The 58171-nt window shown below is 38.1% G+C and overlaps 1 protein-coding gene across 3 annotated transcripts; it reads left to right on the forward strand.

Moving 5' to 3' along the window:
• The first annotated feature begins 544 nt into the window (after positions 1-544).
• Positions 545-54595, forward strand: bcl11aa (BCL11 transcription factor A a). Of its 3 annotated transcripts, none has more exons than XM_066697106.1 (3): positions 545-1051; positions 5655-5975; positions 49365-54595. In XM_066697106.1, exons 1-3 carry the CDS (start codon positions 997-999, stop codon positions 51425-51427), a joined length of 2439 nt encoding a protein of 812 aa, XP_066553203.1. In that variant the 5' UTR covers positions 545-996; the 3' UTR covers positions 51428-54595. The 3 variants fall into 3 exon arrangements, with proteins under 3 accessions (XP_066553203.1, XP_066553205.1, XP_066553204.1); XM_066697108.1 differs by lacking the exon at positions 545-1051 and adding an exon at positions 1810-1939; XM_066697107.1 differs by lacking the exon at positions 545-1051 and adding an exon at positions 2392-2828.
• The last annotated feature ends 3576 nt before the right edge of the window (positions 54596-58171 follow it).

The raw sequence follows: 58171 nt of genomic DNA on the forward strand, positions 1-58171 counted from the left end.
TCGGTCACAGCGCACCTTTGCAAACTTCACCCCCCCCCCCACAATATCACATCCTAATGAGCTCTTAATCACTTCTCCCACTCTTTTCCCATTCATTAGTTGCACACTCGTCACTTTAAAAAACTCTTAAACGCTTGCATTTCCTCCTGCGGCTGCTTCTCTGCCCTTAACCTGTGTGTCCTGCCCATGCAACCTGCACATTTCCTGAGTTTCGTTTCAAAACTGCCAGCTTGACTCTTCCCCTGCCTCCGTCTCTACATTGTGAGCTGGTGTTGCTGTTTGACCAGGAGATTATTTGTCACTCTGTCCCATGCCCAAATCCCTGATCAATGTCCACTGCGACAGCTTTCATTAGACGCCCCCCCCCTCCTGTACCATATGTCCAGCCCCCTGATCCCTTGTCCTTGTCCATTGGCTTTTCTTGGTCTATTTTTTTCACGTCCAACCCCCTGATCAATGCCCACTGCTTTCATTACTAGACAGCCTCTCTCTCTCTCTCTCTCTCTCTCTCTCTCTCTCTCTCTCTCTCTCTCTCTCTCTCTCTCTGGTGCCTCTTGTCCGGCCCCCTGATCTCTCTGTCCATTGGCTTCTGCGGGTCTCTTTTTCATGTCCAGCCCCTAATGAGTGTCCATTGGTGTTGTTATTTCCCTTCCCTCCTCCTCCTCTCCGTCTTTGCCCTGCCCATGTTTTGTATGTCGGTGTCCATCCATCTCCTGACGTTCAAGTTCGCAGGGACGTCACGTCCGCACTTGAACTTGCAGCTCAGGGGGGCTTTTGCCATTTTTTCATCTCTCTCTCTCTCTCTCTCTCTCTCTCTCTCTCTTTTCAAAAAAAGCCATGACGGCTATCCCACAATCCATCTTCCCTGCGCCATCTTTGTATTATTTCTAATTTATTTTGGATGTCAAAGGCATTGATGAAGATATTTTCTCTGGAGTCTCCTTTCTAACCCGGCTCTCCCGATGTGAACCGAGCTCAAAGCCGCCACCAACCACCATGTCTCGCCGCAAGCAAGGCAAACCCCAGCACTTAAGCAAACGGGATTTTTCGCGTAAGTAGACCCAAATTGTAATTTTACACCCTTTTCTTCACTTTTTCCAGCCAGAGTCCTTCATTTCTACAGTACAGGAGAGCAACAGTGACCGGGAGCGGAGAGCTGGTTGAAGGTGATACTGGACATTGGACAGCGGGAGGATCGTGGTCAAGTGGACTTCACAGAAAGCATGGCGAGATTTCTTGTGCAGACACACATGCCAATGAGAAAAATGCGCTTTTGGTAAAACTTAAGCCGAAAAAAAAAAAGTTTTCTTATTTTTTCTTTTGCATTTTTTGCATTCAGCCTTTTCAAGCCGGAATACTTCCAAGTAAGCTTTTTGTAACGTGCCCCCAGTGCTTTAGCCACTAAAGGGCATATGGTAGGTAGGTGATGGCAGTAGTAGGTTTGCATGCTTTATCACACTTATTCAGTATTTCTAGTGGAAGCCCCTGTAACACTGCCTGTTTACTGCCTGCAGAGGATTTCCCTCCTCTCGTACTATTTTTTGGAAGATTTTCAAAAAAGTGGAAGTGGATTTTGATTGGGAAAAATCTCGTGTCTGACTGTTTACAAGCACCGCGTGCGCGGAGCCTCCTGCCAACAGCGTCGAAAGGGGAAAAAAAGCCTAATATTCACTTAATTTTGCTCCCAAACCTGCATAGATCGGATGGATTTGAAATCTAAAACCTTTATTGGCACGACCATGTGAGAAAGATTGCGCTTAGATGCGTCTCCTGTAGTTTTAGGAGACGTGCTTTTTGTAAAGAGGAACAAGAACCCGGCTTACTCTTCGCTTCAATAACACATTTTTTTCCCCTTTTTATTTATTTTTTGCATATAGATTTCTGGATCATCTATTATGTTTTATTTTACTTAAACATAAAAAAAAATCAGGAACTCAAGGTAAGGTAAAACATGCATGCATGTGAATAGTTAGCTGGGGGAAATGATATAGAAGAGATCTGATCTGTTTTTTAAGAATAATTTCTGCTTTTGATAGTCAAATCAGTTTGTTTTGGACCTGCTGTAGCCTGTGATGTACATATGTGTGTGCAAACTTGGCGTGAACAGTGTGCTCTACATTCGGCGTTTTTATATCATTTTATGTTTGAATCTGTATCCCGATGATATTTGAAACTAACGTGTCAGTTTAACTTGCGAACCCACGTTTGCGTTTATTGAGGCTGCAGATTATCCGCGACCGAATGACGTCACTTGTCAATAAGCTGCGGCTGCTCGGAACTTTTCAGAGATTGTCGCGTTTTGCAGAAACTGTATCAATTAAAATGTTTCCGCACTTGGTTTCCCGGTTGAAGTTGCATTGGCGTAACATTGCGAGACGTGTGTGCGAGTTGCATTGCAGCCCTGCTTTGCGTGAGACGGTTTCGTCGCTAGGAGGCAGAAGACGATCACAAACTGGAAATGAACTTGAACCTGATCGATTTCTCCGCCACCCCAATCTACATATCCTGACGATACGTGTGGAATAAAAGGAAACGCATAAAACAGGGGCTAGATCTTCTGCTTCTCCGTTTTACATCCAGTCTTTCAATCTGTCTCAGTAAAACGAATTCACATGCAATTTACAAGAGACAGCACACTATGTCAGCTTCAACCAACTCTTTATTTTTGAATGCATGGATTTCCTTGTTTTTGTTTCAATAGCTTGCACATAATTAAGGACATAGTAATAAATCAATACAATGAAATCCACCTCTCTTTTAAAATTAGCCTACAAACCAATAGCCTCTTAATATTCCAAAAGCCTGCGCATGATGGTGCTTAATTTAAGGTTAGTATTTTAATGTTACTTTTCCACCATCTAACAATCAATACCCCAGTTATGAAAACGTATATTTTCGGTACCACGCCATATATGTGTGTTAATAAACTACGTATTATTTAAAAAATCTGCAGTGTCTTATACACAGATGAGTGACACGATCTAAAAACTGAACTTGTAATTTTTTCTTCTTCTGCGGGAACGAAGAGATTAACATAGGAAGGTAAAAATGTCAAAATCATGTCCTCCTTATCTGGCATGTTTGGGTTTAGATCCACGTGTTTCTAGTATGAAATCATACAAAAGTAGTATGTTTCCCCACTTGCAAGTCGTTTTTTGAAATTGAAATAATTGGTTGAAAACCATATTGGATTATGCTAACGAAAATGTGTCAAACCAGTTCCGTTCGTTTGTTTTTTCTTCATTGTAATTGTCTGGGTTAGACTAAATATGAAATCAATATTTAAAGGGATATTTACAAATAATAACGTTTCAGTTATACCGTTTGCATGTTTTTACCCTCCCCTCATTAAAAAACAACAACAAACAAATAAATTAAACTAACAAATCCTGCAGTTATTTTGTTCTCTAATCTACTTTTAACGACTAACTTCATCAGTAATTCCAAAAGTTAACTAAAAAATAACCAGAATCAGTGGAATGTAAAATAATAATAAATGAGAAAAATGACTGTTGCAAGTGAAATATCGAGGGGAAAAAAAGATGTTAAAGTATAGCAGTCCAGATATAATAGGCGCCATAATATCTGGGAATTGAAAGGTAGGTTTAATAGAGAAAGCATTAATTCGTGTTCCATATAAACCACTAAAAGGATCTTTCAGTAATAACAATCACAATAACAAAACCACATTTATCTGTTTTGTTAGCAGTTGATCTGATTGCCTTTATATACAAAGGAACAATACAACTTTCCAAGAAGGTTCAATCCACCTATGAATGTAGAGGTTACAAGAAACTATTCAAATACCTTGAACTCCGAAATGGGTAGAATTGCATAGTTGATTATATTTGTCATTATATTGTTTTGGTTTTTGACTGTAAGTTATGGTTTTCTGAAGATAGACTGTTCTGTAAAAAAAAAAAACCCAACAACCACCACAAAACCACTAATAAAACAAAAAACAGTTATGCACTGAAGTGTTTCAGTTAAAGTAGAGACAAAAGTATCTGGAACCAAACAAAAGTGGCTTTCATGGCAATTGCTTTTTATCCAACTGGTCAGTCGGAAGTATAATGAGGGTCAGCTGCTATAATTCTGTTACGCACAACGAGACATTATCTTCCAGTTATTGTTATTTTATGTAAATGCACTGGAGTGTTGTATAACCCTCATATTCCAGTAGCTGACCTGACATAAAATTAAGGGTAGCACCAGAGGCAAGAATTATCACATGTTATCTCAATGTCCTAGTTGGAGCGCAGATGTACTATGGTATTGCTCTTTCAAATGATATTTCTCACAGCACGTCTGGGAGCTACTCCAAATATGCCCCTCAATATCTGGTCTAGGTTGGGCTGAAATAAATTTAACCTGAGTTCACAAGATCCCAGCACTTTATCAAAATCTGTTCCAATCTTCCGAACTCAAATTAAAATCTATTTTTTGATTCTCAGTGGTTTTAGGTTCATTAAAATGTGAAATTGGCAGCTTAGTAAAGAAGGTCAAGCAGCTTAACCATTTGGAAGCTCAAGTAATATTTTCACCTCTGCACAAAGATTTTGAATATAATGGGAACTGTATATCATACCAGTATCTCTTAAAAAAAAAAAACCTTTAAACCAGTCCTGCTCTTTTTTATGTATATTTCATCAATGTTCTTGGAATTACCCAAGTATTTCTTTACATCTGTGCAGTCATACAAAGAGTTAATGTTCTAATCCCTTATTCTCTGTGAAATACTCATTCTAAGTCCATTCAGATTTCTGGCTGTAAAAGTGGTTATCAAGGAAATAAAAGTCGCGCGTATAAAGGGGCTCTGTGGTACTTTTTGTCTTAAAATACATAGGCTTCCCAGCACAGACATGTGTTGGGCACATTTTAAATTGTTTCCTTTTTAAGATCACAAAGGGCAGCCTAACGGGGGAAAAAGTATTTAAAAGGAGGAGGTTGAAAGCAATTTATTTAAATACATGTCTGATGCATATATTTTTATTCCTGAAATCTTTTTTCTGGCTACAGCTCCTGCATCTCTTACTTTGATTGTCTGCATATCATCTGGCAAATAAGGGATTTTCGGGCTATCTGTTTTGAGGCAAAAGTTCACTTTTTCTACTGCTGTATAAATTATATATAGATGTGCACTCTGTATTTGAATTCAGTCTATGTAAAATGCATGTTGCTTGGTGATGCATAACAGAGGAAGCTTATTATAGTTGCATTAAATAATACTAACTTCCATGATTACAACAGTCAGTATAACAGAGAACAATAATATCTGAAGCTGATGATGAAGCCTTCAACCGTATATATATTTAAGGTATTGCTCCAAAACGGTTTATTCTGAATGCTGTGCCCAGTTTTCTCCTTTTTGTGTGCAAACTCTCTTCAGTGCATTACATTGGAAATTTTAATGGGTAACAGGAGGTATTGTGGTACTTTTGGTATGCTATTTAGGAGACAAACAAAAACAAAATCTTGTCTCAACCTTACGTTTAAAAAAGATGTCGTAGCCATGGTTAATTTACACAGCACCATATGTGAAATGAAAGTAAAATAAATCATGTGCTTTTTTTGGAAAGTCTTGGCACCCGTCAATGGATTGTTGCAGTGGTTCTAATATTCCTCTTTTCTGCTTTTGTTTCTCCTGCTTGTAGCCGAACCCCTGGAAGCCATTCTTACAGATGAGGAGCAGGAGCACAGAGCATTAGGAGCTCCAGAAGGGGACCACGACCTCCTTACTTGTGGCCAGTGTCAGATGAACTTCCCTTTGGGGGATATTCTTATTTTTATTGAGCACAAAAGGAAGCAATGCAATGGCAGTCTCTGCATGGACAAAGCTGTGGATAAGCCGCCCTCGCCCTCGCAAAGTGAGCTGAAGAAACCGGTAGAGGTTGGCATCCAGGTCACTCCAGAGGATGATGATTGTTTGTCAACATCCTCCAGAGGAATTTGCCCTAAACAGGAAAATATCACAGGTAAACACAACCTACAGGATCCAAAATGGGAAACCTGTCCTCCATACAGACACACGCAAACACACACACACACACACATGAATGCGCAATGCACGATACACGTCATCAATGCATGATTCCTGTTTATTTCGTTTGTGTCTCTGAGATGTATGGGGAGGTTCCCAGCTACTGAAAGTGTTACAGATGCTTGCCTATTTAATTGAGAGCACCAGATTATTATTATTAAGTAATTTTTAGTGTGGCACGAGCACTTGCAGGTGCTTGTGAGTGACAGTTTTGGGATTGTTTACTCTGTGTTGGATCAGAAAAGGAAGCAGACTTAAAAACACAAATGTCAACAAACAAAACATTGCCATTTATAGGAATGTCTGTTTGTAACACTTCTCCAATGGGACACCCCTGTTCTGTCTTGTGGTTTTATCACTACTTAAAAAAACAATTGTTTGCTTTTTTATATACTATTTGTCGCATGCTTTTCATGGTCTTGGTTTCCTTCAGCTCTGGCAGTAGATGTGAGGTAAAATCCTTCATATCAGTTGCATTGAAACGGTTAATTGTGCTGCAGTTAGCCAGGGATCCATATTGTCTGACAGCGTTTTCAGTGTAATTAAACACAGCCCAATGGCAAAGTGACATCAATGACCTTGACTTTAAGTTGCCATTTGCGACTGGCCAGGCCAGAGTAGCGAGGGCAATTGCTGAAGCGCACAGCCATCCTTATCCAAAAAGTTTAAGGGCATGTTGGAAATTTCAAAAGGTTGGTGTGACAGGAAAGGCCATTCGCTTGAGCCGGCCTCCGCAGCCATATGATAAATGCCTTTCTGTGTTACTTGGACCCTCTGATGTGGTTTTGACAGATGTATCTTGATTTCTTTGTGGTTTACACAACCACATCTTATCCCTATAAATGTCCACCACACAGATTTTCACTTTCAAAAAGAAATTAGAGCACAGTCAGCTATTTTTGGTGTCAACACAAAGTAATTTATTTAAAGAATGTTAACGTCAGTAATTATTTGTTCTAGTCTTTTTTTAATTATGGAGAGATCACATTGGAGAGTTCCAAGACTAAGTTAGGCTCTGGGCAAAGTTGGAAATAAAGAAATGTTCATTTTCTGTCAGAACGTCAGTGTAAAAAAGTGTCTGAAAATCTGTAGGGTTGAAAGTATTAGCTAAGAAATCTGGAAGTGTTTAATCTTTAATTCTATTTTCTGAGAATGTTTCAAAGGTTTGGATTGTGTGCGTCTTCAGTTTATGGACTGCATTTTAAATATTTTTATATAAAATGCAGTAGACCTAACTGAGCTTATTTGTATGTCTGTCTAAAGTATCCATAACATTAAGTTGTGGTGCATGTGTGCAATGACTAGTTTTGTTATTAATCTATTTGTAGAATGTGCAATTCTCAAGTTCGTTTGATATCAATTGAAAGATCAGTTTTCATGGGAATGTTTTGGCTTGGTTGCACATACCACTACATCTTAATACTTAATTTCAGTTGACCTTCATTTTAAGGAAAATTCCTGGCTGCTGGGATCACCCTGGATTCAGGAGAGTGTATTTCTCTGCAGCTACAGCATGTAACAATTAAGCACAATTTCCACATAACCAGCTCTAACAGATTAGTGCATTCAATTAAAGCAAAACGCTAGTCACCTAATGACTTGTTTTGATTTAGTTAGCTTCATCTTAACAGGTATGGGAGCTGGCTGGGGCTTTAGATGCTAGTTACCCCATTGTTTTAGGTTGGCTGCTGCTTGTCAGTATAACTGATCCAACACCTTTTGGTGTATAAATGCATGCAGCGGTCTTTCTGTAGCAAATGTAGTGAACTGTTCATTTAAATAATATAATGGTCGGAGCTGGCAGTGTTGGAGTGCTGATATTATGCTTCATTTTATTTCTTTTTGTTAAATGGAGTAATAACTTCTTGAAATCATGCTTTAAAAGTGCATGTTTAGTGAGAATTAGCTTGTTTCATCTCATTTGAAGTGATCCAGAGTATTTCATATATGAAAAAAACGAAGCTATGACCTGATCACAGGCAGTTCTGCATTGGGTATTAAATGACAGATAGGGACATTTTTACAGAACCTGCAAAGTCTTTGTAAGTAGCCTGAACATCATCCTACGAGTACGATAATGCAGTGAGCAAACTTGTGTTCTGTCGGAGATGTGAAGGAATATAACTGAATTGTAGGTTGTGATTAATGACACACGGGGCTGGCGCAAGGAACGTATAGCCTTCAGAGATCCACTGCTATGCTAAATTGCCAAATATGGAGTACCACTTGGGTGATGTAACATCCTATTTACATATTGAGCAGCTCTGTTTAAAAGACAAAACACAGTACCTGTCAAGCAGGAATGAAAAGAACACATTTTGCCGTGTTCCCAAATAGGCCATGTGGTGAAAATAAGACCTCTGTGCCTGAGCAGGAAGGGCCAATGCATAACCATTGTGGTAACTGTTTAGCCATTCCAAAAACCCTTTGGATAAAGTTGAATGTTGATAGCTGTGAATTCTGTGGCTAAGACCTTTAATTTATTATCCTCAAATTAGATTATATTGATGTGATGTATAATGTGAAAAAAAAGACAACTTGAGTTACGGCTAAACTTGTACAGTGATTAATTCAGGCATACAAAAAGCAATTAACTTAAAATGGTTTCAAAACAATAAATGTTTAAACAGCCCAGAAATCATATTTTCTATTCAATTTCCAATGAAATATGTATACTATAGTGCAATAAAGGTGCAGAGAAACAAAGTGTGCTAAAGCATTCTTTGCTCTTTGCAAAGTGGGTTTCTTTTTAAGGAAATATTGAGGAATCCTAGACGTCTGGGAAGAAAATATAACTTAATCATTGGTTGAATTTCAATCAGAAGTTAAACATTTGGTTTAAAGGTAAATAATGACAATTTCAGGATAAAAAGTCTTATAAACAAGCAATTGTTTCAGTGTAAAAGGACTAGTCTTTATACCAAACAAGTTAGTTTGTACTTCAGAACCAATGAAACAGGATCTCTCTCCCCAAACAGCATTGTTTTGGAATGACTGCAATAGGTTTGGCTGGATCCTTAGACAGGTTCCAAGTAATCATTTTAATTAATTATGAACTATAGCAGCGTAGAGCATAGATGCCAATTATTCCTAATATCGATAATACATTGTTTTGACTTATATGACACATTTAGGCAAACATAGGCACTTTTTATATTATTTGTATTTTGTTCTTTTTCTTTAATCACCCACTTAATAAAAATAAATAGCAGACTTAGCCCAAGTCCTCATCAAAGTATTTCTAAATGGGGAGACATGGCTTCATACTGGCTTGTGTGTATCATTTCTTTTTTTCCATGTAAAGATTTTTAGATGATGTGAAGTCAGCTATGATGTTCAGCCAAAGCTTTTTCAGAAACGGCAGACATCTGACCACAAATTAATAGTATATGTTGCCTGGTCTTGGACAAAGCAGCTTTTTTCAATATGCACCAGAAACACTCAGCACCAGAGACTAGCACTTTATCTTTCTACTCACTGTGTATGAGCCTGATCATAAGAGAGTGGATTTGTGCGACATTGTACCAAAAAAAAAAGAAAAAGGAAAAAAAACGGATGGAGGGGTGGGCACAATGCTGAGCTGTCAAAGCACTCTGAGACATGCATATACATCATTTTCTTGCAATGTATTCAAGTCAAATTGATGCCCCCCCTATTTGAAAAAATTAAAAATTGTGAAGGGAGAGGTGATTATGAATTTTGCAAAAGATTAATACCCCTCCCCCCCCCAAATTTGGTTACAGTGCATTTGCCAATGCTTCATAATATATGCAGGATATACTATGTATGCATGTTGTTGTTGTTGTTTCGTGAGCAGTTTCGCCTTTACTAGAGCAAGGACAAGTATTGTCCATTGGAGAATTTGTTAAAAATAGAATAAAACTAGGGACCACACACATAAACCACAACAACACCAAATCAAAAAACATTGAACAAACCAATCCTGATTAAAAAAAAAAAAAGTTAAATGCTGGTTCATAACCATAAATTAGCTTCAGCTTGCATACTGAATGATGCATTTTGTGTACTATTATCTGTATTAAATACTTTACTTATTTGTCTGTGCCGATATGTTGCTGTGGGACTACTCTGCATTCTGCCTGCATTTGTTCCCTTTTGTACTTCAATGTGTTGCTTGTATTTCAGTTTAATGATCCGAAACCTCAAATGAGAGACACACCCAGCTCAATAATTTGGGTGTCACAATTTTAAGGTTCTGTCCTGCTTGTAAATGTTGTTTTGGCGTGCCTGCTGCATGTTAAGTACGTTTTAGTTAGTTCTGTATTCTTCATTTCTTTGTTTGTCAGGTAGTAGGAGTCAAAACGATAGGCTATGGCAAGAATGTCGAGAGCATTTTTAAAATGCAAATGGTTGTAAATTTATTCCTGTTTGCATGTAGGATAATTTTCATTTTAATTTTGTGTTTAAGCATTTGGTACTTGTATGGTGAAAAACTGCTGGGGATGATCTTAAATATACCAGACTTTATAGGATTACTGATCATATTGATTTTTACAGTGTGACATCTATTAGTTCATAGTGTAGTATTGTCTAGTATTCAATATATAATCTTTGATTTGCATAATGCAGAAAAGCGTAGGCCTGTGGAGATTATTTAAGCATGATTTTTGTAAAATAGTCCATCTTGTATACATAGACAATAGTTTTTTGCTTTCATTTTAAAGTGGAACAAATTATACATTTTGAGCATAAAATATTGCTGGAGGATTTTTTTTCCAGTAAACTATTTAAGTTGAATGTTAAAAAAATATTCAAGAAATAGGATTAAATAAAACATTTTTTTTTTCCTGTACCCTGGATTTGTCCTGAATTTACAACAATATGTGGAAAATATTTTGAAACTCATGTAGGTGGGATCATATTATCAATGAAAGGAAATTGAATTTTAGGGAAGCTCTTATATGTATTTTTTGATTGTACAGATACAAAAATATCTGTTTTGATCCCATGTTAGATAAAATACCTGTGTTCAGTGGAATCCTGTTTTCTGAAACAAAGGCATTTAGCACTCAGCCGCCCATTGCCTGGCACGATGCCATCTTCTTACCAGAAGCCTCCACCACTGGGTGTCTGTCGTTTAGCCCCCTCACAATGCCGTCTTTTTTATATGAGAAATCAAAGCCATGGGTATGCTTCTCCTCATTCACGGTTATCTGCTGAACCTCAGAAGAAACCTTTTTCTAAATAATTGGTCAAATATATGTTTTAAAGCTTAAAGTAGCAGAACAAATGGGTGCCGGTATGGCTTTTAAAAAAGAAGAAAGCATCTTAATGTTTTCCATTATTGTAAGCTGAGGTATCTTAGTTTATTTTCTTTCTCCAAGCATAGGCTTTAATTGCATTTTTTCCCATAAGACTTTTTCATACTAATCAGGTATTCCCTTGTTGTAAATTACTGTTTTGATTGCTGTTTGTAATAACTGCTTTAAATACAGAGAAGAACCGCAAGTTTAGGCAAATAATGCAGCTATTGTGTAATGTGATCAATATGTGCCACAGCAGTCAGGAAAAAGACAGAAACAATTTGTTTTACAACTCTTCTATAGCGGGAGCATTTCTAAATGGAGAGAGTATTGTTCCTTTTTTATTTGATTGGGTGATTTTACTGTTGTGTATCCCTTCATATCGGAACATGTGGATTTATGTACTGCTGCAGCACTGCCTTGTCACATAGCTGTTCTCAAATTATGTCAGATGTTTTATAAAACATGTCTATAAAAATGTTTATATACTACAAAGCTTATTTATAAATCCCTTGCGGATTACAGACTGGTATTTTATAAACAGGGCAAATACGGAGAGTAACTCAGCTTTGTGTTTTGCGAGCGGCTCGCTCAGACGCAGGCGAACATGAAAGGGTTTGGAACTTGGCAACATTGCCTGAGGACATCCCTCAATCTCCGATGCCAAAGATGCCTTGGCACAGAGAGAGCTAGAGGCGTGGGGTGGGTTGTGATCGGCCCGGCTCCTAGCAGGGATTTCGTGTTCTTCATTTGCCTTTACAATTGGAGCTGAGCTGCTGCACCTCAGACCGGCCCTCAGGTGTGAGCTCAGATGGGTGCATGTAAATGTCCTGTCAGACATAATGCCGAGAATATTAATGTTTTCCTGCCCGGCTCTGTAATAAAGCTGTATGCAGGAAGCTTGACATTCAGCTGTATGAATGATTTTTGTCAGGAGCATATGATACCCATTTCGCATGTGTGCACTGACATCCCAGTACCACAGCTTTCACAGATTTCTGCCCTTCTTTTTTTGCGCGCAAAATGTACATATATATTCTTAATGGTGCAAATATGGGGAAAATTTAAACCTTTTGATCATAGGTTGGCACACCATGCTAATCAAATCCAGCAGGGTCTCTCCAGGACTTTGGGCTGCAGTATACAGATAATTGGCAAATATGGAAATTGTCCGATTGATGAGTGGACATCCCTTTCTCTTTTTGCCAACTTTCCACTGTTACTTTTGAAATAAGATTTATAAAAAAAAAAAGTATACGCACTTGCTGTGAACAAGCAGATCAATTTTACATTACTGCGCTGCTGAGAAGTGGCAGTTTATTCTGAAGCAATCAGCACATTTTGATAAGGTGAGGAGAAAATGAATAAAAAAACAAACATCAAAACAAACATGATAAATGGTTATTTTTGTAAAATGATATAAACAGTGAACAGACATTGTTTAGGAAAGCATGTATTTTCAGTAAATACAGCATTAATAATAGCATTTGCATTTTTTTTCTTAATTGTGTTCAGGCTAAGTAGTTAATAATTTTATAAAAGGATAAAATGCACTTATGATTAATTTATTCTTGTAAATGAACCAAATTAAAATTTGAGACAAACAGCAATTTATGGAATTGTGCGGCACTTCAATCCGTTGCAATTACTAATGTTCTTAAAATGAAATATTTTTAAAATGTAAATGTTTTTCACTGCTCTATAGAAGAAACAAAAGACCATGTATTTTCCTTTATCAATAATTTAGTTAAGGGAACTTTGAAAAAGAGGATCATTCATTGTATTTTATTTATTGTGTTCTTTTAATTCTTATTTTGCATTTCAGGAAAAGAAAAGTAAGTGACAAGCAGTGGGTTGCGTAAATGGAAACTAGGTGTACTGTATCAGCTTGTTCAGTTTTTAAGGAACTTCTGATGCTGGGTGACTTGTGATAAATAGTTTAGCCAAGTTGTTTGTGCACATAGCTCCTGTCACCATAAGTAAATCTGGTAGCATGTTTTGTAAAGTGATTGTGACATTAGGTCAAAAATGAAAGTCGGTTAAGAAAAAGATTAATGACTACAGAACTAATGAGCCAATCAAAATTAAATGTTTTTTTAAATTTACATTGGTTATGTTATTTTATATTACTCAGTCTACAATGATTCAAACCTCATGGGAATTGTTATTGTATGTGTCCACTTAAAATAACTTTTGGATCAGAAACATAAAAAAAGGAAACACGGTTCTCATGTTACGGGATATTATTGCCATTGATTAGCTGTTTTTTCAGTGATTTTTTTTTTTCTTTTAATATAAAATGTCACATTGATTTGTGTACATGTAAGAATTACCATTTATATTCTCAAGTGCATTTACAGTCTGGTGGACTGCATTTCTAAAAGCGAACAATTGAGAATTTTCTGAATATTTATTTCTGATATTGATGCTTTGTAACTACCACACAATTGGCTAGATTAACAAGTCAGTGTAGAGACACTTGTTTGTACAATGGAAATCATACAAAAATCCCCTTAAAAAAATTATTCAACCACTGTCAACATACATTGTGCCAGAACTGCCTCTTTTGTGTTGGCCAGAGGTCGAGGGCTCAAGACTTCCTCACCCTCTTCTGTGTAGTCTGTCACGGCTGCTTGCTGTAGCCTGGCAATAAGTTAATTGCTTTATTTTTAGAAGCATGTGGAATGAAACAGTCTTACACAGCTGCAGCTAAAATAGATTCAGGTTATGGGTAGTAAAGCATAAATTTAGCCTCTTAGACAAGAAAATAAGCAGCCTATTTAACCTTAAATTGGATTGTAGTCCACTAACATGTTTTACTCCAAAAATGCATGCCTCTCCTTTTCCTATGTATTGAAGTACATCTGTGTGCGTCTCCCTCTCTCTACATACTTGTGATATTTCTAGTATTTAAAAGGTTGCAATGGATTTGTTTTGAAAGACTTCAATATCCACTTCTCACCCGAGCATCTCGCAAAAGCTGTAATTGCCACGCGCTGCGTGAGAATGTGAGTTCCCCCTCTTGCTAGGTAACTCTTCTTTCTCCTGTGCTTCCGCAAGCTCATCTCATATTCAGACTGTATAAATAGAAAGACATGCGCACCGTTTCCTCTTCTGACAACTCTGAACTCCACTCCCAGGGAGCGCTTTTCAAAGTAACTCCCCCCTTGTTTATTTATTTCTCTCTCTCTCTCTCTCTCTCTCTATATATATATATATATATATATATATATATATATGACAGAAAATGCTTCATAGTGATGTAACTGTGTTGTCATAAGAGTGTTATCTGACCACAACAACAGAAAGAAAAGGAAAGTGATATTGTGGATGTAGAAAAAAAAAAAGTGTGAAAATTACATTAAAAAATAAATAAAGAGAAAGATAATATAAAAAGTCAGTCTCCCTGTTTTCTGACTCAAAGGGCATAGGCTTAGTTTTGTAAGGTGTTACTTATTGTACTAATAATTCTCTTTGCGCGCCTCTGTTCTTTCAGCCCCCATAGTAAGACCCCGGGCCTCGTGTTTATCATGAAGGGAGATAGGGAGACCTAATATTTTCGCATTAACAAACTTGAAGAAATCGCACACATAAAAAGCCTCCACTTCCTGACTGAATCTTACTGATAATTTGCTGCAGCTCATTTGAATTTTAAGCACTTCTTTAATCTTCAAAGACTAAATTGCTTTATGAATATGCATGGTGTGGGCAGACTTTAGTTCATTACCTAGTTGTAAATTCTAATGACCATTAGGTCCTAGCAGTAATTGCCAATTGTTTTGCATTTTTGATTGGCCTATTAACATGTGCATTCGGCACACATCAGGCCAGCCTGTCAGGCTGCTGAAGGAAGAGGGGGAAAAAAAGGTGAAAATTGTTTGTATCACTTAGATTTCTGTATTTCAGAGCTTGGAAAATTGATGATGTAAATTAAAGCAGCATTTTTACGTCTCAAGATTGAAAGTTCACCAAGAGATTTGACATATTTAATTTACATGATGACTTTGCACTCCTTCATTAATGCAATTTGCATATGAAGCTGTTGTTAATCACTTTTGATCATGCTTCCTGCCGTAGCCGGGAAGCCGCCTCAGTGCCTGGGCTCCCTAGGAAACTGAAGTTGAAATAGAAGCAAACGGACAAATTTGCTTCCAACTGCCTTCCCAGAGATTCACAAAATTGATTTTAGACTGTTAAATATGTTTTTGATTACAGCACACAAATAGCCAAAGTCGGCTTCGTGCTCTTGACTGAAACAACTGCTTTTTAAAACTTCATCACTGCGTTTTTAATTTCAACCCTCAAGTAATTCAGGAGGTGGTGTATTTATATTCACTAATGTCTTGAACAGCATAAATAATTGTGGCATACGTTTACCTACACATGTGTTTCACGCTCTGCTTTTTGAGAAACTGTAATTCATTGGGTAAGAGAGATGAGAAGTGTGTTGCTGTCTTTACAAACCGTGCACTTTTTCATTCTGCAGAAATTAGGGAACAACATGGTCCCTTTGACATTCAAAAGCTGTATCATTGTTTTTAAATCCCAGTAAAGTTGGAAAGAATTAAAATTACATACATTTCCAAATGAGTTGGTTACCAGTTTGAAGGGGAATCTTTATTAAAAGGAAATTAAAACCTAAAAAAAAATGGGAAGCTCTAATGAGATTAGACAATTAAAAAAATAATAATAATAAAATACAAGAATCACTCCACATTTCCATTAGAAATGTACTAGTTTCCACAAGGGTATTTTTTTCCCCCCCTTCTCTGGTTCTCCAGTTGTTGTTTTTACCAGCTTTTGCAAAGTGCTTCAAGGGCATGCTGAAACCCACATTGTGATGAAAAGGAATTCTTAATGATCGAAAATAAGTTGTGTTGAAAATTGTTCTCTAATGGAAACGTTAGCAGAGGGAGCAGGAGCCGGCCTCCAAAGGACCCACTTGGCCCTTTCCTAGGACTCTTAGCCCTACCCAGGCTTAAAGCATGCTTCAAAGTTGTTAATATTCAGCTGGGAAACAGTATCCAGAACACAAATAAATTATTAAGTGCATGAACTTTTTAGGCAGTAAGATGAACTGAAGGGGTCCATCTGCGAGATCCAGGGTCTTTTTATTTGTGTGTGTCGAACGATTCTGCCCTCTCCGACTTCATAGCCTTTGGTCTCTGGCCAAGTGCATGCATAATTGATTCCACACGCGCTATCATTTTCTTGATGTAATTGCTTTAGTAAGATATGATGAAATCTAATGGATAATTTATCGTTTGAAAATGGGTAAAGAAACAGTAAATGTCCGTGGATTCGCAATGAAGGGTCGTTATAATGAACTGTTAGTGAAAACTGCAAATGGTAGCTATATTATTCCGTTGTGTGTGCCAGTGGAAGGCTGACGGCTGAGACTTTGAGGGATTTTCTTTGTTAGGACTTGATTAGCCTGCTCTCACCATGATTAGTTGACTAGAAAGGCACATCTTGCTCTCATCATATGCAAAGTCTTCTGAGTCAACTTAAGATGCAAAGAGACCACAGAATTACAATCCCTACATGCATATGTAAGGTGTATCATAAAAAAAAATTAACTCTTTAAAATAATTTGTTTAAATTTGACAATTTACACCCATTGAATTAAAGCAGTGGGGGGGATATGTTTTGTCCTATTGTAAGGCTTTCAGGAGTGCAGTGCCTGTTTGGTAATGACAGGATTTCAAAACTAAATGTAACTGTTTTTCCCAGTGACATTAAGTATAAAACAATATGTATTTTTTGTACTTAAAAAAACAAACAAAAAAAATGAAATTTCCTCTTAACAGAGATCACATGATCCATTCCTTGGGATGATAGCAGGGGAAATAAGCATTTAAAGATTGTGACATGGAATTGTCAAGGTTTTAAAATGCTTCTACTATCATCTGTGGTTTCACCTTAAATTACACGTAAAAATGCAAACACAGATATTGTGAGAGACTTTCTGGCCTTGGTGTTCAAGTTTCCATAGCAGCCTGAGATCAAAGATTCATTTTTATATATGGTTTAAGTAGCCTATCCCCACCCCCTCCTCTTCACTAGACTGTAGGGTCTTATAACTCTAGGTTGTTGCAAACTTGAATCCTGTCCCACATCACAAACACAGGAAATAGTTGTGTTGGTTTAAAGTGTTGAATTAAAGCTCAGACTGAAGTATGTACTGCTGCCAGGTAAATGCTGGCACAATAGCCATAACACAAGACTTGGCATGTTTAAGAATATCAGCAACGTAAAAGCATAGTGTGCCGGCGCTTTGTGTAAACTGAGTGGAAGGGTTTTTGTTTTGGGGAAAGGAAAAGTTTAGCCATTCAAGAACATTCTTTACATTGCTTCTCCAAGATGGGGGGGTGGGGGGGATCTGTTTTTGGAACTGTTTTAATCTAATTTTAATAATTATACCCCCACACAGATTTTTTTTGTTTAGTTTTTTTTTGCAGTGCATCTATAAAGACACTTTTGTACTATTTTAAAACGTGAAAATAACATTGGAATGACAGACAGAACTAAACAAAGCAAAGGCCAGGGTCATTTCTAAAGCATTTTAATTTATATATCTATACATTTAAGCTTTAGTTTTTAAAATGTCAACAAATGCTGCTATAATCTACTGCATATCATTGTCCATGGAGGATTCAGAGAATGTGTTTGAACATGTTAGTGTCTGCAGGAGTATAAGGGGCTTTGTATGTCTCCAATTTTTTATTTTTTTTAACTTAATTTTCTGAGCTCGTCTCAAACAGGAGGGGCTTAGGCAGAGCGGTCAAGCACATCTGCTTCTGAGAAGGTGGCAAAGAAAAGGGGCGAGCTGCACTGGGGCAACAGCACAAAGGGAAAATTGTACATTCGAACCATTAGTCTCTTTAGCCTCAGTGCGGCCAGACTGGTTTAGCAGACAGAATGATAGATTGCTTTGTCAAGGGTCCCAGGGTGTGCCCTGAACTTGAAGCACTTTGTTTATCTTGAATAGAAAGGGAAAGGCACGGGAATAATCTATGTCTAGCTTTTAGAAGCTGCAGAGAGGTGGAGGGAGCAAAGCAGACGAGGGGAAGGGGGGCGAGGGAGGGGGAGGAGTGGGGCTGACGTTGGCTGTCCATTAACAGATGAACTTGGCCGAGGTCCAGACTTTTGATGAGAGAGTGTCATAGCCTGAGCCCAGTGAAGCCTTTTCAATCTTTTTTTCTCTTTTTTTTCCCCTCCTTCTCTTCCTCTCTTCTCCATACCTGCTGACTGTACATCAAATGCTTCCAGGTCTTTTTGGCTAAAGGCGAAAAACGACACGGCTCAATTTTATCTCAGAACCAGTTCAGACCGGTCTGCTGGCCTTGCAGGCGGGCTCTATCATCTTTCCTGGCTTTGCTTTTGAAAGAAAAAAAAAAAAAAAAAATTGTGATAGTGCCAGTAACCTGAGGGCCCCAGACAAGGAATTAAAAAAAAAAAAAAAGAAAGAAAAAAAGAGGGGGGTTGGAGATGGGTAGAGAAGAGAAGAGAGGGGAGAGAGGGAGGGTGTTCTGGGAGACCAATTAAACTCTGTGAGGCTTTTCATAAATTGTGGAAGTTAAACTTGCTCTATGGAAGGGGGCTGCGAAGTAATCTATACATTGTATGCAGAATCGTGACGGGACAGCAGGAACTGAATGGGGCGAAGCAAAGGTACAAAAAAGGCTTTGTTTGTTGTGGCCACACGTCGAGCGAAGTAGCATGAAGCACGCTGCATGATTTCCATTTCTGTATCATCTTCATTACCTAAGTGTCATTGTTACCCGGCCTGCCTGCCGCCCCAGCCTGTGGGCAGACCCTCTCCTTGCAACGTTGACACATAAGCTGCCAGACGGGCCTGTATTTGTCTGATATATGAACTTGTTACCTGCAAAGGATGGAGGACAGAATCGTTTTCTCCATCTCCCTTTGAAGAATGGTTATTGAACCCACGTCCGATATGGGCTTGGATACGCCATTTATCATCTGAGCCTTGCTTTCGTGAAATTTAAGGTTGTAGCTTTCCGTTTAAAAAGGATACTTCTTTTGTTTTTAGATGAAGATTTACATTTTAGATTCATGTTAATGAACACTTTCTCCGCTTTAACACAAGTAGACAAAAAAAAATCTGTAAAGCAAATGATGCTACTGAATAAAAAAATAATATGTGGATTATAATTTGGGTTTAACTACCCACTCCCTAGACCTGAATCACATGAGGATTGACGATTGTTTGAACCAAGGCATATTAGTTTGCACAAACCCACCTGTCTGACAGAGCTTTTGTCTTTGCTGACTGCAGGCAGTGTGATCCTGTGTGGGAGACCAAATGTGTGTTTGCTCTCCAGATGTCACTTTTTATGTAACAAGTTACCATAATCTGAGTTGCCTCAATTGCCTTTTTTTCTCTCAGTATGGATTTAGCTTGCATTCATTGTAAGGTCTTGTTCTGAACCAAGCTTACGTGTGTTCTTAAGAGCACACTGACTCAATCTGAAAGCGCTATGTGAAAGTACCCGTTTTCCCTCGCTACAGGTAGTCAACTCTCTGATTTCTATTAACTGTTGAAAACCATAAAGCAGATGCACAGTTTCTTTTACCAGAAGTAAAGGAAGTCAGTAGGCTTGCAGCAAATGAAAGACACATTTGGTAATCTAGATATCACAAATGAAAGACACATTGGTTCAGTTCAGCTGGACCAGGAAATTCTTACACCAATTTTGCAGTGATTTTCAGACGCAAAAACATACATTTCCTATAGTGTCCTTTGTGTACACAAACTACTACATAAAGTATCCTTTACTTGTATATATTGTGACTCCAAAGTCCTGTGTAGATATGATGGTAGGTCTCTAAACTGAAGATGAGCAGGAAGGGCATTGGGAGAGAGCTTGGTGTTGAACCTTGGCAGTCCTGCCACACTTGCTTTTTCAATTTTCATGAAGTAAAATAATACATTTGACTTTTTTACATTTTACATGTTACATTTGAGGGTCGACCATGTCTGAATTGAAGACATCATAAAATACAGCATCATCCAAGAGGTGCTGCTTTCAGGACTTAGCAGTGTGGGTGTCTGTGAATGTAAAGTGATCAACTAATACACTGACTAATTTACATCAGCCAGCATGCTAACTACTGTAATGCTGCAAAGCAATCTTGCTGGCCTACAGCCGGAGAGGCTGCCACAATGCATCAGATGCATCCCAGGTCAGCTCTTTATTTGTTTCATTATGACTTTTACAGAGTTGTCATGTAATTTATGACTGTCAACTGTTTCGCTATGGCTCCCTCTTAGCCCTCTCGTAATACACCAGCATTTGCATAAAAAAAACGAAAAAAAAAAAAACAACTACAACAGGAAAATAAGTAATTGAAGAAATCAAGCTGCAAGGTGCTTGCATTTTGATATTAATGAATTCTGCTCCCTCCCAGACCACATTGCTCGATTTATTAGGATTATAAGTATAAATTTAACTGTGTTAAATGTGTTCCTGTAAGCTGAGGTTACATTTTCCTTCTTTAACCCGTTTCGTAATAGACCATGTAACTACTGGGCATATCTCGTTTTTATTACCTGGTGTGACTACAGTCAGAATGTGTTTAACCCTTTGCCAAAAGTAATGTTATGTCAGTCTAGGTTTGTTACAGATCTTCTATTTTTATTACAATTCAGTATTGGGGGGAGAAGATGGCAGCTGAACACATTCCAGACATCATTCTCTGGTCACCTTGTCACTACTTGTTTATTGAAGGACCCAACTAAACTCTCTTTCGCAGAACCCTGTTGCCTTTACTTGTTTGGGGGGGTGGTTGGGGAGATGTCTGCGTAACTGTCATGGCTTTAAGGATAACTGTATTAGTTTTTCCACAGATGATTCATACAAAGTTTTTGCATCTGATATTTACATAATATGCATCCCAATTTAATTCCTGACCGCAAACAGAAATCTTGAAATAATTCTGAGCCGTAAAGTACAGTGAGCACTGTAGCTTTTCTAGCCTAAACTTTTTGTTTTATGTGGTATTATCTCTCCTTTCCTATTTTTTATCTTTGGAAAATAAACTGGAGTCAATGATGGCTGCTGTTTTCACTCATGTGCCATACACCATTTTATGGTCACGCAATATGTTTCAAATTGGGAAGGAGTGGGGGAGTAGGGTAGGAGCTATACAGGGCTCTTGCTGAGGCGAAAAAAATTGAAACACTGTGTTCTTGTCTATTCTCTGATCAGCTTAAGAGGAGATTTGATAATGCAAGGCAATGCCTCAGGTTTGCCCCCCAAAAAGGCTGGGAATAATCAATACCACAGCTTGAAACTGGGTTTTGAAGCCTTTGCAATGAAATATTTATACTAAAAACTTATATATAAAGGCTAGTCTCCTTCCCAGAAGACTTGCTTTAGTATTCCGAGTGGTTGATGACATCATTTGAAGCACATCTTGATGGAGCAAGTACTTATTGCTTGAGAAAATCCTGCATTTTCGTCTGTCTTAGCTAGAAGGCAATTACGTCTCCAGTGCAAGCACACTCCCGCTGCAGTTGCATACAATTTCATTACCAGGCTGTTATCTCAATACATTCTATATGCTGGTTTTATTCTACAAGGAAGCAGCTAAATATATCCCCTAGCACTCATGGGGCTGCTGGTTCAGACCAACATATTTGCATATGTATATGGTAAGATTGTATGTAAGCACTTTTGTACAGGTGTGTGTGGGTTGGGGGTGGGGAAGTGGGTTGTCGGGGCTATGTTTTGCTACAGTTCAGATTGTACTGTTACAGTAGAGAGATGGATTCTGTATTGATACCACAGCTTGGATTTTTATTTACTGGACGGACTCTACTCTGTTTAAAACTTGCTTATTGAAATATTGATCATGTCAGTGTGTGTGGCATCCAGTGAAAGTATTAAACTATTCTCTACAGCCGTCTATTTGTAAAGCCTACCTGCAACTTGATACTTGCTGTGGCTTAGCCCAGGGAAAAGGGAATGCGAAGGATAAATGGAAACAATTTTAGAACAATTATTGTTTCATTCTTGCTGAATGGACAACCTCGAAAGCAATTCAGTTATTTGCAAAGATACCAACATACATACCGTACATGCACGTCTCTGCTGCAATGGACACCAAAGTGTCAAAGTCTTCTGTGTCTTTGGCCTGTGGTTTTACAGTCAGTAGGTAGAAAACATTTCACACCAGGCTCCTTGCAGTTTGTTGCAAATAGATCACATAGCTATTTGTAGTTGTGCTCACTATGTAAAGAAAACTGGACCAATATGTAGTGTGGTCTGCTGAACCCCATTAGAAGTGTTGTTGATTATCCACCTAAATGTTCAAATTAGTATTTTTTGAGCTTCATAAACAAAGTTGTCTGACAATAAGTTGTATACATTTAATTTTATTTGGTTATGCATCATCAAAATAAATAATGAAAAGATGCATAGGGTTGCTTTGTACACTGAAATGTTTTATAATAATTTAGGTTACAGGTCTGAGAGAAATCCTCAGAATTCAGAATACAAAACACAATCAATATTGAAAACTGAGCACAGATATTTTACTATTGGATATGCACAGCCTTGCAGGTTAGCTGTGGAGAGTGTTAAAACCAAGTGCTGCGGTTTGCTTCCAACTCAGAAGTTACAATTAAAGCTGCATTTCCTCCTATTGCTGTGGTTTACACAGAATTCACATTGTTAAAGTGCGCTTCAGCTTATCCTTCAGCGCTGACAACTGTGTCTTACTATGAAGTGAGCAAATGCGTAATGTACTCCAGAGAGAAGCCAGCATTCTGGGCACAACATCCTATTTTCAGTGTATTGTCCAAATGTTTCAGCTTTTGTATTGTTAATGTACGGTAGGATGCTCCCGCTAGGCCAGCCGTGGCTCACTAATGGGGTCAGTGGTGTCAAAACGTGATGTATGGATTATGTTTACTATGGCATATTTTGTTTGCGAGCTGGGCCGTGAGATTGGTGCAGATGATAAATGAAGATGCCCTCCAGTTTCACACTAGTTCCTGTGGTCGCCAGTCTCCAAAGCAATAAAAGGGCTCGCAGTAATGGAGAGGTATTTATGGGTATATAATTGGCTCAAAAAGTTTTCCATTTATGCTGAAAGTTGAAGAACTGGTGTGTTCTCCCACAGAGGGGTTTCAGTTCACTCTCCTAATCCTCCTGAATAATTAATACAGGGTCTCCTTTTAGGATCCTGTGTGAAAATATGAACTTTTTATTATAGGCATGTAGAAAGGCTGTCTTGCCAACGAGATTGGAGGACATGGAACTGAACTTTGTTTCTGGTCTCTTGGCCTAGAATAAGCAGGCCAACCTAGATCTTTGGAACATCTCGACAATTTGCAGCATGTGTCATTTCAAATACTTCGAGGCCAAAATAGCCATAATGTTTGCTTTGGGCTGTGCTGTGTCTTGTTAAAGGGCCTTCATTAGCAGTCCCCCCTCCTGTACAAGGGCCCTCAGGAAGTCTCCATTTGTTCACAAATATCCTGTCCTCTGTAGAAGGACCATCAACATCCAAATTCACTCGATGCTAATGGTGTGCAATCTGCTACTGATAGCTCAATCATATTTAAAAAATATATGACCCCACATTGAAATCTAGGAAAAATGAATTCTGAAACCTACACCTTTTTAAATAGATTTACATAATCAATATTTACAATACAATAAACCTTGCTAAAATATACAGCTTATACAGTTCAGGGAGTTATTTTCTATGGGGCAGATATGATCATGCTATGATGGGACATTTCTCTGTGCCGTCCCTGTATTGGTCTTTCCTACATTTTTATGCATCAGTATTAAGGAGGGGACACTCATAAGGGTTTTTCAAAGTTTTTCAGGATCAGGAGATAGAGATTCTTTAATAATTTCCTTGAAGATCATCACCTTATTATTTGCCTGTTACCTTTTTATATATCCACTTAAGCTATTGCTGCACCTTTGAAAACCTCATATTTCCCACATAATCTTATAAACACCTTGGGCAACAAGATGATGACAGTATTCACATATAGATCTTGGCGTTTTGGTTCCAGGGGACGTATGCTTGACTTCATGATTTTGGAGTTGACACCTTAAAATTATTTGACATGGTATTTGTTTTATCCTGGTGTGTCACTTGACTTCAGGTAATGGATATTTGATCCATTGTAGGCATTCCAGACTAAGCTTATTGCCCTTAAATTATCCTGTAATGGTATAGGGTTGCGTTGTGATTGTGTCAACAAACGACAGGCAATATTGCCTTTTTAAATATGGTAAAGTAACAGAATCCATTATAGTGTTGTTATGCTAGCCTTCATGTTTAAGCATTTGGCCAGACAAGCAACATTTCATAATTGAGTTTTAAGACCTCATGTATGACTTTTTATGGCAGCGGGAAAATCATGCTTTTTTTTTGGTTGAATAGAAACATTTCTGTCCGGAAATGTGATACTGCCTCATACTTCTCTCAAATCAGTGAACATTAATCAATATCAAACGCCCCCTATAAGTGAGCATCTCTTTGTCTGTTCCTTTCACAGCTGCAAAGACAGCACTGACATCTTCATGTGCTGCAGGCAAACATTTGTCTTCACAGAAGACGCCAATCTCTGGTTTCTTTGTTATATATTTTCCTGTTCATTTTTTCTCAAAGACAGTGTAGGTGTTGCATTTTTTTTTTTTTTTAACGTTCTGTATTACAAATCTCCTGTTAAAAATATATGATGCTGTTTGCTGTAGTCACAGTGGTCTGAGCCATTTGTTAATGTGCCTAATAACAGAGGTAAAGGCTGTAGGAAGTTCAAATTTAAAAATAAGCAGGGCAAGGCAGATGGCTGTGGCTTCTGTGACTTCCAAATGACCGCTCCTTTCATGTAGCATTTAATGTTTTCGTTTATGTTTAACAGGTTATACAGACTGAGTGATATCAGCAACTTTCATATCATTTAAGGCCAACTGGTCAGTGATATATCTTTTCTTGCCAAGAGAAATTTGAAAGGCCTGCTTTGAATGAAACTGAAACTGACACCGACAGGACTGTGTTGTTTAAAAGTATAGCAGGTGTTTGCGCACATTAGTCCTTATGAAGGAAAAATTGAAACTCTTAGGTGACCATTCTTTTGTTAAACCTTTGAAGTTTAGGCCTTGTATTTTTTGTAATTTTTTTTTTTTTCACAAATCCTTCAAATTGTTTCCGTATGTTCAGGTTTCTCACCCCTAAAGTCCGTGGAGAGAAAAAAAAAAAAAAAAAAAAACCTTGTCAAAGGCAAGCTAATCTCTGTGAACCTTGATGTTACACTTGATTCCCCAGTTTCTTACTACTGCCCATCTAATAAATGTGTTTCTCATTCTTTAAAAATGCATTTGTTTATTTATTTTTTGTCAGACTTAAAAACTTGTCAGAAAGAGTGTTGAGCGGACAAGTCCTACTGATTTGTTTGTCTTTGTATTGTAGACATAAACAGATATATTGCAGACAGGAAACGTCTCTGAAGTTGCACATGGTTGGTTTTTGGTGACCATGGGGGTTTAATCTACAGTATATGTATTTCTCTTCTTCTTTTTTTTTCTTTAGCCTTTTTGTTTCAGCAAATACCCTTGTTACCAGACACAAATACACCTTTATACTTGACCAGGCAGCACAGCTTGAGTAGTTCTGGGAAGAATTCTCCCGTGACCCTCTTTGCCCTGCGGTCTTGAGGACTGAGTAATCTGTACATTTCTGTTGCTATATTTATTTATTTATTTTTGTTGTTGACCAAAAAAAAAGTATTTCATCTCTGATAACATTAAGTTCAACAATCCTTTATCCTGGTACAAAAACTAACTCTGCAATTGTTTTATTTTTTTATTTTCAGTCCGGAAGCCTCTCTGGAGTGCTCAATGCAGAGGCTGATCAATAGGTTTTATTGTAGACCTCAGTGTCTCTAAAGGGAGAGTGACCTTCTTTCCACTAAAAATAGTATTTGCTGTAGCTGCCTACAGAACCCTGACCTGTGAAACCCTTTTGGAGTATAACTGACGCTTGCAGTCAGCTGTATGTCCCAAACGCCAAAATGGGTTGATGTAGGCTCCTAATAAAGGTCACAATGGGGTCTTTGACAAGGGTATTATTTTCCCCTCAGGTTTTTTTGGGGGGATGTGGAGCAGCAATGTCAGTGACAGGGATAGTATGATTTTTGAGTAGAAAAAAAATGCATCTCGTCAGCTTATCCGGTGTTGAGGTGGAGGTGTTTTGTGGCCCGGCCGGCTGGTGCTTTATGAAGATGTTTGCGATTTGTTTTTTCTTTTCTTCCATTATTTGTATTTTAAGCAAGAGACTTTGAGTTTTAGGTTAATTCCAAGCTCGGGGCTGTCAGTAAATTAGTTTGGTTCACAGTTATATTAATAGCATTTTAGTAGATATGAATAGATTAAGAGCCTGACCTCCGAGTACTGCAGACACTTTTACATAAACGCTTAAATGTACTGCGTCGCAAGACTGTATGTTGCAGTTTAATGTTTTTAATTGCATCATTTTTTCAGTTTTGAAGGAAATGTTTCCAGTATTAGCATTCTGATTTGTCCTCTTATCAGCTGTCAGCATTGCAGAATTAACCATATACAACAAACTTTTAAATCAAGAAGTTAATTTACTTCACAGAATCTTTAGACACCAACTATGTAATGAATGCTACAAATACCTTGCCAGTTATGATGAAGTTAGGTGGTAGGAAGAAAAAATAAATAAATTCTGATTTCAGTCTATAACAGACCTGCTGCATTTCTGAGATTAAAAAGCCTTGTCCTTGTAGATAATTAAGTACAAATAAGGGATTTTATTAACATATCAATTGTAGGAGAATGATTCCATTAATCTTCATTAATAAGTCTTTTAATGAAAGTGCATCAAAGTGAGCGTTCTATCAGTGTGTCGGAACAGAAATTATGAGCAGCTTTTCTCTTTCCTTTGTAAACTGTTTTGTTTGGTTTGTTTAAACTTTGACACTTATTTGTATGAAGCACCAAAGACTTGGGAAGAGTTTTGTCTTTCTTTGCTGTTGCCGTTGGGGAGGGGTGTAAGAATGTTTAGCAGGAACAGTCGCTCTAGATACATAAGATAGGTATGGTCTTACATTGGATCGTCTTGCAGTGGGTGTAACAACCTTATCCACATGCTTCAGTGAAAATATCTTACAGCCAGTTCTACCTCCCTTTGCCCAGCCCCCACTATCATGTCATAATCTACCAGTCAGAGAGGCCCCCCTTCCCCTGTTATGAGGACAGCACAAGGCCTTTTCCTGCAGGCCATGTTAGCCTAAGAAAAACTCCTTCTATTTTGAGTAAGGCAAGCACACAACCTTTATGTGCTCCTGCAGGGATAAAAAAGATGAAGATATCATACAATTCCTTGATGGTTCTTTAGACATTCACAGTTGCGTGTTTATTTAAAAACGTGTACTGAAATTAAAAAAAAAAAAAAAGAAATGGGTAGTGAAAACCTGGTAAAGAAAAGAACACCAAATGTGCTGTCATGTGGATCGCCACTGAAGTGGAAAGTCCTTTTCAGTTGGTGGGTATTTCCTCAATTTTAAAAATACACAGCAAAATCTCTCGGGCCAACTGTGACACATTTGTCATTTGTTGGCGTCTCCTCCCTCTGAATTAGAAATGTCTACCTGCCGTTTCATGCTCTCACGTGGCACGGTGGGGCCTTCTCTGCTGCCTGGTGTTAGTTCGCCGGTTCAGAATAAGATGCCTAACCTGCCTGCTTAGCAAACAGGCCCCAGTGTAAAAACGGGGCAGTCGTGGATGAGAAAGTGTGGTTACAGCTGGAGGGACTGGAAGGTGGCATTTCATTCTTCCTTCAACAAAAGCCACAACTATTGTTACCTCCTGGCTTGAATGAAAGGTCACTGGTGGTATTAGTGTGGCTAATCACATAAGAGCCCGGGTGGGCTTGGCTTGTCTGCTCTATCCACTGACTGAGAAGCTGAGACTGGCCACTCTGATCTGTTCCCATACACAGGTTCCTCTTTGGTTACACAAAATGTCCGCTCCTGCTCTCTGTGCAGAGGCTATTATTAGCAAGTGTCACTCAGTTATCTGAGAGTGGCGCTTTTAGCTGCCATTTAAGTGCCTGACACTTGGGTTTGCAGCAGATTAAATGAAATTTTAGGCGGGTTTGGCTTCCCTGAAAGTAGACAAAAGGAGCAGCTGTTGTGGAAACGTAATCTGGCACCAACTAGTAAAGGGTGCCATGACTGACGCTACAACTCCCCCTTTTTTTAAAGCTCGGTTTTCTTCATTTAAAATGTTTTTTTGAAGTAGTAATGTGAAGGTGTCTGTCCTGTCAGCTTCTTGACAAAGTGTTCAGAAGGGAAAGTTTTTATGCTGTTTCCCAAATTCAGTTGCACTGTCCTCACCCTGTTGACTAGTGGAGTTCTCAGAACTACATTTATTTTTCTATTTCTTATTGGAGGTTTATTTTAATGCTTGTCTATTCATGAACTGCAAAGTGATGTGTCTTTCCCCCCTCCATGCCCTTGCGTTGGGCCTACGCCAAGTGGACAATGGAAATTCCTTTCAAGAGGAGAGGTTTCCATTTGCAACATGCAATAACCAGGTTGTTATGTTGTAAGGATAGGCGATGTGTGGTCCATCTTGCCCACCATCAGACCACTCAGATCATAGTGTCCTATAGAAGGGATAACTGGGTTTACATATTTGTCAGCCTTTTTGATAATGAAACCTTAGTGTTTTAGAGGTAGGTTTTATTATCTGTCTATCTGTCTCACTATACACATATATAGAATAATAGACTACAGTTTGTTGTCAGTCATAAGGCCTCAAAGACTGATTTTTGATAGCAGTGAAAAGAGCTTAATGAAGTATGTAGTTTAATTATTCTATCTTTCTCACTATTTCTTGCAACTTGAAGCACAAGATACACTGTGTGAAGGATCCTGCTAGAACAAACCTCCCTTAGCAGATTTCTGTACAGTTTTGAAGTGCAAATTAATGTGTAAAACTGACAGTTGTAAATGACTGCAAAGAACGTGTTGAGTTCACTGCAATGGCATCAATTTAGATCAGTCCCTTGTCATTATGTGTGAAAAAGTATTGATGTCCGACATCATTTGACTTCACTTTCTGCTAAGTGCAGTTTTCTGTGACTGGAATGTGATTGTGTATTCTAATAGCTCTGATTAGTTCTAGTTGTCTATTTTATCAGATGAGATAATTCTGCTAGGCTCAAAATAACAGTTTTATTATCCTTGAAAAACCCTGTGAGACAGTAAGTTCAAATACCCAGTAGCACCACATGATGTTAATATCCCCAACAAGCACAGAAAACACTTACACTGGTATTAACTCTATCTTAGGGCTAAGTGTTTTGTATTTTCTCAGAGGGTTAAAAGAAATTCTGAGTATATCGTTTAGGATGACTGAGGTAAAGAGTGATTTAAAATATCTTTTAAATTTATGAATTTGCCCAAGTAAATTACATTTTTCTTTTACAGTTTATTTGGCCTTTCTTTCAGAATTTGAAAGGGAAACTGAATTTATGGTAGTGAAATAACATAGAAGAGTCACACTAGAAAAGAGATCACCGTACTGCTGCTCAGACTATGTCCTCTTTCAATCTTTGCAAATTAAATTCACATAGTAGTATTGTTAGTTCAGCAACACGTTTTCAGCAGTATTTGTTATATCTAAGAGAAATATTTATTGTTTTTTTAACAAAGAATAATGCTTTGCATATTTGCTTTGTTCACAAAGTCTATGTATTCAGTATGTTGAATTACCATAATTTGTGCATTTTTAATTTTGCAAACAGTCATCGTCTGCTTTGTTTTGTTTCCTGTGTTAATGCACTTTATCAGCTATACCCTTTTTTGGCACATTTGTTTAACATGAATAAGTATAGATACTGCTCTACATCTTTTAGTATTACGTTATTTTTCTATTTTTATGTGTGACTAAACTATGTAACATGCTTTTTAGGCATACAGTACAGTTCTGATTTTCGTGGGTGATTGAAGGCCTAATTTTAATGACTGTACCCACATCGTGTGCAGACACAAAGACATGATATAGCAATATGTTTATGACCCTTGAATAATGCAACAGTAACAATGCAGTACACCCTCATTAAAATGGAGGTGTGTGGGGGTACTCTGCCTGACTTAATGTATTGAAAACCGGGTTACAGGTGCAAAACAGAAGGTGTAGGATTAAAAGTAGTAGGCTCCCATATTATATTTGTAAAGCTCTTGTTAACTGCAGTCACTGGAGAATGATAGAGAAATGCACACATAATTTAATATGTTACAAACCATGCATCTGAAAAACCTTTATAGATTTTGTGGTTTCCTTTTAAATTCTCAATACGGCATTATCAAAATCTCACTGTTTCTTTAGATTTTGTATTGAACGCTCTTTGTGCTTTTTCGCCTCAGTCATAATGCATACTTAAGGCACTCACTTACACAGATTCATGTTGGGCAATTACAGAAATAGTTGTTTTTATGATTATCAATAGAGGATCGAGAAACTTCACCTATAGGTTACCCTCCTCCAGTTTAACTTCTACCTTCTACTTTTAAAAATGTGTTTTATCAATGGTAGAAATTGAAATAGCATGAAGTGGACGCAGGCATAACTCAGACGCTCGAAAGCCTATAAATAGATGTTGAAATGCTTTCAAAATTGCAGGTGGGTGTGTCGGCTCGTTTAACTAGCTGTGAACATGACTGATGATGCATAACTTGACTTGAACATTCAAAACTAACATGTCCGAAAATGGCTCACAAGCTGGTTGCATAATGTGATGCAGAAGTAGAAAAATGCACCCTTAATGTCTGCTTTTCAGACTTTCTGGCGGAAGTTGGCAACCAACTAAAACTTTGCAGATATGGTTAAAAGGTTAATGGGATAGGTAGTTTAATGTCACAGAGAAAGGTGAAATTGTGCTTCCAATAGAATGTCTTGGTGTTTGTCTTTGTCAGTTAAGGTTTGTTCTCTGGGTGACCAAGATACGCATCTTAAAGAACCTCACCTGAGTGACCTTATGGAAAAACAGACACCTTCCCTGATTTCATCATTCTTCCTATAGGCAGCTAGCCTCATATATCCATAGAGTACAGGACACATTTTTGGCATGGCGTTAAGGTAGCGTTCCAGCACGTTTGTAGACCTGGGCTCCTGCCTTGTTAAAACCTGATTTATTGGCTTCAGCTGCATAGAGGAATTCTGAGGTATGGCACCAGACATCTTCAAGTTCTGCAACCAACATAGGGGAATTAACAATTAGAATAAGAATTAGTTACATTTGTGCCAAATGTGGGCTGATTTGTGAAACCTTGTGTATATTGCTAGTTAGGCTAAATGGCAGGGGAAAAAATGTTTTTAAATATGTATATTTTAAACAACAATGCTTCAGTCAGTTACTGTTCTTACTCCCCTGCGTTTTATGTTGATAACTATTGTTGGGCAATTGAAATCTGAAGACAGAGCTGGTGTTTTCTTGTTACAATAATGTTTTTCAGTTATTTATTTGGTGCTGCTGTATGTTGGCTTTCCTCTTCAGAGCATTACATTCCACAATAATCTGTGATACCATGGTATAGATTAGAGCATTTGTATTTAATGATCTCTGAAATAAGGGGCTGGTACCGAGAGGATCTGAAATGAAAAATTAGGGTTAAAACCAGGCACAAAGTTGAAGCCCATATTGCATTCATCTTCAAGAGCATTATTCAGTAAAGGTTTAGTAAATTTAGTAAAGGTTATATTTAGGTGCTAATGGTTGTTTTTCAAGTTAAATATCAGAGGACCGTATACACCATGTCGTTCTTAAGACCAAGACCTTTTTAATGTCTCCAGGAGACCTATAGACTGGGTATTGGGATTTGCAGATTTGTGCATCTCCCTGCTGTTGGTGATTATGCCTGCCCAGAAAGCACAGCTATCTGCTTTCAGTCTTTTTAATTTTTTTAATATCAATAAACAGCAGGGTTATTGAGTGCTTTTCTGTGATCTGCCCTGTCCACTAGAAATAAATCAACCAGTTTCTCCACATTGACACGATAGGTGTTTTTTTTGTGGTTGTTTTTTAATTCTGCCTTTTATTTGCTTGTGTAGGGTCCTTCGCAGCTGGTATCTTTAATAAATACCACTTTGGTATCTCCCACCTTCTCTGCTCTTCCTCTGTCTCTGTCTTCTCCCCTTTCTGTGTGCCGTCCTGCTGACATGCAGTATGCCATGTGGCTGGCTTGCTCAGAGCGTTACAGTGGAGTACGCTGGCTGGCTTGTCTGGTGCTTGACCCTTGCGATGGAAACCTAGTCCTTCTATTTTACGCCAAAGATCTTGGAGAAATTTGTTATCGGAGTCATCAAGCTTCTTATTAACTGTGGCCTCAGATGGGAAACTGAAGCCAAAAAGTTTAAAACTACTTGGCAGGAAATGATTTGGTGCTAAATTAACTTTCTCTGACTGTTTTACTTTTCGATTCTCTGGATGTTTTAATCTGGCAGCCTTTAATGTTTCTTGCATTCCTAATATCTAATAATGTGCAGCATTTCAAGGGGAATACCTTTTTGGCAGTGTTGCTCGGAAATGTGCTAAAGATTTATAGAATGCGGCCTGAATGACTGGGATATTTATGAAACATTTAAATCAATACATTCATTAAAATGCATTACTGCATTGCTGCATATGTACTATTAAACAAACATGAAAATTGTGAGCAATGGTTTAACTAAAGAACATATTAAATGTAAAGGTAGGCAGCAAGGGAAAAGGACCCTGTCACCTGATCACTTACAAAATATGTCAAATGTTTAAGAAAGTCGTGGAAATGACAATGAAACCTTGTAATGCGGTTAATTTGATATAGCTACATAACCAAAGAAGATATTCTGATAAAACACTAGAACTTAAATAGCCGTAATGTAACCAGCTTAATAGGCTAAATCTAACATACAGTGGTTCTGATTAAAAACATTAATACATAGAAAGGTTTTTGAATGTCTGTATAGGTAACATAAATGCATAAGTCCTCCTTGTCTAGATGTTGTGTAATTTTAGACAATTACTTGGACTTCAAAGACCACAAATGCTCTTCTAAACCTTTTACAGTTTACAGTGTTTACAGTGGCACACAGGGAAACTATGAATGTAGTGAAAATACTGTAGCATTTAACAGGTACATGCATTTTCTTAATAAATAAAGTCGGTCACATGTCTTCATTTGAAATGCTTTGCTTCTGTCTACTAACTTAAGAGGTGTTACAAATATACATAAGATGTGAACGATCAAATAGATAACATTAAGACAGTCACATCTAAGGCATCTGGCACACTTTTGTGATGTGAGAATGTTGAGTAAGTTTTATGTTACCCTAATATTTAAAAAACATACTTGATAGTGATACTTACCATCCAAATGATACTTATGATGCATCTGATACTTACAAATATATTTACTACTTTTGAAATAGTAAATATGCAAAAGAATTACAATCAAGAAAGACTGAAAAATCTGAAACAAACGTGGCTTTATGAGTCACTTTCAGTGCAGGAACAAAATAAAAGGCTCTAAGTTTCTCTGGCAGTCTAGCATTACACACATCTTAGTTCTCGATCATAGAAGAGCATTGTGACTGTCTGACATGACTAAAGCATGTGCACCTCTGGAGCTGCTTACAAAAGACAGAAATGTGAGACCTTAAACTCATGGACAGAGTGATATACAAAATGGACGCATCTTTGAAAGGGTGAGGACACAGATAACTCTTTAACAAATAGGTGTGTCCTGGCTGCATAAGCACTGACATACCTCTCGGTGATTCCGCATAATGGAAACATTCCTCATTTTAACTCAGAAATGTGCTGTAATCCTGCACAAACCTACCCCTAATCCCCTTTGTAACAGTATCATTTGTTACCCTCAGAAAGAGAAACACACATTAAGAAGTAGTTTATTCGCTGCTGAGCTACTTTCTGTTGCATTTCAAGATCCCTTCTGTATTGTTGACACTATGAGCTCAATAGAAGAAATATCCTACTGAACTATCAATGGACATTTCCCAACAGGGATTCAAGTTGTTTGTTGTCGTTTTTTTTATTTTTTATTAATGATAATTAGACAGTTTCAGATTGCACTTTGGAGTAAAGGCCGTGATGAATTTCATCCTGTCTCTTAATTTGGCCATTCGATCTTTTGGGCTGGCTAAAAGGCAATGCCTGCGACTCTCAGGAAGGCATTTGGAAGTTGGCGACCACCACACGCTTTAAAGGATCAGTCATAAATGTGTGGTGCAGCACTTAAATGCACGCTGATAGCAACATTATCCTCATTACATGGCTTTCAAGGGCTAATGGAAAACAAAAAGAGGGGCTATGGAAATATTTTCAGGAACTTTTTTTTTCATTAGTTGGTTTTCTCGCACCACTCTTCCCCCCCAAAATAAAAAAATAAAAAAACAATTAGATCTTAGGCATAAAGAGCAAATGGCGGCAGCTTATGTAGTGGGCGTAGGATTTTTTTTCTTTCTCTTTTCCTTTTCACTAATAAGAAGGCGTTGCGATGTTCCTTGATTCCAACAAGCCGTGCTCAAGAACTCCACGTCCTTTTACAGTAATAGACCGTTCTCCTCTTGAAATTACATAACCCCTTAGTTGCATTCTTTGAAAAATGTGTGTTACGGATGTTTGTTTCACAGCAACCGGTAGCCCTTCATGTTTGTGTAAATGTCAGATCCTATGTAGTTATTGACTGCTCTGCTGGGCCTACGTGTCTCTCCACTGTAGTGGAGTTGGCCTGGGGCACTGTTCTGTGTAATGGAGCCTTTCTTCTCATGTTGATCAAGCCTTTTTTCCCTGCATTCTCGGGCCCCGTAGATGAGCATGAGTTTTCCTCCAATTTTTTATTTATATAACTTTTTTGATAGACATCCCTGAGGCGGTCAGGTTCCGCGTGATATATTGCTGTTTAGTTGCATATAAGATGCTTTTCTTGTATGTGTGATTTTTTTTTTTCCTTTTTCATGAGGGGTGTGTGTTTGGGGAGGGGGTGGTGGGGATAGGTTATTAAATAATGAGGAAAGGAATTGGTTTAAGGGGGGGGATTGTTAATGGTAAATGTATATATATATTTATTTATATAAATGTATATATATTTTTTTTTTTCCTGCTGGTATTTTGGCTAATGGTTTCTGAAAAAAAGAAAAAAAAATAGATCAAATACCAGAAACAACTGTTCTTTGAATCCCCCCCCTCCCTTGTTTTATGTTTTTTTCTGAGGCCTAATCCCATTGCTTGCTTTATCTCTATTTCTTCAAAGCATTTATCCTCTTTAATTTTCCTGCTTGTGGTGTTTGACATAATAAAAATAAGGCAGTTTGATGAAGGCAGTGTGTAGAGATGTTATTCTAGAAGATTCACGGCATTAGAAACATATTTGTAAGTAATATTTGTTTTAACGTCTCAAAGAGTTTTCTGTAATGTAACTTTTGTGTGGACCTTTTATTTATTTATATATTTTCAGTGCATACGTGTATGTATACAATGAGGTCTTGCCAATTGGAAGGAAGTAAAGCAGCAATGCTTTCAAGGTTTCCAACATTGGTTAGAATTAATGTAACCATATATTTGCAAAACAATCATATGCCCCGACAGTCTTTCTGCGAAAACACCCAAAAATCAATAGGCATCTTTGGCCAAGACTGGACCTAATGAATCAAGTTAAACTGCTTGTAAAAGAGACAAAGTAAGAGACGAGAATGAATCTGAGTGGCTTTTTTGTTTGTTTATTTTTGGCATGCTTAATGTGATGGACACCTAAACTGCTCTATGTATTGATCAGAGCAATATCTATTGCTTTGATAACAGGGAGTTTCTTCAACGCAGTTCTTTTGCATAGTGAGGGCCTTGCTGTTTACAGACTTTTCACATAATCTCTTGCTTTTGGCTTAAAGTGTATGTTTGTTAGGCTTTTATTTATTTAGTTAATCGTCTGTGGCGCAGGCCAAGTTAGTATAGATGGAGGAAGGAAAGTGTTGATGTATCCTGCAGAACGATTTTTTGTTTTTGTTTGTCTGTTTAAAATTGTGATCATTATTGGAATAATAACAGAGGCTCTTACTTTATCTGTATTGTATTGATTGATATTAGATAAAAACAATGCCAGAGCATGCTTCAGGTTGTGTCCCGCGTCCTCCACAGCTCGGCAATGCTGGCTCAAAAGACTTTTTGGCAGAGTTAAGTTCACGTCGAATTTCTGCCAAGCGGATACTTCCAGTGGGGTCTGTTTTCATAGCAGTGGATTCTGAATGAGTCAAACCACTTCCCAATGACCCAGTCTCTTCCACCTCCCACCCTCGAATTAATGGAGAAATCTTTATCCATCAGGCTTTCTGCACATGTGCCGGCCTTCTTGTTTTTTTATGGGTCTCTTGGCGGTTTGGGTTACACTTCTGGGCCGCCGTTCTCCTGGAGTACTTGCACTTCTCTGCGGAGCAGTAAAGGTTGTGAATGCGAGGCAGTGTAACCCCCCCTATGTTTTGCTCTGCAGGGGCCAGTCAACCCGGCCCAGCATAGCATAGCCTCGATGCTTTGTGAAATGTTTACAGTTTCAGAGATAGCCTGGGTCAAGTACTGAGAGGAAGAAAACAAGCACCTGTATGCAATGTAGATGGAAAGATAGAGAGGTGGGGATGGTCTGGAAAACACTATGGCACGTTAGGAGGGAGAGTGTCACACGAATCCAGACAGCTGAAATGTTTGTCCAGCCGAGACCAATCCCACACAGTTACTATACCTGATGAATGATTCCCTAAGCCCACAGCTGCTCTCCTTGCCTTCGCTGCAAGTCCCTACAAATCCTTTTGTGCCGTCTGGTTCCTGTATTTGCTGCTGTGACCGCTGACCTATAGCGTGTGTTTAAGAGCAGAGCCTGTTTCCAGGCTGTCCCTCGCTCCACACTAAATGCCATTTAAAAAATATTCTTTGGTGGATACCACAAGGCAAATGTATTTGCCAATAGATTTTGTGTGTGTGTGGGCACACGCATTTCTCTATATTAAAAGGTAAATTTAAAGCATGTTCCTGTTGGATTTTTTATTAAAGCAGCACAACATGTAGTAAAAAGCCAAGCATCCTTATCATCATAGGAATATTGTATATATCGATCCACTGCTGGATGAAGGCCTCCCCAACTTTTCCATGTTTCTCTTTTCCATGTCAGCCCTTTAAAGTTTATGATTTAATTTTCCCATGGCATCTTTTATGTGGTAATCTTGTGGTATCCATTCCATAGCTTCCTTTGTCCATCTTTCATCTGTTCTTCTTTTAATGTGTCCGGCCCATTGCCATTTGAACTTTTTATATGTTTTTAAGATTCTGAAAGTTATTAAAACGCCAAAAATGAACTACTGTTTTGAAATAGGATTGCTGACTCAGTACTGAATAAATTAGGGGGTCAAGCATTACTCATATCTCTAGACCTTTGTAATGTGAATACAACACAGTTGTCATATGTGTGCTTCAGGACACTAAAAGCAGACACATTTGACTATTTGCCTCTCTCTACACCCCCCCGCGAAAAAACAAACCAAAACCAAAAAACAAATTCGAAGTCTCTGAAGTTGAATGTGTGAGGAGGAAGAGGAAAAAAATGCTGAGCTAAGTGCTGTTATGTGAAAACAAATGTTATGGAGCCTCAGAACTCACTTTGGTCCTTTAATTAAAATGGTAGAAAATGTTTTGACAGTGTCTAAAACCTTGCCTCGGGCCTTGTTACTATGGTGCTTGAATTTTTACTGATGCTGTGATACATTTATGTATAACACGCCATGCATTTCTCATTGTTCTATCAGAATGCTGTGACTGGTCTGTCATGTTCTGTGTTTCAAACGAACTACTGTTGTTTTCACGTCAGAAATGTGATAAGATCAAACCTGGTGAGAGACTTCACGGTGTCTTACATTCTTTCTTGAGATGATGATTCAATGGTCACAGTACTTGTTCTGTTAGTACCAGTTTCATGGTGTGGATTTTCCCAGATGCTGTACACCATTCATTTTGCAGTTTTAGGTGTGGTCATATACGAAGACAAGAAATGGTTTCCATTTGCTTGCATAATGTGGAAATCTTTTTCAGAATAATAACAATACAAAAATGACCACTGTAAACCATATTTTGTAATTTTCTTCATTTGGTTTTGGTTTCAAACATATTATCTCTCTTATAAATATGAAAGTAATAGAAGATAAAATAACACTTAATATTTTATGAGATTGAGAGCAGGCAGAAAGGATATAATCAAAATAAACAAAGAAATAATTAAAACCTTTTAAGGATCTCAAGGTCATATCCTGTATTTATTAATTATAACAACTATCTGTGATACTGTGATAAATCATTCAAGTAATGCTTCTGAAAGGAGATTTTAGTTTGGAGTGCATCCTTGCTTCCCAGTTATGACGGAATAAAAAGAAACATTAACATTTACTCAATTAATCTAAGTAGTGCTTAATTTGTGCTTTAGTTTTCAAGTATCGTGAGAAAGTACAGAAAAAATGTCCCCAATCTAATTGATACTTCAGAAATACCAGAGTTTGTGACTTTATTAATTAAGGTATCTGTGGGTATGAATGTAATTTATGGTTACCTCCTTTCATGAATAAAATATTTCTAAAATTGGAGAGACCGATATGTCTTGTCATTTGTCATGGCAGAGATAGTCATTTGTGTACTATATGTTTAACGGGCCATGTTTTCAGTTTTACTTGCTGCAGATTTTCCTTTTTAAATCATACCATTCAAGTTATAAACATCCTTCTCTTATATTGTAATTGTTTCCCTCTGTAATTTTAACATTTGGACTACTGTTTTGGTTTTACTGTAGGCAGTGCTTGCTGCCATAAATGCACTGTACTTACACATGAGGAAGAAAAAAAAATCAGAACTGTTCTGCATGAATGGTTATATAAAGGTTCAGGAATTTAATTACAATCATAAACACAGTTTAGTAGGCACTAACTGTATTATTAAAATTAAGTTTATGAGATAAGGCTGAAATGTTTTTTTTTTTCTTCTTTACAATGAACAGGCGAAGAGTTTCAGGAATTCTGCCGTTAATTAGAAATAAATTACAGTTCTTTCTTGAGTCAGTGGATGAGGAGTGAGAATATGGCACAACAGGTACAGTGCTAAATACACTGTATGTGATCCATAGAAACACCCTCCTTGAATTTCTGTTAGGTATTGGATTTTGTTGGTTCTAGTTCTTTTAGTTGGCTCCCCTGCCTGTGCACTGAAGAAATGCTCTCAGTACCCATAATAGATTAACTTCCATACAGCAGAAAAAATCCTAATGTGTGCAACACTTGGCTTTTTGCATTGTTCATGGATGCACATGGTGAATAATTTTTCCACTGAAGATACCATCAGCGTTACAGTTGGCTGTCTTTGATCATCAGTAAACAGAGATCACCTTCAGTCAAAAAAGTGTCGTTTTTTTGAAGTGCATAATTTCAAAGTCGTATAATAAAAAAATAAATCGCTTGCATCTCAGAATAGATTTAGTCTCATCATTTAACATTACCCTGTTGAACTGCGGCCAATTTTAATTAATCTGCAATGTGATAACAGCAAGCTGAGTTTTTAAATCGATATCATGTCCTTAGATTGTTTCTTTTCTTTCTCTCCACCCCAGAAACTCATGCATCTAGTTAGCCTTACTTGGTGTAAATATTTCAAAAATAGTCTTTAACTCAACAAAAAAGTTTGCTTATGAATTGCTTTATAATATTATAACTATATCAATCACAGCAAGCAATTGATTTAAGACAAATGTTTGCATGGCCTATGTGAGCACAAGCTGTCTATGACTGCATTTTCACTATAGCTTCGCTGTATGCTTTTCATGGCACAGATATTATTAACGCACACTGCCTTTGCCATGGGGCCTTTTTCTTTTATCCCGTTTGTCCTTTACAAATCTTCTACACACAGGAAAAATAGGTATAGCTTGAATAAGGCTCAGACACCTGACTGGAGCGGGTGAGCAGTTTACCTTTTGTGGTGAGTTCTATGATCAGTTTCCATTTCTTTTCAGTCGTGTTATCAGAAGGATATACAGTATTTCTCTTTTGCCCGACAGGCGCTGGTTTGCCTGGGTGTGAATCAGGATTTTCCCGTTGAGGCCTAGATGTTGTTTCTCTTGAGGGATGTTACACTTGACTTGCGATGTATTGTGCACAACAATCTGCTATGTGACGGATTGTGGCACGGCAATTGTCAAGGCTCTTGAAGGCAAATTTTATTCGAATGGGATAAGTTAATGCTATCTTTGGATTATCTCAATGCTAACGCTCTTTGCCTTTGCATGCTTAAGGCAATCGATCAATAAGCTGCAAGCAACCAAATGAAAAGGATTGGGCCAAATGGGATCCTCTCATTGGTAACATAACGCATGTCCTTAAAGTTGTGTGTTGAGGTCTCCGTGCTTTCACTAGAAGGATCTTTCCTTTTTTAAAATCGTTAGTCTTCATATCCCACTTCCTGTCTGACCACTGTGAAGCTCGTTTCTCAGACCACTTGTTAACATTATCTCAAAAGATCAAACTGTCACGGAAAAAGAGAAAAACATGTCTGAAAAAAGGATGCAACTGAGAAAATATTGATATTTTAGTGACATGGCTGTTACAGAATTCTTGTTTTTACCAAGATCGTTTTTTTCTTCTGTTTCAATTCCATGAAAAATTGGATGAAAAATGCTAAGCTACAGTATGCATATCTGTGATTATGCAAGTCGATTTCCGTACGAAAATATATTATGCATTTTATTAGTTTATTTTACACTTCCCAAACTGCTTTTTCCGAGGTTATACTGTGTGTGTGCGTGCATGAAGATTTGGTTGCTTATTTGAATTTTTGTAATGCAGAAAACACATCATCGAAGTGTTCTTCTTGATGAAATGTAATAAGAATGGAGAGTCAGGTGTGTCTAAATCTCCTTGTGCTTAATTGCATTTGCTATACACACGGTCCGGATAGGGGTATTGGAAGGATTACATGCATAATGGTGAGAAAAATCCCAGTAGGACACAGATCCCCTGCAGATTTCACTGAAATTTTCTGCAGATTTTGATTGACCCCGCTTAGCTGGGACACTATTGAGAATACAAAGTTAATTATTAATAGTTTTTCTTTTCTAAAGTGCTTCGGGAATGGGCCTTTTTTATGTAGAAGTTGTCTTGTGCAGTATAAACAAGCATACAGATCAACTTATAATAAACTGGAATGAAGGCCATTTTCCTTCAGTTCAGTTTTACTGGGCAGTTTGCAACCTCGTATGTGTATCCCCCATTTCATATGAGCAGGATGAGCCTCTGAAGTTGCCTGATGCACTGTTTAATAGGATGCATCTATTTTTGTTCAGTGCTGCTGAATATGCAAGGAGAAAAAAAAAAAAGCTTCAATTTCACGATTTTCTTATCTTGGTGCAGGGAAGTGAAAAGTAATAAGTGAGAGTCAAATTTTGCCAGCATGTGCAGGTTAATTACTGGCATCGCTTAGCCCAGGAGCACCCATCCCAGTTATCAGAATATCTCTTTCAAGTGAATAATTTTTCTTGGCGCGTGAAGTATGCAGTTAATGGGGAGATTAGACACCATTGTTTAGACGTTAATGTGCGTTTCTGAGGAGAACGCTTCTCTGTTTGGATTTGAAGTTGTCAGAACATCAATTCAGTCTCCTTTACGGCACTTCCTCCGTCGGGCTTTGTTTCAGAACAAGTGTTGGTCAAACAAGCCTTTGTTTGTGGTCAGTCACTCGGCACACAACAAAGAGTCTGGGACGGGACAATGAAGAAACTGTTTCAGCCGAGGACAGGGGCAGCTGTGATATTACAGCGTGGAATACTGATTGAGAGCTTGCTGCAGTTTTTAAAACCACAGAGAAGGTTAATGGCTGGTAGTCTCTGTGTGGGTAAATCTTATTTTAACAGTGTCCGGTCAATTAACACAAGGCCATTTTTTGTGTATTTTATGTTTGAAATTTGGTAACGTCTTGTTAATAAATAAATAAATAAATAAATAAATACAGATAAATTAAAGGCCTTCATTTAATTTCAAAGTGATATTGGAAGAGAAAAAAATCCCAGAGAAATTCATTGCCACTGAAAACATAAGCTACTGATAAAATTCCAAAATTATATTATATGACAATGTCCTTTCTTCCCCTATATTCGGTAATCCTGTTACAGCATTGTTCCATTACCTCAATTACTATTATCTCTAAAAGCTGGTGAATCTTAACGGGATTGTCAAGGACGAAACAAAAGAATCCAGCTCTTCTTTCAGAGACAGTAGGGACAGTGAAAAACTTCAAGAACTGTTTGGGTACCTTCTCACTGAAAGACTTGCGTTGTTTGTAAGTCTTGGCATTCTTCAGCTTGGAATATACTTTTTTTTTATGATTTATATGGGACAATTAAGTTATGTGGATTCCATGCTACATTACTGTACAGCAGGACAAAACAATCTGCATGACACAGACAGTTTATTGTTCTGAGATCCTATTTAAATCATGCCACAGTGTTTGTTTGCAATAGATATTGATTTTGTTTTCATGATAACGCGACCTCCCTTCCAAGAAAAAAATAAAAAATAAAATTCCACATTAATAGGATTATAGACCTAAGCAGTAAAACTTACTAACATCTCAAGCTTTTTTTCTCTCTTTTTTTCTCTCTAACTTTTTGGAATTGAGCGTTTTGCATCTGCTGCCATATTTTTGTTTTCGATGGTTCAAATTTGCAAGTGTTTTAACGACTTAGCACCTTTTTAACAGCGAAAAGTTATCTTTAAATCCAAACTGCTCCCATGAGAAAATGTAAAACCACGGGAAGTACGGGGCACACTTCCTTCCAACCCGTATCAAATTTCAGCACGGACTGAATTTTGCTCATAAAAGAAGCCAATCATGGCTTAATTTAACTTTTTACTTGTGAAACAGTCATTTTATTTAGTTTATTATGAAACTATTTTAAGACACTTCATTTTTAAATGTTGCTAGAAGGGTGTTACTGCGGATGTCATCAGCATTTTATGTGAGGAAAGAGAACTATTAAGTGCTGCAACATTGCTTTAACTTCCTGCTGAAACTGGCACCTCTGAGTGAATTCCATGTCAGCCTACAATTCTGGGCACCTCCGCCAGCTCTAGAAGATGGGTCCAACAACTGTCACAGGAAGCATCAAATGCTTGTGCTGTCGATAGTGACCCACATTTGCAGAAAATTGGAGGGCTTTCTAATTAACTGAGGATCTGTAAATTAGAGTGAAGCTGTTTCACGAGTTCCCTTAAATGCTTAAAGTGTCAAGCCGCAGATAATCATTACATCTAACAAACTCCTGAATGTAGCAGTCGCTATGAGAATAAATCAGCATGGAAGGGCTTTTTTTCTTCTTGCATGAATATTAAACAGTAGAGAATCTATGTGTTTGTAGGTATTTCAGCATCCATCATGCTGCTTTTATGGTGTATTTTTTATAGGAAACAATAATGACCATTCTAGGGAAAAACTTAACATTTTCTAAGTTTAAAAAGGAAAGTGGCTTTGCTGCAGTAGTGCAAATTGAGTTCTTCAGGTTTTTTTTCCTTCTTCTACCTAAAATATGCACAGCATCGAATCGGGCTATTGGAGTGTCTGCTTTTCTCTGTCTTTCCATGTCTTGTCATTAAATCAGATTGTAACAGTTTGTCAGCAAAAGCTAGATTTAAGTATTTCCAGTGCTGTGTGTGAAAGATGAACATTTGTTTCAGTGAGTACTGTGCCAATCAATAATCCTTCAGCTTGACTAGGCTATCAATTATTGCTGCAATTATTTGTCTAGTTGGATATTTAAAATGTCATCCGAAAAAGATGATTACATATTCCAGAAAGCCCTGCACTGTATAATCAAATGAACTCGGTCTTGTTAAATGTAGTGTTGTAGTAACCTGTCCTTCAAAGCAGTGTTCTTCAGTGGCCAATAAAAATGGCACCTTCTCTCTGTAGTATGCTTAAAAGCCATTCTTATTCGGAAAGAGGAGACGTATCTTTTGGGGAAGAAAAAGGTTATTTGACACACCAGCAACCACCTTTTTTTTTGGTATCTTAGTGAAATATACAATCACATTTATAGATGCATGTTCTAGGAGTGCAATGAAATACTCTCTCTTCATACACACACATGCCTACAAATGACATACCCATATCAGTGTGTTTCCTTATCCATTATGCCTCTCTCATACCTCTAAGAAATACCTTAAGATACTTGAACAGATAACTGTCCTGCTTTCATCCCCCAAAATGTGCTTTACTGACACAGGCAGCACACCACCCAAATATGTTGTTTTTCTAGGAATTTGTTCAAACTGGAGACATGGTGTATGTTACACGATTAAACCTGTTAGGGCACATGCTTATTAAATATAATACAATATGCTTGGAAAGCATAACATATTCAGCAATTAACATTTCTATGCAAAACCTAAAATCATTTGAAATATGATTGATGCATTAATTCTGCGGCTTATTATATTTAAAGAAAAACAAAAAACAGTCTTAATAATTGTTATACAGAGAGACATTTCCTTACACTGCAAATGCAAAATACCTCTTGCATACTAACAGAAAAAACCTATATAGTAGGTTAAACCCAGTGCAGGTGGCAACAATTAACTGTAATTTTTGCAGATTGTAATGATCCATAATTTACCAACCAAAAATGGCCTTTTGCATTTTTTTTCTCCCAAGAAGTTTTTTCCTGCTTTGATTCTGCACACATTTTTCAGCTGTTGGTCTTTTACTAAATTGTCATGACAGATGCAGAATGACATGGGTTTAAAACGAGAACGTGACATTACTTTACTCGAATTAGCTATTTCGCTATCCCTTCTCTGTATTTGAGCGACATATTATTTAAGTGCAGGAATACATCTTATCTAAGTGCTGTCTTTTGATTGTGTGATGTTGTTAGGATTGTATGAATGGGTAATGTTTGTTTCGGCTTGCTCACATCTTCACAACTAAGAGAGCAAGTTTGCTGATATTGTTTAAAAAGGAAACCAAAGATAACATTTTGCAGCTTTTAAATATTTAAAAAAACAAAAAACAAATCAGAAATCAGTAGTTTAGAAAGCTGAAAGTCACATGCCTGTGATGATAATTCTTAATTCTGAATACTACTTTTGCAATAAATAGTTCATAAATCTTGGACTGTATGCATAAATTTGATTTTTTTTTTCTTTCTTTCTCACCAAACAAAATCATTCATCATGACTTCAGCAGTGCCTGCCTGTACGTTTATTATTATATTTTTTCATACCCAGACAGAGATTTGAAGGGGGTCTATATTAATGAAATGCACATATTCCATGTGAAAAAGTAATCACAGGCCACCAAAAACAAAGAGAAAGAAAGTCTGGTCCAAAAGGGAGCTCTGCTGCCATGTGTAGACTGCCAGTAGCTCGCCCATTTGTTTGTATTAACAGGATTATATGAGCATTCGAGTGTTCTGGCACCCCTCCATTATATAGATCATCATAAAGGGTCGTCTTATTACATGGTTAGGTGGCTATTGAAGACTTCAGACAGAACCCCTCAAGTAAAAAGTAGAGATAAAAGGAAATGCTATGCCAATGAGCAAATTCACTCGCTCACACCTCTTTTCTCTTTTTTCTCTCGCCTTCATGTAGGATGCATAAAAGAGATGGGAAGAAATTGCATTTCTTGGCAGTTTTCAAAACTATTGCATACATCAAATTAAGTCTTCTGACTTGGCTCTAGGATTTTTGTTTTGTATAGGCTATATGATAGCACTCTGTTTTGTTCTGTGTTTTTTTATGACCATTTGACCGCTTGTTTTCATAGCTTAAGTAAATTGCAATCACTATAAAATGTAATACATCAGATGCATTTTCCCCTTACACGCTCTAATTTGTAGGGTTCAGGCTAACATTCATTACCCAGTGATAAATATCCATTTCGATGCTTTTGTGACTGAACTGGCTGTCTTTTTGAAGCTCTGTATCCAGTAAATCAGCAGGTCTGCATATTTCAAATGAACCTTCTCTATGTACCTGTGGACAAAATGCTGTTTCTGATTTTAAATGCTGCTTTATTTAAGAACATAAATGGCATAAATAATGTGAGTCAGATAATTTGAATTTGTATTTTTTGTATTATTGATCAATTATTTGACAGATTTCATATCATTTTAAGGATTTCTTTAATTCATAAGGTACATAATGAAATCTACGTCACATAACATTTGTTTGTCTGTGTTTCAAAGGTGACACGGTGACAAGGTATACAGTATATATTCCTCTGGAAAAATGTTTTTGAAATATCACTTAACTGCCCAAAGCATTACCTAATATGGAGTTTTATAGAAAGATACAGGGTGGAATATGCTTTTTATTTTATTTTAATTTCATAAAGATGTATATATTAAAAATAATTGTTTTCTGATGTTTACGTTTAATTAAAAATAAGTATCTGACTTGTTCCCTGTGCAGATGGACATTCAAAGAGCAAGATAAAACATCTGCTTTATTTGAACTAAAGCCATTATGCAGAAAAAGATGCTGTATGTACCATGTGCACACATGCTTTTGCAAAATTAATAAACCTTTGTTGTGCAATTTACTATATGCCTTTAAAGGATTATTTTAATACCTAGGAGGTAATATTTTCACAGTTTTGTGTATGGTTATACAGCAGAATCATCAAATTAAATGCATCAATTTTATTGAAACAGTGGAAGATCACTGAAAAGCTGTGGAATAAATTACTTTTGCACTGGTGTTTTGCAAGGGACATGAAATACAGTGTGTGTGTGTGTGGGGGGGGGGTCTCAAACCAGTATGAAATAAGTTTGTGATTTGTTTCTTTGCAGTGACAAAAGACATTTTCCATTCGGTCTGCTGTATTGTAATAAATAGGTTACGACAATTATGTCAAGTTTACAAAAGCAGACAACAGATTATATCCCGTTCTTCCATTTTTGCTATGGTGTGAGGAGGCCTTTTGTTCCGTTTAAAATATGGTTCTAAGTTTACATAATGTGTTCCCATTGTTTTGTTTTTCACTATATCCAGGAATGGGCAATATTGGTAAAATGTACAATTTACGTTTTTTAAATGCATTTATTTGGGGTTTCTTGAGCCATAGAATGACCCGAGAGAGGTTCCTTTTCTTCATAGCTTCAGAGCACCAAATTTAACCCAAGACATATCTGTTGAATGGCTTCTTTTGTAAATGGACGTTGTATCTTCCAGTGTGCTGCGTAACAAATATGAGGTTGTGCTAATCCTGAAGAGAATAAGCTTATCTCTCTTCATTCAGACCTGCGGAATAAGGGGAAGGATGGGGGGTTGGGGGGGAGTGACATTTCAAGTTAGAAATATTCTTATTAAAGGGAGGAAATATCATGAAGGCAGATTCCTTCAGAACCGTTTTATTCCTGCTCGTTTGTTTAATGTTTAAAAGCTTAATTTCTGTTTGGGTTTATTATCTAATCTTGTAAATGTGTCCGTGGAAGTGCTGGGTACATTTAATGAGATTACCAATGCATTGTGAAACAAATTACAGGTCAACCTGGAAGTGCCATTGAAAGTCAATTATTATTTTAAATGTTTCTTTGCCTTTACAGTTGAGGGTATTGTTTATTCTGCTGAACGGCACTGTATTCTTTTGCTGGAGCTTAGCATGTTTTTTTTGTATTTTTAACAAAGGCATAATTGATTTAATAAACAGAAATGTTGAGCCGTGCTGAATTATTAAAAACACTTTCTACTGTAAAGGCACTAATTTGCTGAAAGCCATGGCACAAAATAACAGGTCATATCCCACTATAGTAGTGTAGGGTAATGGGTGGTGAAAACATCACTCCTATAAGACAAAGGATCAATTATTCATCCATTAGGTAGCATATTCAATTGGGCACATAAGTTTGTAGTAAAAAAACAAAAACCCACCACCAAAACAAAACAAGAAACACAAGACCCCTTGTAATTATATTTCTATCCTGGTTTTGGTCTATATCTGAAATATTGGGAATATTTATTTATTAATTCACTGTAGGGGACCATGTTTTGGCAATTGTTTTTTAAGTTTTTATTTTAAATCTTTTGTGTAGGGCTCTATCTATCTGTAAGTATACATGTACTATATATATAATTGTTATATATATATATATATATATATATATATATATACAAAAATTCCCTTGAGATTTAACACCTGCGGGAGCTTTTGACAAACACACTCTACATATGGCTTTTTTTGTACTATAATGAAAGACTGCATTCTGTTCAAAGACCTCATTGTTTGCTTTTATTGTAAGCCTAAAACTGCTCACAGTGAGCATGCCTGAGAACATCCCCTACTGAGGCTCTCCGCTGTCTATTTGAATTCCCCGTACAGACTGAAAATAACAGCACTGACAAAATTGTCTAAGCTCTCTGATATAATGCCAGTTATGTCTTCCTCTTAAGTGGTCAGTTTTTTGGGGGCTTTTAGCTAGTGTTTGAGGGAACATTTTTTTAATAAGTGTTTCATTTACAGCTAGGTGGGACCTTTAGTAAACGGCATACTGGTGTGCAGATGCAACTCATGCTAAAGAAAGAGGTCTGTAGCACGGATGGCTTTATGAATGATTAAACCCAATTCTGAGGCTTTACTCTTAGCCTTAAACCATTCCAGATAATTAAGTTGCGTGAAAGGGACTAAAATGCATGCAATCCATTCTTCTCCCTTCTCAGGGATGGGTACACTTGGCATTCTCCATCAACTTGCAGCAGAAAGTCGCTGCCATTGAGTTGCCCCACTGTTTTAGCAACTTCTCTACCAATCTACATTAAGAGTCACATAAGCAACTTTTTGTCCCACTATAAAGTATGGGGAAGGGTTTTATAACAGGGGAGAGAGGAAACAAAACTCATTTAAAGCAGAAAATCAAAAGCAGTTGGGTCTGGAGCTCTTATCGTGGTTTTTCTTCTTTTTCACAGGTAAAGATGAGCCCAGCAGTTATACTTGCACAACCTGTAAACAGCCATTCACCAGTGCATGGTTCCTCCTCCAGCACGCACAGAACACCCACGGGTTCAGGATTTACCTGGAGAGTGATCATGGCAGTCCCCTCACCCCTCGCGTCGGCATCCCTTCAGGGCTGGGAGCGGAGTGCGCCTCCCAGCCACCACTCCATGGGATCCACCTGGCCGACAACAGCCCCTTCAACCTGCTGCGGATACCTGGCTCCGTCTCTTCCCGGGAAGCGCCCAGCTTGCGGGAGGGTCGCTTCCCGCCCACTCCGCCGCTCTTCAGCCCCCCGCCGCGGCACCACCTGGACCCCCATCGCATGGAACACCTGAGCCCAGAGGACATGGCCCTAGCCACGCATCACCCGAGTGCCTTTGATAGGGTGCTGCGGCTCAACCCCATGGCGATGGACCCGCCTGTGATGGATTTCTCACGGAGGTTGCGGGAGCTGGCCGGGAATACATCTGGCTCTACGCCACCCCTGTCCCCAAACCGGCCCAGCCCCATGCAAAGGCTGCTGCAACCATTCCAGCCAGGGGCCAAACCCCCCTTCTTGGCCACCCCTCCTCTCCCGACAATGCAGTCTCCTTCTGGTTCCCAGTCAACCCCCAACCAGCAGCAGCAACAGCAGCAGCAGACGCCCCTGAAGTCCAAGTCATGTGAGTTTTGTGGAAAGACTTTCAAGTTCCAGAGTAACTTAATTGTCCACCGGCGGAGCCACACAGGAGAGAAACCATACAAGTGCCACCTTTGCGACCATGCCTGTACGCAGGCCAGCAAGCTAAAGCGCCACATGAAGACTCACATGCACAAGTCCTCACCCATGACTGTCAAGTCTGATGATGGTCTTTCCACAGCCAGTTCCCCAGAACCGGGGACCAGTGAGTTAGTAGGCAGTGCCAGCAATGCCCTGAAATCGGTGGTGGCTAAGTTTAAGAGTGAGAATGACCATGGGTGCATGATCCCTGAGAATGGGGATGAGGAGGAGGAGGAAGAAGAAGAGGAGGAGGAGGAGGAGGAGGAGGAGGAAGAGGAGGAGATGGAGAATGAGGTGGGCAGGAACGACTACCACTTCAGTCTCAACCTTGAGGCCGCCCGGCACCACGAGAACAACAGTGGGCGGCACGGCGGCGGCGAGGATGGGATTCCTCGTTCGCTCCCAGACGTCATGCAGGGCATGGGTCTGGCAGCAAGCATGCAGCACTACAGCGAGGCCTTCCATCAACACAAGCGGGGAGCGCTGACCTCGGAAACAGAGGCCCAGAGGGACATGTGCGATGAGGACTCTGTGGCCGGGGAGTCAGATCGAGTAGATGATGGCTCTGGATCCGCCATTAATGGGAGAGGGTCTTCTCCAGGTGAATCGGCCTCAGTGGGCCTGTCCAAGAAGCTGCTACTGGGTAGTCCCAGCTCCCTAAGCCCTTTCTCAAAACGCATCAAAATGGAGAAGGATTTTGACCTTCCCACCACCACCATCCCCAACACTGAGAATGTATATTCCCAGTGGCTGGCTGGCTACGCTGCTTCCCGGCAGCTCAAAGACCCTTTTCTGAACTTCGGAGATTCCAGACAATCGCCTTTTGCCTCTTCTTCCGAGCACTCTTCGGAGAATGGCAGTTTACGCTTCTCCACCCCCCCGGGGGAGATGGACGGAGGGGTTTCGGGCCGCAGTGGCACAGGGAGCGGAGGGAGCACCCCTCACATTGGGGGCCCTGGCCGGCCCAGCTCCAAGGAAGGCCGACGTAGTGACACTTGCGAGTACTGTGGTAAAGTCTTCAAAAACTGCAGTAACCTAACAGTTCACCGGAGGAGCCACACGGGGGAAAGGCCGTATAAATGTGAGCTCTGCAATTACGCCTGTGCTCAGAGTAGCAAACTCACCCGGCACATGAAAACACATGGCCAAGTGGGAAAGGACGTTTACAAATGTGAAATCTGTCAGATGCCTTTTAGTGTGTACAGTACCCTGGAGAAACACATGAAAAAATGGCACAGTGATCGCGTCTTGAATAACGATATTAAAACTGAATAGAAAAGTATCGATTACCCATCCGCCCGTAAACGTTCCCTGTAGATTTCCCTTTGGTAGTCCAGTGGAAGCGAAGAAAACGTGCTTGTCACCAGCACATCTTGTTTAATTTACCGTTGAATGCATGATCTGTATCGGGGCAATACTATTGCATTTACGCAAACTTCGAGCCTTTCTCTTGTGCAATAATTTACATGTTGTGTATTTTTTTTCTTTTTTTTTCTTTTTTAATTAGACAGCATGTATGGTATGTTTTGGCTAATTTTTAAAAAATTGTCCCTGGTTGGTTAGTTGTTGAGTAAATGTGTTGCTGTTTCCTTGTTATTTTTTATTTAAGAGAGAAAAAAAATGCCATGCTGCATACATTCTGTAATACATATCATGTACAGTTTTGTGTTGTAACATGGAGGAAAACAGTCTATTGCTTAACCCTCTCTGGACGGGCTGGGAATCGCACTTAAACTAATCTTTCTAAAAGATAATCTGTCCAAATGGGGTTAAAAATATCAATTGGGTTATTTACAAAATATAAAGCAGTGACAGCCTTGAATTTCTTAATAAAAATAAAATAAAAATAGAAAAAAGTAATTAAAATTTGAATTTGTACTATCATTTGGTAAAACAAAAATCTGAGTGCCTTGGATATATTGAAACTGCATTGGTTAATCTTCCTATTTGTAATAAGCTTGGAGTCTCAGCTAGATACTGGAAGTGGGTCTTTTGGATCCTAAATAAGGTTCTTGCATCAAGCACCTGACTGCTATGGTCAACTGTGACTACACAAGAAAATTGAAAATAATCGAATAAAATTTCTAGTTAATCATCATTTAGCTACCTATTACATGTATATCTTTTAATTATGACTCTGTTTACTAGCATGTTACATGCTATACTGTGTGGATTTTCAAACATTTTTGTTTTGGTACCATACACACTGGTACTACGATTTACAAATGGTTAATTCACAATCTTAAGCTCTTTTATTTTTATTTTTATTTTGTTTTAAAGGTTTTAATGTTTTTATAAGTAGCACAAAACTATGATGTACCTGCTTGGAACTCCAGTGTGCAGCCCGGGCAGTATTACTGAATAAGGCACCTAAAACAAGGGCATTTGAATTCTAATCAGAATTTAGCAAAGCTTAACAGAAACTGATGGGAAATGGGAGAGCAGAGACGGGGAGACGTGTGTTTGTGTTTGTGTGTGTGCGCGCGGGGGGAGGGGGGGTTGTTTAGGATTTGTTTTGTATAAAGAAGCATTTGAGAATTATTTTAGTGATGATTAACTATGAATTGCCTATACAAGAAATTGAAATCCTAAAAAGAATTTCATTCACAAGAGTTGCAGTATGTACACCTGTGCTCCCTAAAAGAGAAAAACGAAAAAGATGTTAAATTTTTCATACACTGTGTGCTATTTGTGTTGACATATAAAGGATAATTTTTCCATTATTAAGTTAGCATCCGCCCCAATTGATGTTAAGATAGCACTTGAGACTCTGCCCGTGGTGTCTGTATCTTTTTCTTTAATCAGAGGTACAGAGGTTGAGTATAAAATAAGACTGCTCATATATAGGACAATTAAGTGCACTGTACAATTTTCCCAGTTTACAGGTATACACTTAAGGGAAAACTTGCTATAATGCTGACATGAATATGATCTCATTGTTTAGCATAGAAAAAAATACTTCTGCCAGCCATTTCCTCGCCTAGTAAGCCTAGCTACTTGGGCACAACGTAGCAGTGCTGTGAATGGAAATAGACTACCCTTCTATCGAATGAATGACCGGACTCGCTACTTACAGTGCAAACCTTTTTTTGTACAAATTTTTTTAAATATAAATGTTAAAAGAATTTTTTAAAAGAACACTTCATTATCTTTAGGGGAACTGTATTTAAGGTTTTTTTCTTCGTCTTGGTGGTATTCAAGACTTGATCACAATATATATAAAAGAAAAAGAAATCTGTGATAGAGGACTTTTTTTTTTTTTTTTTTTTTTTTTTTTTTTTGCCTTGGCTATACACAGCTCTTCAGGTTGAATAAAACTTGCATTGGGGAAAGGTTTAAGATTATATATAAATATATATATAGAACTTAAATATAGGAAAATGCACACTCATGTTGATTCCTATGCTAAAACACATTTATGGTCTACTTTTTTCTGTATTTCTAGAATGGTATTTGAATTAAATGTTCACCTAGTGTAGGCACTATAGTATTTATATTGAGGCTTGTATTTTTAACTGTTGCTTGTTCTCTTAAAAGGTATCAATGTACCTTTTTCGGTAGTGGAAAAAAACAGGCTGCCACAGTATATTTTTTTAATTTGGCAGGATAATATAGTGCAAATTATTTGTATGTTTCAAAAAAATAAAAATAAAAAAAACAAACGTGTGGCATTGTATAGATGAAAGGCCATATAATGGTCTCTTTTGAGGAGTCCTTTCAGAATGTCCACAATAGCTAAAACAGGTGGTTGTACATATCTTTTTTTTTTCTCCTGCTGCCATTATGTATGCAGTACTGCAAGCTAATGTTGGTTTGTTCTGTAGTGTGCTTTTTTGTCCCTCAACTTCTCTCACCCTACTACATTCCAGCATCTTAAAGAAAATTCATATGCAGTAAATAAAATAAAAAAATAATAAAAAAATTACATAAAAATAAATGTTTTGCAGGTTTTTTTTTCATTGCCAAAAACTAAATGGTGCTTTATATTTAGATTGGGAAGAATTTCATATGCAAAGCATATTTAAAAATAAAAAAATAAAGGAAAAGCCCGCTTGAGTTGATACTTTTTTGTAAATGGCAATGCGGAATATTTTGTTATCAGCCTTTTCTATTCCTGTAATGAAAGCTGTTTGTTGTAACTTGAACTTGAACTTTATCTTTTACTATGGGAGTCACTATTTATTATTACTTATGTGCTCTGTTCAAAACAGAAGTACAGAAATGGATCTTTTTATTTTCTTTTTTATTTTTATTATTATTATTTTTTTTAAGATGACCAAAGGTCATTAACAACCTGGCTTTTTGTTGTATTTGTTTCTGGTCTATGTTAAGTTCTATTGGAGAAACCACTGTCTGTGTTTTTTGGCAGTTGTCTGCATTATCCTGTTCACACACCCATTTTGTCCCTTTATTGAAAAAAATTAATAAAAATTTTAAAGTATACTTATTGTGGTTCTGGGTGCTTATTCGTTGTTTTTGTAAGAAGAGTTTCACTCAGGAATTCGGCCCAGCTAGGTCTTTATTTTTTCACATGGGAGGGGCTGGGAGACTCTGCCACTGAAGTTGGAGATGTCAGATAGAGAATCTGTGTTAAATTATGGTAATTTTGCAAAGAAGAAAGAGGGGGAAAAAAATAAAAAGAATCCGGTGGGCAGCTGTCTCTATCACAGAGCCTCACTTACAGTTGGCAGTAATTTACATTTTTGCTGGCAGTGTAGCGAAGAGAGGGCTGGAGCCCTGCCCCCCCTCACCCTCCCAAAGGGCTGTTTTGGCTGCAGGGCAGGGACGGGGCCACGCTGTTGATGCAGTGTTGGGAAGATCACATTGTGGTTGCTGTTGCACTACCTGTTTGGTGAAAAAAGTCACCGGCCCTGTGAGTCTGTCAATCTCCATGAGCGATGACACCATCACATAAAAATCATAGTTACACACATTCTGCTACAGGGCTGTAGCTGGGATGCTCTCTTTATTGGCGACCATGCAAATTGCACATGTATCTCTCGTTTAAGAATGTTTTATAAAATATTGGCGCAGCAGTAGAAAACACATTTTTCAAAATCAAAATATTACCAGGCCTTTTTGTTTAAATATTGACCAATTTAAATTAACATGAAGTTATCAATACAAATTGACCAGCAGTCAGCAGTAATTGTTACTTTTTACATTATTTTTACCAGGATTATAATGTGTTGTCATTTTAATGCATCTTCTCCCTGTACACTTTTCATTTTTTTGGCATATTGAAATGTTTTGTATTTCTCTCTTTCATGTTTTCAATAAGTTTTGATATGGAGCAACTAACTGAATCCCCCCTTTCTGAAACACAACCAGTTCCCTATAGGACACAGTGCAATAGATGTGTCAGTTCAGCTGCAACGAGCTAAACCACTTGCTCGCCGAGTGACAGTCCACCCCTTCACAGTCAAATGACAAATTTTATTAAAACATCAGCAGCTTCTTTATTCACCATTAGCAATGCTATTCGGCATGGCCAGAACAGTGTAGGCAAATAATAAAACAAATGGGTGACATTTTTCTAACAGTGTGATAAATTAATTGTGTTATAAAACCATGAACCATTGAGGTCTTTTCGGGTTTATTGGAGTTCCAGAAACACATTTATATGAAAAGTATAACGTGTTTGGCACAGGTATAAAAATTTATACAAGCATGACCCACTGTCCCCATAAACTTGAATTAAATTTTTATTCCATTGTTGAATGATACTCAAGTAACCTAGAAGAATAATACAGAAAACTCTTCAAGGCCTTGTAAATTTCAAGTGCCTGCCTAGTTTTGATTTCATATTTGGCCTAAAAGTCAAGTTACCGGATACAGTGTAACATTCTGACACCGAATGTCACTGGAGAATGTCCTTGTTTTGAGGTTTATTAATACAGGTCCTTTTCACAATAGAGACGCAACCGTGTCTGTGTCATAGAAGCATTTTACTGAAAATGATTAGCCTAAATACATCGTCATCTCGAGAAGTCACTCCTTTGTTGGGATGCTTATATACGTATATATAGCTTATATAGCGTGCAGCTGCAGTTTCCTTGGCAAGCTGTGGTATAAAAGAAACAGCCAGTCAATCATAAAGTAAATTATGTTTGAAGCAACAGCCACCCACAAAACAGTGGAATCCTGAGAATACATTATTGATCCTGTAAAGCAGATTTTGTAAATACAGGCATTGAGTTTCTATTATTACAAGGCATGATTTACCATAACTACAAGGCTTTCACACTGGCGTCTGCTGGGAGGCTTCTGTTATCTGCCACTGTGTAGTCCGTTTCAGCCAGCTTCAGAAGGGAGGTCATACAGAAACGGTCTTGGATTATACACTCAATTTCCTGCAGTGGAGCAACATCTTCGGTGCCAGACTGGCACCAACAGGCCGCTTTGCGATGGGATGAATAATACAGCGCAACCTTTCCCTGCAAAGTCGGTCTGCATGTGGAGGCTATGGTCATCGCTCAGACCACTTACACATCTGTGTTTACATGACACTGGTCAACCCCTGCTAAAGACCAATGTAAAAAGCCTCTTCAAACCGCAAGCATCCACACTCAGCCCTTATTAGAAGGTTTTCTGGTGTGAGGATACCATTGATGAGGCTACTCTGCCTTGGCTGTCAGCTGCATTAAATCCCATTAAATTTGCCTTTATTACAACACACACCTCATTATTAAATGCACAGCACTTGCCCCAACCACCCTAGCCCCATCTCCCTTTACCAGCAATTTAATGATGAGGTTAGTGACAGCATTATCTCAAAGAATTAATAGAAATGGTTAATCTATTTCTAAAGCAAAGCTCTAGCCCAGGCATTATATTCTTATAATACACCTGTGGTGGTGGCCGTGCATTACAAGAAAACCGTGCGGCTGCTGTGGGATCTCTGTACTAGCTCTTTTTTATTGCTGTTCATCCATCAGGTTGTATTGTCCTGCAAGCCTGCCTTACTATGGACTATGGACCTTTGAAAAATAACAAAACTTTATTAGTTTGTGTTTGTGACTGTTTACGGCTCGCACGCCAAAAACCAACCACTTCAATGTATTTAGTTATACACAGAGTTTGCTTATGGTATATGGTCAACTTTCTAAATATAAAATTCATGAACTCTAGCATCTTGATGGCATGTGAGAAGCAGCAGAAAAATAGTGTTGCTAGGTCAAGTTTATGCGACTTCGTATTCACGTGCCTTGTGTGTCAGAAAGTTGTATACTAGGCCCGGTTTCTTCAATTGCAAACCAGTGGAGGATGACACACCATACAGTTTTGAGTCTTGATGGTGGAAGTTCACCGCTTATTTATGACTCTGGCCTTGTCTGGTCATCATGCGTGTCTTCGTAACCTTTCTTTCTTTTTCAGTTTTTTCCTTACCTTTCCTTGCAAGGGTGGCGTGACAGTCTAATCACTGCCCTTGCCCTAGCCCTAGCTGTTTGTCAAACACTGGAGGTTAAAGTCTATAGATAGACAAGGAACCTGGAATGCAAGGTGTGGACAGCTAAGATAAAGTCTCTGCAAGAGGGATGTCTGCTTTGTGTCCTGTGCTAGAGTTTAAAGGTCATGGTGTTAGTCTCACCGCACATACAAAAACATGCCTTCCTTTTTCTTTTTCATAGTGTTCAGGATCTGGAGCCCTATAATGTTTCAGAAATAAAAAGGATTAGATACTAATATTTCCCCAGCAGTACGTCCAGCTGGATGACTGACAAAAAAGATTCCAGGGCTTTTACGAGGAAGGTGCTGACTGATCCCAGCTCTTATAGCTTAGAGGGGCAAGGGTTTGCTGGCAAAGGAGAGCAATGTAATCTGTAGAACTGCTTACAGGCCCAATTCAGAGTTCAGACTATATTCTAATAAAGTGGAACTTATGTTGAACACTAACTCTGGACTTCAATAAGTCAGCAGCAGCCACCGCTTCTTTTAACAAAGCTATCCAGAACTGCTTTGATTTGACTCTGATGAGTATTTCAAAAAATGCTCACACACACATATATATCAATAATG

Source organism: Amia ocellicauda, chromosome 23, assembly GCF_036373705.1.
Source record: "Amia ocellicauda isolate fAmiCal2 chromosome 23, fAmiCal2.hap1, whole genome shotgun sequence".
Lineage (NCBI taxonomy): Eukaryota > Metazoa > Chordata > Actinopteri > Amiiformes > Amiidae > Amia > Amia ocellicauda.

Excerpts from the sequence above, each read along its gene's own strand:
- bcl11aa (XM_066697106.1), top strand. The coding sequence starts at position 997 with ATGTCTCGCCGCAAGCAAGGCAAACCCCAGCACTTAAGCAAACGGGAT. Across the intron at positions 1,052-5,654 it reads AAGCAAACGGGATTTTTCGC|CCGAACCCCTGGAAGCCATT; the intron begins GTAAGTAGACCC and ends TCCTGCTTGTAG. Across the intron at positions 5,976-49,364 it reads TAAACAGGAAAATATCACAG|GTAAAGATGAGCCCAGCAGT; the intron begins GTAAACACAACC and ends TCTTTTTCACAG.